The sequence below is a fragment of the Lygodium microphyllum genome, chromosome 6 (genome assembly GCF_053477565.2).
Source record: "Lygodium microphyllum isolate KBCC chromosome 6, Lygodium_microphyllum_v1.1.10, whole genome shotgun sequence".
NCBI lineage: Eukaryota > Viridiplantae > Streptophyta > Polypodiopsida > Schizaeales > Lygodiaceae > Lygodium > Lygodium microphyllum.
In genome coordinates, this window is record NC_141140.1 from 143,235,924 (window position 1) to 143,308,012 (window position 72,089).

General features: G+C 41.4%; 1 protein-coding gene across 2 annotated transcripts; it reads right to left on the reverse strand.

Annotated features, from left to right (window-relative positions):
• Window positions 1-15,211: 15,211 nt before the first annotated feature.
• Window positions 15,212-40,085, reverse strand: LOC148035233 (arogenate dehydrogenase 2, chloroplastic-like). Of its 2 annotated transcripts, none has more exons than XM_087680195.1 (8): window positions 39,929-40,085; window positions 39,284-39,853; window positions 38,952-39,112; window positions 30,977-31,141; window positions 30,816-30,898; window positions 15,899-15,968; window positions 15,734-15,808; window positions 15,212-15,601 (listed from the first exon to the last, which is right to left on the reverse strand). In XM_087680195.1, exons 3-8 carry the CDS (start codon window positions 39,027-39,029, stop codon window positions 15,380-15,382), a joined length of 693 nt encoding a protein of 230 aa, XP_087536321.1. In that variant the 5' UTR covers window positions 39,030-39,112; window positions 39,284-39,853; window positions 39,929-40,085; the 3' UTR covers window positions 15,212-15,379. The 2 variants fall into 2 exon arrangements, with proteins under 2 accessions (XP_087536321.1, XP_087536320.1); XM_087680194.1 differs by having other exon boundaries at window positions 38,952-39,120.
• Between the last annotated feature and the right edge of the window lie 32,004 nt (window positions 40,086-72,089).

Genomic DNA, 72,089 nt, shown 5'->3' on the forward strand with positions numbered 1-72,089 from the left:
TATGGATTAGTGGAAGTGGTTGCCTATCTAGATTTGGCAGTTTGAAGTCATTCTAGGTCATCTCTATCACTAGATACTCTCAGGAGTTTTGTAGTAAATGGTACTACCTATGGGAGAAGGAGGTTGTCATGAAAGAAGTGTATTAGGGGTTTTCAAGAGGATACTTTTATTGACATGGAAAGCTCAACATGTGTGCATGCATTGATGATGGAACCCCTAGTTAGATGGATCCCTACATCTATAGTTAGCACATCAATATCCATTATGACCCTTACATGGTCAACCTATCACTTATTGTATTTGGTTAGTTATACCTACATACAACTAGTATAGGTATAGCGCCAATCAACTAGCATAGTTAGTGATGCATTATTTAACTTAGGAGGCTACTTTTCTTTATATTGTATGTTATATATACTTTGTGTACATTCTATAAGTATAAAGAAGAAAGAAAGACCAACAAGAAAATCTTTTGGCCTCCATCTCTCTTATTGAGTGAGCTTCTCCTTGCATGTATTGTGTGTATTTAGCACAATAGTTTTAAAACTAGTACGAAAATATTTTGGCCCTCCATTTCTCTTCTTGAGTGAGCTTCTCCTTGCATGTATCATGTGTGTTTAGCATAACAATTTAAGTAACTCCCCTAGCATGTAGTTTGTGATATGGTATCAAAGCTCCACCACTAATAGAGCCCAGTTTTGCAAGTCAAGGTGAGGGAGAAGATGCAAGAAATGGATAAGAAGATCTCCCATTCTCTTACCCTTTTTTCTTAGACAGTACATGTGGAGGCATAGAAAGCAAGATAAAGTAAAAATCTCAAATTGTTTTGGGATTTGGTATGCAAATAAAATTGTATATATTCTAAAAATAAGTGCTTCAAGGCATTTCCCCAATGTTTATTGTCATCTAAGCCCATTCGGGCCCCATTTAACCTTGCAAGGTTGCAAACTCTAGTTTGAGGGTATACTATAATTTTAGCTATGTCAGTCATTCTTAGGTATACATGTTAGAAAGTTCAAATCTATATATTATAAGCTCTTTATTAGGAAATAAACACAAGGTTTATCTAGAAATAGGTTACATATTGTATGTATTATAGAGTAATCAATAAAAAAGGCTACCTAGTTTTTTGTTGTGCACTTCACTATGAAAGGTTGCCTATGACTTACTATTGCTACTTGGTACTTAGTTTTATCATAATGGCTAAGAAAAATGGAAATCCTATTATAGAGCTAGACATAATGGTTGAGAAAAATGGAAATCCTATTATAGAGCTAGATAAGAAAACTACCCATATGAAAGTTTCTACAAAAGAATTAGAGTGGAAAGAATGGAATGCAAAAGACAAAAAAGTGGTGTATTAGTTTATTACTTACATTTCATAATACTATGCTAGTGTATATAACAAAATGCAGAGAATTCACAAGCAGCTTGGAATACCCTTAAAATTATGTTTTTAGTAAATACAAAGGTAAGAAAGATTCAGCTCTATAGGATTCTCACAAGATTGAATATCCAAACTAGTGTAGCAACACTTATTTGACCACATATGTTACAAGTAGGTGTGCATATCGATCAATCTCTCCTAACAAGAATAGGGAATACATTGGAAAGTTAAACCAAGCTAAAATCACATTTTAGAGTAATTATTAACTCTTGCAATCCACATTTCATTTATTCAAGTAATGGTTTTTTATAAAGAGTCAATGCACTTACAATGACCTGTGTCTTTAAGAATACTTTATATTCAACTGAGATTTGCATTAATCATTATTTCTCATATCAAAGTTCCTTTAAAGTTGCACGTAGAATTACCAATTTCCTTTTTTTCTTACTACAAACACTTGTTGAAACTTCTCATAAATTATATAAATACTCTATCAAGAATGCTTTATGAAGACTACATGTATAACCCATTAGACCTCCCTCCAAGTTGTGATAACTAATGAAGCATGCTTTTTCCTAACCCAATGTCCTAAGTTTCCCTATACTAGGGAAGACAAGTACAACATGGAAAAACAATGTATAATATTGTATTCTAGTTCAAAACCGTGGAAAAGTATTCAATATTAGATAGTATAAGAATTGCTTGGATTTCCTTGTTATTATGAGGCAAAGTAATGGATGCCTATTTGAAGATGTGGTAATTGAGATAGTTTTTGAGGTTGGGACTCATTATTTAGGAGCTATCCTTACAATCATGCAACCTTTAACTCATACATGCATACCTTCTTGTACCTTAGTGGTATTGGGATCATTTGGATTATTAATGTGTCAATGTAGAGGGATATGAAGAAGCACCAAAGCCTACTAACATTAGCCTTCATCAATTTGTGGTCTGTCAATTGACAATAATTCATAGAAAGTTGGAGAAAACATTAGCAATCACCTAACCAAATTTGTGCCTCACAACATACTAATCAATCCCTCAATTCGCGAAAGTGGATAAAGCACTTAGTCTAGAGCACCCTTTTAGTGTGGAGGAGATTAAGAAAGTGGTGTTTAGAATGGAGAAATCACCAAGCTTTGATGGTCTTCCAAGTAAGGATTTTCAAACTTTCTAGGAGCATGCAAATATGGTTTGTATGACCTATTGAATCATATATGCAATGGTGGTCTTCTATCTCTTGGAATGGTGGGGTGATCAAATTAATTTCTAAGAATCCTTCTAGGAAGGAATGCAAAGACTAGTGTCTGATTACTCTTCTTAATGTGTCCTACAAGATCCTTACCAAGTTTTATTCGTGAGAATCAAGTATGTGCTAGCTAATGGAATCCATAGTAAAAAGTTTCATTTATTCGCAAAAAGAACATTCATGACAATATTCTCAATTTCTTACTATCCTTGGATTTCACATGCATCGTCAACAAGATTTGTGATGGTCAACCTTTGAGAGGTCGAATTTTGATCCAGAAAAGTGCCAAAACCCCCGAATTTCAATAGAAATTTGAATCCCGTTGAAGGCCAGAGGCAGTTAGGTCGATTTTAAGCGGCAAGTAAAAGACGAGTTTCAAAAGCACTTTGAAGACACACCAAGTGATAGTTAGGTCGATTTTAAGCGGCAAGTAAAAGACGGGTTTCAAAAGCACTTTGAAGACACACCAAGTGATAGTTGCGAAATTTTCATAATTTTTTTGGGTGTCAGATTGAACTTCTGGAATGGCCGGCAGTTGGGGACCCCGAGACAGTCATCCAAAACTTTTGGATCATTGATCGGATGCCAGACGAAGGAAAGGTGGTGACTGCAACGGAGGCCAAGAAGAAAATGCAAGTGTGTTGGTTGGGGGGCGAGCAATAGAAAATGGGAAGAAGGGGGGCTATAAGCCATGGTAGAGGGTCTATATACCCATAGCAACCGATGCCACCATCGAAATGAAGAATTTCTACGCTCTCTAATGCATGCCTTCTCTCATCCAATGGTTGCCCACACTAGAAGAGTGAAATCTGTATTTCTCTCTCCTCCACCTCTCTCCTCCAAACGATGATTCACACGAAGGAAATCAAGAAGAAGAGGGGCTAAAGAATGCTTATCCGATGGTGATCGGATTGCTCCAAGATCAAGAGAAGGTTGAGGGAAGGTATTCATCACTAAAGAATGATTGCTGGTTGGTCCATTGGCTGCCCGTAATGATTGACAAAAAACCCACAACACGCGAATAAGTTGTATGCTTCATTTTTATAAAGAAAATTTGCTTATTTTTGTTGTTTGATGGTCTAAATGAAATTCGTGTGGGATGAAAATTTGTTTGAATCTTTTTTGCATTATGATTAAGGGCTATCCATGAAAAAATAGAGAACCCGTAATGATGCATGATCGTAATAACTCAATTCAAACCTGAAAAACACCTTTTTAAAGGGAAAATGAAGGTTTCCTTAATTTATTTAGGGAAACAAAATTCACATGGGATAAAATTCTAATAAAAACTATCTTTCAGCTGTCGTAATCAATCAAGAATCATAGATAAGAAAACACCCTATTTTTATGAATAAATAAATAGGGGAAAATAGGACAAATAAGAAAAAAATGGATTTTTGTGCTTTTAAAAATAGAAAAAAAATTATTCATGTTTGTGAATGTGTAACAAGACTGAGGCATGAGGATTAAGCCTTGATTCAGTCTTGTTTTTATGCTAGAGTGCATTTTTATTGCTTTCTACATGAAAAATGACATAAAAATGAACCCTACACTTATGCAACATTGCAAAACCTAAACGGTTAGGGGAAAGAGGGATTATGAAAGTGAGAGGTTGTTGGAAATACATCAAATTCTGATTCATTTAGTTTATGCATAGCATATAGGCCGATAATAATTTAAGTTTAAGGAGACTGGTAGCACGAGGAAACTCGATGCTAGTCTCTAGCAACGCCGCAATAACGTGTAGGCTAAAAATCATTAAAGAATTGTTTTGCATAATAGTTGATTTCTAATCATAAAATGGTTTCGCACAATAATCATACACTTCTGCATTTTGCATGCCACATGGTATAAAACCTAGATGCATAGCACTTGATTGCCTAGTAAACTACCAACGTGGAGTGTGTAAGGATGCCATTGATGTAGGCAAGACGATCGGTTATTCGGGAAGTGCTTGGTGAGGAAATATTGAAGTCTCCTGGATTGTTCAAAATCAAAGAGTGGAGTATGTTCATACATTCTTTATTTTGAGGCCAACACACCTTGGGGCCAATCCCTGAGGTGTAGGAGAGCTACAGTGGGGCCACGACATTTAGCCGAGGGATGCCTTCTCTATGTTTGTGCTATGTGTGATTTATACCAAAATGTGTGGGATCTCCTTCTCTGAGGAGAAGGAAAGGGCAATCGTTGGACTACGTTCCCCTACAAACGCCACATCTATATTAGTGGTTAGAGTAGAGTGTGCTTTAGACGCTCTTGGCCGCAAGGCCATGTGTAGGGGTTGTCTGAGTGAGAGAGGTCTCGGCTAGTGCTAGAGAGCCAGTGTCGGGCCCATTTTAGGTCCCGACAACCTTATTTGGATAAATCTTATGATAGAATTAGACGGGATTTTATTATCTATATGGCGATTGCCCTTTTCATGAATGCTTCATCCTCATGATTCTACATTAATGGCTACTTGCTAGGATCTTTTCCTCTCCATCAGTTTGCTTGGTATTAATAGTGTGAATCAGACCTAGTGGCTTTGAGAAGAGCCATCAATAGCCTACCCCTTCCGAATGGTATGTTCTTTACTAGACAAATCTCAACTAATATTTAGTGGATGATAGTGCAAACATTATCATTAAAGATAAAGAGAGCTTGCAAAAATATTATTAGTGTATAACCAATTTGTTGATGTGTCTGGATCAAAAGTACGTAAAGAGAAGATTGAGATCTTGAGAATTACTAATGATCTAGGTATTCTCTAGAGTTTCTAGGTATTCTCTAGAGTTTGGGTTTAAGTGATATTGGATATGGCATGATAGTCAAGCATTTGGGCTATCCCATTGTCTTGGGAATCTCTATGACATAGAGGTTTTTGTGGATGGAGCAAAAATTTTCCCAAAAGCTTGACTATTGGTTCAAACTATCAATGTCCTTTGGGAGTAAATTAGTGAACTTAAGGTAGATCTTTAGTCCTATTCAGTCTTGATTGTGTTGATTTTCCCTTTTGTTAAATCTTTGTGGGAGAATTTGGAAAGTAAATGTAGGTCCTTTCTCTAGTTTAATGATGACCAACATGCTTGGCATTTTGTGTCATGGGGCCAACTATCATCTAAGAAAGCCTTAGGTGGCCTTGGTGCTAAACCATTAACCTTCAAAGCTATTCAATTTAGTTTGAGATGGTCGAAGTTGCTCCCGAAATCAGAGTAGCCATGGGAAATTCTTATTGCAGTTTTGGATCACTCAGGTCCCCCATTAAGAATAAGATTTGGCAAGGGTCAAAATGGTACAATCTCTTGAATTTTTAGAAGTAAAAATTAAAATCCAAGATTTGATGTGCCTTGGATGATTCTAAATGCATGGATTAATTTCATCTATGAGTTCAAGTGGGCTCCACCTAAAAGAGGGGATGCCTTCTTGGATCTATCAATATGTTTGACCTCAATGACTACTTTTGATGAAAGAGCCCTCTTTTGGGTAGGCCCTAAGAGAGCCTTTACCCTTTTCTCTTAAAGTATTGGATGTTGGAAGTATCCATGGGATGACAATATATTAGAACCAACTTGAATCAATTTAGGATGAACGACATCTGGGTGTCAAGGTTGGAGTCACAGTCCCTAAGATATGTAAGGATGATTGGGTATTAAAGACTTATGCCTTTTGTTCACATAACCCTATCTTCTATTAAGAAGTTTAGAAGCCTCATGATGAGCGAATAGAAGGAAACACCCTTTACAAGTTGCTTTTTTTTTGTGGACCAGTGTGTCCTCTTCACAAACCTTTTGATGAAGATGTTTTTCACTTATTTCAATCTTTCCCTAGATTCCACACCCCCATGGAAGAAGATTCAAACTTAGCTAAGCAAAGCTCTACTGCATGATGTGGTATCATAGAAATATGCACTAATTGGACAAATGGGCAGGAGGAGCCCTCCTCTTTTTGAAATCTAGCAGATGATGAATGTGTAGCACTAGGGGAGATTTGGGAAGGTAGGAAATCTTTGCTTTTCAAGGGTAAGCCATGGATATTATCTAATCTATCAAGTTTTTTGGATGTTTTTTGCCACTATGTATTAGGGTTGCTTAAAGTTAAAGATGGTGATGCTAATTGTAGGGCTAGTTATTACAAAGTTAGAAACTTTGGTTTGAGTTGGTCACTTCTTTTGTAGGGCTATGATACTTTGGGGCTATCATATTACCACTAATGGGAAGAGTAATATGGACCCATAGGGTGGCTAAGGTCATTATAGTTATTAGGGCTCATAAGGTAAGAAGATATAGTTGAATGATGGAGGGTACATCAAAAGGACATGAGAGGGGTGACGAAGCATGTTGACATGGATGGCACACTAGGCAAGTAGGGAAGCTAGTGCGAGGGTGAGTTATCCCAAGTAATGAGGGGGAGGGGGGGTGAGGGGAGGCTAATGGCCACCGACTTCCCTTTTGTTTTCTTCTTTCTTTTTCTCTCTTTTTTCAAAACAAGATGGGCTAGGAAGCACAGGGGGAAGGAGGAGATATCATGATGTTTGTCCTTGAAAACCAAACCTCTACTAATACATTTAATGGAAGGCATCCTTTAGATATGTAATTTAAAAATATTGAATGTAGGAACACGTGTCTATATTTCAAGTTCAATACAAAAATTAAGTCCTTAATCACTCAAGTAATCATTATTGTACATCTACATAGGGATAATACAACTAAAATTGAAGGAAGAACTGAATTTCTAGGTCAAATAAAAAAACATAAACAAATTAGATGAACTACATATTGTATCAATCGTCAAATAAGAGTTAGGCTCATAATTGGTATGTGGCTAACTAGTTAGGTTGATGTTATTCTCCTAAGTAGCTAGTAGCTAGTATGCAACGAAATAGTTGGACAATTGGTAATGCAACTAGCTATATAATTAGCTCAAAACAAATTAAAAAGGTTGCAACTGACTAGCCTGATAGTAGGCTATTCAATACGCTATAGGTGGATATCCAGTATATGCAACTAACAAGGTATTACCTACATAGTGAAATTGCAGTTAACAATGTTGATGCCTCGTATGTAGCTAACTAGATACATTCTAATATGAAACTAAGTAGCTTGATCAGTAGTACAGAGCTAATTAGTTAGCCTAATAGAAAGTATGCATCTAGCTAGCTACATAGATACATAGTTGAAAGGTGGATAACTAGTATGTAGCTATCTATCTTGATACCAATAATAATTACTTGTGAATAGGCCGTAGGTAGGCAATATGGATAATCTGTTCCACATTAGTTAGTAAATCCACTTCAGTTAGCAAATCCAAAACAACTAGAATGAAATTGTATGCTCATTGGACTATTGGTGATCTAGTAACAAAATCTATGCTAATAAATTCACATCCCACTTGTGAGATATAGCTAGAGACTAAAGATTTCCTAGCATTCCTGAACCATTGGCAAGGTAGGCACTTAGCATATCAAAGAACATCACTATTTAATTAAGGCCAATGATAGCTCTTCCTCATAGAATTAAGGTTCCTTGTGTACCCTATTTGGAATGCTACAAGGTTATCATGTACTTCCTATAAGATCTTCATCCCTGACTCTAGTGAATTTGGAATTAGCATGCATGAATACACAATTTGAGCTCAATATCCTCAATAATTGACATCTTGTAAGGCTTTGGATACTAATTTGGCCATGATAGTCAATGAATCCCATAATATATGAATTTGGGAAAGATTAGATAGTTCTTCAAGAAACACATCAAAGAATTCATGGAGCAAAGAAGGTTGCATCCGTGATTTTGGTTCATCAACCTTGTGATCATTATTAGATACTCTATTTGATCATTCCATCCCTTGTGAATTGGCTTACTTTAGCTTATTGGAACATTGGTAAACATGTCTTTCCTTGAGTTTTTGCTTTTTCTACTTGAAAAATTCCATAAATAACTAGCCCTTTAGCACAATGGATGCCATCCTCATCGGTCATAAGGTAATCCGTTCTTTGAATATAATTTATTGTATTTCTTTAGTGGCAAGATTCAAAGAGTAGCCTCTGTAGCTTTTCCTCCTTGTTCAAAATTATTTTCTCCACAAATTAATTAATTAGACTCTACTTTCTTTCTATTGACTATTTCTAATATATCATTTTGGTTGTTTTTAGGTTTAGCTGTAATGTCCTTAGATACTTTGGTGAAAGAAACAAATGAGTACTTCCACAATAAACTAGGATTTGAAAGGGCTTACCATGATTTGTCGCTTACCATGAAAAGGCTTACCATGATTGGTTGATTTCTACTTCTTCCCAAGTGGTATCTTCCATGACCGCAAGATTTAAATGCTCTATCTCTTCCATGCCCTCCACTATTCATCCTCTTACATTACCTCAAACTCCATTTCCTCTTGTCATGGGGATAGTTTGTATAGAATTGATATAGTTGGTTTTGGCTCAATTTGGACATTCTACCTTTAAATGATCCACTTCATTGCATCGATATGATCCATGGTGGTTATGAAAGAATCCTTAGGTACATGGTGTGGTAAAGTGTGAAAATTTTGGTGTTTGGGCTTATATAGGGGTTAAAGTCTACCTATGCCTAGCCGCCTATATTTACTTGTACTTACTGTCCACATGCATGTACACTACAAGTGGTAGTTGCCTATCACTATCACTTTATTCTTTATTATTTCTATGACAATAGAATAAGCAAAGGTAAGTTACACACTGTGACCGTTAGAGCTTCCACACACTATCTTACTCTCTCTTGTTTGAACCTCCATAGCTTTTGCTTCTGTCTTGCTTCCGCTTGTCCCTCCACTCTTGCTCCACCTTTGAACTAGTATCAAAGTGCACGTTCAAGGAGCTTCACCAACATTCACTTCAGCCTAGGAAGAGACCTTCACTCACAACTTCCATGGCAACCACTCAATGAGGTATGAATTCACTCATTACTTCTCTGATCAACTCCACACCTTCCAGCAATGCTTAGAACCTTCCCTTGGATCATTTGAACCCACCCACTAATATTTGACCTCAACAGTAACCAGAAAGGAGCCCAAGGAATAGCTTGCAATTTTCAATGCACTTTTAAGCCTAATTCGTGATTGTTCCACCTCAGCCACCATGGCTTCCTCCAACTCTTCCTACTCATTTCCCAACATTTAAGGGTCTCTCCCCTTCCTTTGGCTTTGTATTTGGCATTGGTTGAAAAATTTTGGATCAGCCATTGGTCTACAATTCATGACAGGTCTGTTGTTCAATGTTTGAATAGCAAGCATTTACTTGTTTTATACTCTATTGATGCTTATGGGGCCCTGTTTCTTGTGCCTAAATGATTTTTTGATTCTTGTGAAAGGATTTTGGATTGATTAGAGCTTGTTTAGCTTAGTTCTTAAAAGTTCTTTGCTGTAATATTATATGTGCAGCAAGCATTCATTGTGCATGCTTATGTGTCAAATGCCTACACGTGCTTCGAAGATGCTATATGTATGTATTGATGATGTATTGATGCTTGACATTGTTTCTTATGCATGAATATGCTTATGTTAAGCTCTACATCTTGGATTTGAGCTCAATTGGTTGCATTCGAGCTATGGCTACTAACATTGAAGTTTTATTTATTACAGACTTAAAAGGCTTATTGGGGATATATGCTCCTAGATGTATTGCTTTATGTCATTGGCCATCCAGATGCTATGAGGAATATATATTGAACTTTGCTTGGCTCTTGGACATTTTGATTTTCTTTTGTGGGAGAAGTGTAATATTTTATTGCATAGCTTGGACTCTTAAGTCAATGGGAGTCTCTTACTTGCTCATGTGCACATGCTTCGTTGGTTATGATCTATACTATTTATGTAGACATTGAAATTGTGGGCTAATTTGGCTTTGGTTCATACACCCAATACTTCATCCTATTAGATGGGTTTGTCCTCTTGCATGCATTCTTGGTTATGTACTTGAGCTTCACTATTCATATGTAGTGAGTTAGTTGTTGTTGATTGGTAGATCTCTGTTGCTCTTTGCAGATCTCATATGCATAGTTGGCTTATGTACATGCTACTTTCTTTTTTTGGATTGCATCTATGATATCTTTGGATCTAATAGTACTAGGTACCTTGGTGGTTCATGCTCTATTTTGCATTACTAGTCACATTGTATATGTCAGTTGCTACCCAGATATTCCTAGCGGTGAAAGTCCCTCATTGCATTTGGACGCTAATGAGTGGCATTCAATTGGCACGTAATCCAAACTTCTATGCAAAGACCAAGCACATTGAGTTCCATTATCACTTCATCAAAGAGGTGATTGAGATCTACTCACTAAAAGTCTCCCACTAGAACATTATGCTTTCCTTAGGAAGATGGTGGGCATAGGATGAGATGACATCTATTCCTCATCATGTTGTACTTCTATGTACGCATTGTACTTTGTCACTTTTTTCTTATTTTATCCACACTCAAGCACATTCACCTTTAAGTGAGAGGTTGTTGGGGCTTAAAGGCCACATGTGCCTAGCCATGTACATTTACTTGTACTTACTATCTGCACACTTATACATTGCAAGTAGCAGTCACCCATTACTATCACTTTATTATTTATTCTTCTATGGCAATAGAATAAGGGAAGGCACATCACACATTGTGACTATTAGAGTTGTTTTGAGACACTATATTGCTCTCTCTTACTTGAACCTCCATAGATCTTGCTTTTGTGTGTGCTTTTCCTTTTGCTCCATCTTTCAAGTTAAGCCCTTGATAACTAATTTGTGCTCATCCTCCTTGTCCAAATCTAGAGATTTTACTTATGAGCAAATTGGCTTTGCTAAAGATACCTTCAAAATACATAGGTTTATGGATTCAAGTCAAGAATCCATACATGGATTTAGGCGTTGTTAAAAAGGATGATTTGTTGTTTCAAGAATCGTACTTGGAAAGGAAAGAAGAATATGTATAATATCTTTCCAAAGACATGCTAATTGTTTAAGACCAAAGAACTCCTTCAAAGGATGGAAAAAGTAAAATCTTTTGGGTGCAACTTTTAACTAGAGCCAATTACAATAGTTCACAACCAAATACTTCATTATCTCAACATCATTGCTTCCGCCATAATCTAGCTTCATCAAAAGGACACAACTAAGCCAATATGGTTTGATTTGTTGCACTAGCTTGAATAGCTTAAAAACAATGATCCATTACATTTATCCACATCTCCACATTTAATTGCACTATCTATCCTTCCCATTGAAGTTTGGAGGTTGAACTTGCTTAAGGAGGAACTTTTTCTCTACAAGCATTATTGATAGCTAGAACTTTGCATTTCTTGAATGAAAATGAAAATACACTTTAGCTTGATAATCATTCTACTAATTGTGATATTTAGTTGTTTTACTCCCAAAGTTCTTATTCAAGAGTTCAATTTGTTCAAGTCAACCAAACCAATATATTTTAATAAGAAAAACGCTCAATTCCATCTTCATGTAATATTTGCTTCCAATCCATTCTCAATTATTTCTTTTATAGCTCTTCCCTGAATTTATTCCCATATTTTTGTGATATACACTCCTTTGCATGTCAACAAATAATCCTAGGAATGATTTGATTAATACTTGCTATATGGACAAGTGATTTGCTAATCAAGAATACAAATGCTATTTAACAAGAATGAACATTCACAAGAAAACCTTACTGTATTTCATAACCCAAAAGAACAAATTAGTCTTGTTTCATAGTTTCTTATGTACATCATTTGATTCAAGCATAAATGCTTCAAAATTACTACAATGACCCAAGGCCGTTATTCAAGATTCATAATTCGGATATGTAATGAATTGAGTTTCAATGTAGGGAAACTAGGTGGCTCCTTAAGGGTTTCTAGAACTCTATACCAGGTTGGTCCTTTAGGCTAACCCCACTCTGTATACTTATTTGATCTTTTCCATCTCAAAAATGCTATCTCATCTGTTAAAAGTATATTAAGCGTTTATCCATTATAACTTCAACACTAAATAAAGAATTGAGTTGCATGAAATTATGATAATTGATTCAACAAATATATTGGGAACTGATCAAAAGCATAAACCTTATTTCATTGCATCTATCTGAGGATAACATAAACTATATCTTGGACTTCATGCTAACAACATAAAGGGATCAATTGCTCTTTCTTGCCTCTTACATTACCTACACAATTATTTTTTGTAAAATACAATTTTGAAAAGACAACTTCTTATCACAACAATGTCATCTATAAAGCACTCTTAACACTATCTAGCACAAAAATAGAATTAGTAATGCATATTAGCTCAATAAAAGTGCTTCAAACTTGTTAGCGATGGATGCTAAACCGTGCTAGACTAGTTGGGTGAAAGGACACACGAAATCACAAGGGAACTTTAGAAATAACAATGAGGTAATAGCTTCCACTATGCAAATATTGAAACCAATGATAGTGTATAAGTAATGAATAGGAATCAATATCATCTATGTGAAGGTAACTTTGATGAAAACACTATGACCAACTATTGGTCCTCACCTACCCTTTCTTTGTTCTATGTGCATCAACATAAAAACTAAAGTATCACATTACAACTACAAAATATGACAACTTCTCCATGCTTAATGATATCTTGTCTCAACCAATGTCTCTCCCATATCTCTCTTAAAAATCACCAAGCTAACTTCATGAGACTATGTTACCTTGGGAGAAGAAAATCACAAGTTGTTCTAGTTGTCTCCTCAACTTTTAAACCACAACATGAAAGAATTCAAACAAATAATTTGAAAAAGGGACATCCAAGCATTGTAACAAACCCTTGGATATGAACAATATCAGGTTTAGCACCTCGATGCTGAAAGCCATAATCAATGCGCTAATGCCTTTTAGTTAGCGTGCTATGATAATATATATTTATTAATCTGATTGTTTTTTTTTAACCATTATCTTTGTCCCTGCAATCATGATCATTAACCGGATTATGCGGTTTCTTTTGTTTGCATTTCTTATAGCTATTATTTGAATTAGTATCTTGGAGTGAATTGCAAGTTTGTTGCTTAAATTGGCTTTTATCTAAAGCTTTTATTTTTTCACCGCATTCATGGTTCGAACAAAGTAATGGCTAGAGAATTGGTAGAATCTGAAGATGGTACAGTAGGCATCGCTTTGAATAGGCATAAATTGCATTGGAGCTTCATTATGTTTAGCTTCACTTGTTTGTACTTACCAAATTTTGCAATCAAATGTTGCCTAGGTTAGGTCAAACATTACTTCAAACTACACCCCTCCCACATTCATGTTTTAATCTTTCCACTATATAGAACGTGCATACAAATGTTGGTGAGTTATTAACATGTCACATAGCACGCTTGCACATCATAGCACTATTAAAATATGTTCTTTTGAAATTAAAACACGTTGCTACCCCATACCCTTTACCTGTAGCTACTCATGGTGCCTTTTTAATGAGCCTACAATGGTTTCACTTATGCAAAGGGTCCAATATTTTACTCCTTGAGGATCAAGGAGTGAAAATTCACAACACTAGTATTACAAAATAGGTTTAAAACTCTCATTACTTTTTAGAGCTCCATATGTTGATTGGGTTTTCATATAAGTTGCACCACTACTTTCATTCATTTGCAACGTATCTATTTCCCATATCCAAGGTACTTCAAATCATTTTGATAAACCATACATGCCAAGTATTTCCTTCACAATTCAAAGTGCACGAGCTCAATCACATTTGTGATATGGCATCAACCACTACTGCCAACGTTCTACAATCTCATTCAAATGTTTATGCACTATGAAGCACATTAGTGTAGAAAATCTTCCCAAAAGTGCTTGGAGAAAATATCGATAAGCCTTCCCATTACAAGACAAGGGACTCTACGAGTCTCATCCAATTGTCTCAATTACGCTTGTTAGAAACCTTCATGAAGCCTCCACTTGAGAAATCTTTTGACGTGGAAAATGCAATTTATGTACCTGATTCTAGAATATCTTTCTCTAAGCCATTGAATGATATGTAACAAGATAACATTACATGCCGATTTGGAGGAGAGCACAAAAAGGCAAGTTCACCTTATGCATAACATGTGTACAAAATAAATTCATGTATATGCCAAAATTTGCTATTTCTCGAGCAAGTGGACCACATCAAATGTAACCTAGTATAAGGAGCAAAGTGATAGGATTACTCTCTGTGTCCCTGTGTGCATACGCATGTGCACGTGATGCTCTTTTTCTTGTGATGTTTTTTAATGGCAGGGGAGAAGAGAAATATGTAGAGCAAGCAAGTGGAAGGCACGTGTGCACAAATAGAGAAAGAGAGAGTGTGTGTGAGAGAGAGCTCCCGTTCGAACCTCATCCACCTCCACCCATCCCTCCTAACCCCACTCCACAAAAACAAGAAACATAGGTTTTCCCTGTGCAATGAGCCAAGGGACTTGAACCAATCCTGACCAAGAGGACACCAATCCAAGGACATACATACCACGTGCCGGTCCAGACTAATCCCCTCTTTTGAAGCCAGCTCACATGCATGGGAAGTTAGATGTCTCAGACCACCAAATAAAAGGTAATAAAAGCATTTCCAAGTACAAAGCATTATTTAAACACAAGCATATATAAAGATGAGCTAGGGCTAGTTATCATGACAATTTTAGTTCAATTGAATGATGGGACTAGACAATGGAGAAGACTCATTGCTGTCATTTAAAAGCAGTATGTGGAGTTGTGAACCACCAAAACAAAAAGCAGAGTTGGAAGTCGCCCTCATTTGCTGGCTGCAGAATTCAGGCCCGCCTCCAAGCTGTCAGCTCTCTGCTTCAACTTTGCTAGCTGTCCTGAAACAATCTCTGTGTCTGCAGCAGTATGAATGGGATCTGGAATCACTTCTTCAGTACCCCGTTCAAATAATTGACTCCTTAGAACGTTATGCAATTTGGTAAACAATTGCTTCTTGACAGCATCAAAAGCAAGCTCCAGCCGATCCAGCTGCAGTAACCACAATCATCCAATTCACCTACCATAATGAGAATCAGGGAAAACAAAAACTATTATCTTGTGAAATAGCTTGCTGACTTCCTAATGCCTGGATAATAGGCCCCTAAATAAATGTCTGTATACCTCCTCTGTTGCATTGATGTTGTACATGAATAAACCATAGTACAGATCAAAGCTGTCACCACCTGTGTTGTTAACCTGTAAAAAAGACTGTTATTGCAGGTGCCCTGTGGTTGCACATAGAAAGACAACATATTTTGCAAAATGTGACAGGTAAGGGTGATTCACCAGCTCCAGCAGTGTCTCATAACCCTTCGTGTTGATTGGGGTGGAATCCAAGCCTAATTTTCCAAGAACCCTGAAATTTTCCACGACCACCCTGAGTGAAGCCTTGTAGTACAAACAGAGCTCCCTCCCTCCTGAGGATGCTAAATCACCATGTGATTATCTCATAGGCCCACCCCATCTCCTATCATGAGCAATTTTTCCATCCCACCACAACCCCTTTCAATCTCACCTTGGATGCCTCTCTTTGTCACTTCCATGCACAACCATCAACTCGACCTCACGTTGAATTAAAAAATGATCATTTCCAATGACCCACTGATTTCCCCCAACATTGAAGACAAATTTTATATTACAAGTGCATTTATTGGAAGAATTTTATTAAAATCTGCTGTTCTCCACATCTCCAAAGCATCAACAGACTTTAACAACTGATTCCAGCATATTATTGTTCATCGTATGTATCAGGTAATATTATATTCATTTGGATTTCCCATTTCAGCATTCTTTTCTCTCCCCACTACCCCAGAAAATCCTTTCTAGTGGTTTGGCATCTCTTTATTTGGGGATTTATTTTTCCTCTTCATTTATTTCAGGCATATTATTTTCATGATTTCCTGCAATGTCCAGCAATAACAATGAATTATTGGGTATGCTTGGCACCACTGACAAGCTTGGTGGCAACAATTATCGTACATGGGATTAAATGATGCGACATGTTATTGTCACAAAGGATTGATGGAATATTGGTTCTAGCACCAAGCACAAGCCAATAAATATGATGGGACAATCACACTGCCCAAGCACATGCCTTAATAACCTTATCAGTGAAGAAAGGCCTCATTCTCCACATCTGATCAAGCAAGACAACCAAGCAAGCATGGGATTGGCTTGCTTCCTTGTATCAAGTGCACAATGAAGCACAAGTTGCCTACTTGCATAAGCAACTGAACAATGTTTGTAGAGACGGAGATAATATGGATGCTCATCTCACTAGCATCAAAGATCTTCCAGAGCAGCTTTTAAATACTGATGAAGTGGTCCTAGATAATCAGCTTGTTTTTCTTACTCTTATCGGTCTCCCCGAGTCATATCAAGGTTTTGCCACTCCATTACGGTTGGTAACTATATGCAACCAAGTTACCTATACTTTCAACCAGCTTGTGTCTTTTTTGTTGCATACCATGGCGATTGAACATGCCTTTTCAACCCATCATTTGCTAGCAGTTTAGGGCACCTCCTAAACTAGCATCGGCTCAAGCAAGTATAGTAGGCAGCATTGTGGATACCAAGGACTATTTGGCAGCAGGCGATGGGCAGCAGACCAGTCAGGCAGCAAGCAGGCCCAATTGTTGCGTACCATGGCGATTGAACATGCCTTTTCAACCCATCATTTGCTAGCAGTTTAGGGCACCTCCTAAACTGGCATCGGCTCAAGCAAGTATAGTAGGCAGCATTGTGGATACCAAGGACTATTTGGCAGCATTGTGGATACCAAGGACTATTTGGCAGCAGGCGATGGGCAGCAGACCAGTCAGGCAGCAAGCAGGCCCAGTTGTTGCGTACCATGGCGATTGAACATGCCTTTTCAACCCATCATTTGCTAGCAGTTTAGGGCACCTCCTAAACTGGCATCGGCTCAAGCAAGTATAGTAGGCAGCATTGTGGATACCAAGGACTATTTGGCAGCAGGCGATGGGCAGCAGACTAGTCAGGCAGCAAGCAGGCCCAGTTAGACTGCCACGTGGCAAGGCAATCTGAACTGCCCAGTGTACTACATTTAATGAAGACCAACTGTATGTTTTTTAACCTTTATTTCAGCCTATTCATAGGCACTTCCTTCCCGGCCTCTACCACTTCAGCTTTTGGGCAGGTTGAGAGATCTCCCGCTGTTCACGCACACAGCTCATTGTATATATTCTGCCTTCTGTATTCAGCATTTAGTTTTCTAGTCTTCAGCATACTATTGTCTATTTCTCTCTCCTCTCTATACTCTATGTTTTCTTTCAGTCTGGTCATACACTTCCATATTGCAGCACTCTGACAGGGTATTAGAGCAAAGTTAAGGGGCAGATCGATCATAGACAAACCTGAACATGAGATTTCAACTCAACACCAAGACTGTGTTTTCAACATTCAAGTGTAAGCAAGGTAGGGCTATGCATTGACAAGAGGCAGGGACGACTGGAGAAGAATGCAGAAAGTGGCTTGTTTGCTATTTTTGTGTGCAAGAACAACTGTCAAAGGAGAAAGACTATGTTCCGGCCTTTCTGCAATAGGTTTGACTTTTAATCACCTCTAGTAGTTAACGTTGTTCAAGTGTTACACTTATTGTGTTCCTCCTATGTTTTGGTTTGAACACTCCCTTATCTCACAGGCATTTTTTACCTTCTAGCTTGAGAAGGGTTTTTTCCACATGTGAACATCTGTCAATGGGTGTGGTACTTAGTACCTGAGGAATTGAACTTTCATTCATTCTCAAATAATGGATGTGACCTTCCGGCACTCTCTTCTCTCTCGATATTCACCTGATCGTTGTGTGTGTGTGTGCGCGCGTGCGTGCATGTGCGCGCGTGCGTGCATGTGCGCACATGCTGCTGAACCCTAACCTAACAATGGTATCAAAGCCATACCTCTTCTTAACCACCACCTTGCTCATGCGCCACCAAAGCAGCCATTGAGCCTCGAGATCAACTGCTCTCTTTCCTCTCAGTCTGTGTGCCACCTTTAATTAGCTGTGTGTTGCACATCTGCATCGACAACTTGCTCCTCATCAAGTTATGTCCCAACAATCACGTGTACTGCCTGAAACAAGGTCTACCCGTCCTACACCTGGCACCCTACATCAGTTGCATTCTGTCACCCGTCAGCTCTCGTGTGCCCTGCGCACCCCCAACAATGTTCACATTGACCAACATGACGAGGCAGCCTAGCTTTTCATGCCCGACAGATTGTGCAATAGTACATAGCCCGACAACTCGTTTACCTCCCATGCAAGTCATCGATAGCCTGCGCCACGTAATATTGCCCTTTAATACGCCGACAGTAACCGCTGATTTGCTGCCCATGTGCTGGTCCCGCCTCTATCCGACAATTTTTTAAATTAAACTATTCAACCTCCAAACCTTAATCCACATTAAACCATTTAAAGTTGCTCATGTTCGCGCAAAGTGCTCTTGTCAAGCACAAGTTTTAGAGATTTAACATCAAATTGCAATTTCCCCCAAATTTCTTCAAAATAATCGAGACTTGCCGCTTTTGCTTGGAAATCCTGAATCTCACAAAGACTTTGGGGTTTTCACATTCTATGCCCAAAAATTGCTCAATTTTGCACCAAAATTTGAGGCTTCTCACATTCGGGCTTCAATTTTACCAAAGTTCATCGATTGAATTTGGGACTTTTGCAAAATTTTTCCAAATTCATCAACGTTGAGGCCAATTATACCTTATACATCAACATTCGTGCACATTGGAGCCCTTTTGACTAAAAATTCTATACATCAATATTCGTGCACATTGGAGCTCTTTAGACAAAATTCTTCATCAGTGCTATTAATTTTTCAAAAAATTGTGAGTTTTTTATCATTTCTTTGCTTTATTTTTGTGCTACAACTGCATTTGTACTTGGGACAGCAATTGATTACCCAAAATCCAAAAAAAAAAAACCAAAAAAAAAAAAACAGCAAGCCATGGCCAAGAAAAATGATTTGCTAAACATGTTTGGAAACTCAAACAAAATAGATGGCTCTAATTATCCCATGTGGACATACATGATGAAGTAGGTACTTATCGCCAAGCAGCTTTGGGGTTCTATATGTGGTTCAAAAGTTAGGCATATAGGCCCTCCTACACAAAATGTCAAAGGTTCTTCAAGCTCATCCACAATCACTAGTGGATCTTTAGCTCCAACTCCTCTTGCACCTCCCACAACAGATCAATTGAGATGGGACAGGCTTGATTGCACTTTCGTGCAAGAGAAGTTATCTCGCATATTTGGTCATGCACAATGGCCAAGGATGCTTGGGACAAGCTTGCCTCATTGTATCAGATGTGCAATGAGGCTCATGTAGCCTACTTGGATAAGCAACTTGAGATAGAGGACATTACACAAGGTGATTCTGTGGATGCCTACATTACCCGTATCAAGGACATTACAAAGCAGCTTGCTAACATTGATGAAATCATTCCCAATGTATCTCTTACATCTACAATCTTGGTTGGTCTACCTAATACTTATCAAAGTTTTGCCACTACACTTCATTTACTTGTAAAGGGAGATGCTAATGCTTACATGTTTGATGTGTTGGTATCATTATTGTTGCAAGAGGAGCAATCATGGCTAAATCGCTCTAATATAAGCATGGATAACCAAGCATTTGCAGCTAGTGATTGTAACAAAGGCAAGTTAAGGCAGCCCTCAAACTCCAAAGAAAAATGCAAAACACATTCTTCTGCATACTCCTCAAGCGCCAAGGGTGATGGTGCTAAGAAAAAGAGATGCAATTATTACAAAAAGGAGGGGCATATAATTGAAGAATACAAAAAGAGGATGGTAAGTGAAAAGAAAAAACAATCAAGCATGAGTGTTGCTGAAAATTCAACTAATGCAAAGGATGCAACGGCACATTTGGCAAGCTTGGACATTGGTTAGACTTATGCCTTTGTTATGCATTGTTCATAGGATTCTTCTTCACATGTGCATGGTCTTTCAGTTGCTGAAAATTGCAACACTTCGTATTTTGACAATGGTACTTCTAAGCACGTAACATCCTTCCGTGACTTGTTTGTATCATATGCAAATATACATAAGGAGAGATCAGTTTTATGTGCAAACAGTGCTTCGTATGCCATTCAAGACATTGATCAAATTCCCATAATTGCAGTGGATGGGAAAACTATCATGCTTCAGGAGGTCTTGTATGTGCGAAGCATAAAGAAAAACTTGCCAAATTGAACCATTGCATGTGCTAGTTTTGTGGTCAAATCCCACATGGATCGATGCAATGTTTATGATTGTAGTGATGGGGATGCCCTCATTGTCGCTGATACTTTGTACCCTGGACTTTACCAAGTAGATTTAAATGAGAGAAAAGCATCAAAGAATGCATTATATGTTAATACCACCATTATAAATGACATTGAGTTTTGTTATGCTTGGTTTGATCATCTTAATTATGGCAGTTTGCTACATCTAAGAGGCAAAAATATGGTGCTTGATCTCCCTCCATTGAAAGCACCTACTCACAATCTATATGAAAGTTGTATACTTAGCAAAATGCATCATGCTTCGTTTCCAAAGGTGGTACTATGCATGTTGATTAGAAATTACAACTTGTACATAGTGATATTTAAGGGCCCATGCACGTCAAATCTATCGAAGGGTACTTGTACTTTGTTATATTTTTCATCGATGACATGACTCCTCATTGTTGGGCATATACTTTAAAACACAAATCCGAAGTGTTTCCACACTTTAAAAAATTCTTGGCCTTGGCTGAAAATGGCAATAGATGCAAGTTCATTACACTCGGTACCAATCGAGGAGGCAAATATATGTCACCAAAGTTCAACTCCTTGGCTGAAAGGGACATTATCCATCAGCATACTATGCCTTACATACCTCAACAAAATGGTGTGGATGAAAGGAAAAAACACACTTTCAAGGAAATGACACATTGTATGCTATTACACAATGAGTTGTCCCCAAAGTTTTGGCTTGATGCTATCATGTGTGCAATGTATGTGTTGAATTGCAGCCCAACTAAAGCATTGGCTGATTGCACACCTTATGAGGCTTAGAATGGCTCGAAACCAGTGGTGTCACATATCCATGCCTTTGGTTGTTTGGTACATGCATTGGTGCAAGGCCGTCAAATGCTTCTTTATTGGTAATAGTATTGAAAGTAAAGGGTACCGCTTAAACCAACCCTCCACTACCAAGATTTTTGCTAGCAGAGATGTGATATTCACTGAACATGCTGATCAACCCTTCATGGATTACAAAAATCAGCCCAATGTGGAACCTATGGACATGTTTGATAGTTTGTTATCTTTATTTCAATAAGTGGACTTAATTTTGGTCAATTTTAGCGACCTATTGAGGCATTGTAAGCGCTCAAAAAAACATGACAATGACAATACTTTGAACTTAACCAACTTAATCAAATATCACCATGAAAATTAGAAAAGAGAGAGAGAGAGAGAGTTGACACCACATTGAGAGGGAAACCAACCCCTCACCCTTTATAGGAATTTATTAAAACAAAACCATAGGCATCAAGTACTTGAACCCTATACAAAAGCACTGATTTGCTATAATTCTGAAAGCTGATTTTCTTTTTTAGAGTTTGGATTAGATCAAGCTAAGTAGAAAGTGTTTCTTGGATGAAAGATAGATAGGAGAGTACAAACCATGTGGCTGAAATTTCAACATGAGAGCTTATTTTAAATGAAGAGAGAGACTTCCAATATATAGATATGAGGCTTGGCTGTTCAAAAGTGAAAAGTAGAGACTACAAATGACAAGTGTTTGTTGAAAATGATAAGTGTAGAGATACTTCTCTCTTCAAAATGACACATGTCCTATTCTAGAGACCACATGTCCTTTTTCTAAAGAAATAAACTTCTAAACCTTCTAATCTAAAAATCTCTCAAATGGTAAAGAATTTGAGCTAGTTGTTGAAGACAAAATTGTTCCTTGCAAAATTTTGAAGTCTTTAACGCGAATAGAATTTTCATTTGAGCAACTTTCAAAAATAGTAACTGCTTAAATTTTAGGAATCGTTAAATTTAAGTTCTAGAGAGCTTCATTATATAGATTTACTAATTCATGGTTTATTTCTTTGATTTGGTTTTACTTTTTGGAATCGCTCATTATATGGGCTTCTAGTCAATGTGACTATCTGAGTCTAAAAGTCTTAGTCATCTAAGCTTTCTAGTCAATCTCACAACTCAATTAAACTTTTAATTTCTCTTGGGCATCTCATCAATGACACCCCAAGTATGATTATAGAGCGTTCTAGCCATTGGCCACCCTTAAATAGAAAGGTAAACATTTAATCATATTTTGAAACACTTAAATAATACAAATCACCTTTCAAAGTACATGGACATCAAATTAATTTGGAATCATTGAGCCAATATGTCTTCATAACAATTGATATACAAAAGGTTTGTTACATCCCTCCCTCTTATTACATCCCTCCCTCAATAAATGGTGTTATCATGGGCTTCTAAGGCCAAAAGAACATGATCTATGAGAGACATGAGAAAAGGGGGAAACCTTCCTCTCAAGGCCTGGCTCTCCAAGACTCTCCACGATGTGTCGCGGCATGGGGCCGTAGTGCATTACACCCGGGCAAGGTTAGGTGGCTCGGAGCCTCCACACAGAATATTAGAGTGGGGATGGTGAGTACATTCAGTGACTTGTGAGAGGGACAGGCTTCAATTTTATGGGGCAAGAGGTGTGTGGAGTGTTGTGCCATGGTGAAGGGTTTCAATGGGTGTGTCCTTGCGTGAGCACCAAAAAAGTTCCAATGACATTGTAAACTCCTTGCCCATTGTGGAGGGAGGTGTTAAGGTGGACTGTTGTGATGGATCAGCACTGTGCCATGGCGCAATACCGTATCGTATCGACTTTCGTGCTACATTACTGTATCAAGGTGTATTTCTACCCCGAAGGGCAAGCCGTGACGCATTGTGCCGTGTCATATTATGGTGATGTGTTGAGTTGGCAAGCTGTGTTGAGATGGTCCACAACGCGATGCGCATAACCGGGACCAAGGGGGATCCATAACACTTGGTTTGGGGGGCGGAGAGGGGGCATGCAAGGTTGCTTTGACCTTCAAGACCTATCAAAAGATGATGCCCATTCAAAATGTGGGTTGGATCTCCGATCTTCACAATGATCACAATGTCTATCTGAGCAAGTATGAATAGACTCCTCATTTGAGTCATCAAACACATTAAACAAGTGGTACTCCATCTTTGTAGACATGCAAACACACTAGATCTGCTCTACTATAGGAGACCCCAAATGGAGAGAACAATCAGCTACACCTACAAAGAACAATGGTGGATGTCCCAACTTTGCCGAAAGCACCAAAGCAATGTGGAAAATATGTGTTTTTTGTAATAGACAGCAGGCTGAATATCTGTCTTTTCAGCAACAGTATGGTCATGCTAGAACCTCCTTGTCCTCACTTAGGGCGATGATACCATGTGAGTGTGCAACGAAAGGAGAAACATGAACATGGAGAGAAAAGAGAAGAGAGAGACAGCATGAAGAGAAGAGAAATCTCCACTGAATCTGAAATGAATGCTCAATACAATGATGGACTGATCAGTCCCTGCATGCAGCCTGGCACCAAATAAGATGTTACGATTGCAGCACCACAAATGGAGGAGTCTTATATCTGGGCATGCAACCTGCAGAAAAATGATATCATAATCTGCCCCGAACTGGTTGCTACATATAGCAGCAAATCACCAAGTCTAGCAAACCTGTATTTGGAGGCAAAGAGGATGCACTCAGCCAGCTAAATACTGGCTGACCAGCCTGCCAACGGACAAAAACTGCTGATGCAAGCTGGAAAACAGGCCGTCCTGATCTGATTGGAAATATCCAAGCTGCCTGACCACTGGAAAAGCTGGACACTGCCCACTACATAGTGTGAACACACCTGACACTCAACTGAAAAGAAATGCAAACAAACTGAATGGGAAAACCAATCAGAGCTCCAATGTCTCAGTCAGACTTAGACAGAGCTCACACTCAAGAGATGACTGACTGGCAAAATGACAAGGCTCACAAATTTTTACTGAATTTAGGGTTTCGCAACCACTTTGTGAAGCACACGCACACAATTTGAAACCTGATGATTAGAGAAGTCACTATACTTTCATTTCAGGAATTTACAGCAAATCCAAAGCGCTTTTGCCTATCTATAGTTAGAAGGCCGACATGCAAGTCTTCTTGACCCAATTGGTGACCATTGTGCATCGCAAAAGGGACAATTTGGGTCTTGATGCTGCTGGTCATTTGTGACAACCCACTGTTCCCAAACTTGTAGAGAGATTGGTCAATGTCTCCATGTACTACACGGTTGCATGGAATACAAGTCCAAGATTACCAGAAGGGGAACCAGTTTTGGGGCTAATTAGGCAGTGGAAACTACTGAGCTAGAGTGTAAGTGTCTGTTGTCTCAAAGTAAGAAGTGTTAATTTCAGTTTTGTGAAATTATTGCTCGATGTAATTACCAGTTTATCAGGTTAACTACCAACCTATCTGAGAAGCGAGGTGGGTTTCAAAGAGAGTAATGGGTTGATGGTGGGCTGTTGGAACTTGGCAGGCTGTTGGCAGGTAAATCACAAGCAAGCTGTGTGGGGGAAGCTGATGGCATGGGTAGATGGCACAAGCAAGGCGAGGAGTTGAAGATGAATGATGCACAAAAACAGTCCCCCCACTTGTTTTACACAGCCAATAGACATGGAACGCCACCTTCTCCACAAGTTTCCCAATGTTGAAATGTTCTCAAGTTGGAATGCCCCTTGGGAACATGGGCCGGAGCGTTCCAACTAGATGGAGCACATTCCAAGCTTGTATCTGCCAAGGAGCAGTATTCCAACACTCCTAGCTCCTATTCTTGCCATTCCACATAACAACAGGAAGCGAGAGAGTGTGGCTACCTCTACAATACAGGCCATGTAGAGGGCTTTATATGATGTTAACGATGAGGCCATAATCCAATTAACTTCATAGGTTTCTTTCACAAATGCAAGTCCACATTGACTTGACAAAAATTATTCAAATTGACAACTGAAACACCATAGCAATTGCTAAGTCCATTACCAATTCTCTAGAGAGCAGGTTGATACCGATACCCTTGGTTCTCATCTTCTATCCTTCACACAACCATTCTACCTCCTTATGAAGGCAATCAATCACTCAGCACTCAATGCTTGTGTGAGAGTATTAGTCTTGGTCCTTCTCCCCCTTCAGCATCTACACAAGGGGGGTGAGGTCCCAACCCCTCGTGAGCATTGTAGCAGAAGGTTGATACTTTTCTTTGTGCATCCAAGGATTGGTTTGTCTCATTCCTAACTTCCTCACCTACATCCTTTCCATTTGTACATTGATGAATCATTTTGCAACAAGGTGCTTGAGCAAGTGAAAAGCCTGCAAAGCAGTCATCAAGTGAAAACCCAACTGCTCTAGCACTCATGTCCATTTGGCATTAGCATTGTGGTTGTGTTTGGGAACTTGGAAGGGTGAAAACCCAACTGTGCAATCTCTCAAGTGAAACCTTTCATTATGTACATGCAATCTCTTTTACCTCATGGACCAAAGATTTGTGGATACATTGCTCACAACAAGTCCTAAGCTGCCACCATTCAGCAAGCAACATTTCTTCATCACCAACAACCTTGGGGGTTGGAATTGCACTGTGGTTCCCTTACATCAACTTGGACAAATCGTATATGAGCCATCAAAAACAAGAAAGGGACGCAAAAAGAACATAACCATGACCTTAGTCATCATGATAAGGCCTAAGACAATTTATTTCAACACCCTTTGCCCAATGCCTTCATCTCCTTGGGGTGGGGTCTTTTGCGTCGAGCAAAGAGCATGCTTCTAATTCCCCTTATGTTTCCATTTGGGGCCTAAGAGAGGGTGTTAACTTTTAAGCCACCAAAGATTCAGCCTAAGTGAATCTCATAAATACTAGCTGATTTCTTCTACTCTTGTCTAGCCCCAAAACAAAATTCAAAACAATTAATTGAAAAGACGAGCGTCTAGAATTTATTCTAGACAGTTCTATAAAGGGGGATCATGGGTAGGCCACATTTTCATTACTATTATCACCATATCCACACCACATTGGCATTACCATCATTGATCTCTTCTTTCAGTCCCTATCAATATACCCTCTTGGTGATTGCATGTATGCATCATCCTACTCTTTGAAATCACCTTGGATTGCAAGTAACTACTGCTGCTTCTAGTGTTCCATCATCCATCTTTGCCACGACAACTAACTATATGCTCCCAACACAAGGATTTCCATTCATACAATTGCATAAGCAACATTTATTGCTGCATGTGCTACAAATTGTGTTGTCCAACTGACATGGTACGAGTCACTACCCCTAGGACCATATTGTTGCTTTGTTTTCTACATCCAGGAGCATTGCTACCATCACAACTGTCATGGGAACGTGAAATTTTTGAAATGCTTTGATTCTGCTAGTAACATTTGATTGATTTAATAATTAAATAAGAAAGGTTGCAAGGCACATGTGATGCACATGCAAATTATTTCATGGTGACAAGCCAAGGACCTTGAGGAAGCAATGGATATCAAAGGCAAAGGTTGTTAGTTATGCTAGCTCGGCTTTGGTTGTCAGTTGGTGTCAGTTTTGACCCTAGGACAGTTAGTCGACCCTTAAGTGTCAATGGTGACACTAGAAACTAAGCATTAATTAATTAATTAATGTCAGTCTAAGGGTCAATGAAGGCTAGGGACCACTTTAAGTTGAAAATGTCCTAGCCAATAAATTGTGGATGGGCAATTTTAATTTTGGGTAAGGTCATAAGGGCTGAGATTAATTTTTAAAATTAATTATTTTTTAAAATTAATTAATTGGCTGAAAATCACTAGAAAATGAAATAAAAAGGCTGCCACTTCGCAAAAGTGCCCATGCAATGGGGGAGAAGGCTGTTTAGAGGGACTGGAGAAGCTCATTCAGAGCATGCAAGCTATGCAAGAGAGAGAAAGAGAGAGAGGGGGGGGGGGAGGGAGGGGGGCTGGTCTAATTTCTTGCTGTGGAAGACCTCTGGAGATTGGCAACAACAACAACCACCCGATCTAGAGCAAGCGATAGCATATTTGGTGACAAGAGCTGGCGACTAAAACCAACCTTGCTCCTCAGAGAGGATGGTAAATAACCTAATTAATCAATATTTACAACATGTAATTAATTCAAATAAACTGAAAATCCACACTTTACCACTTTAATCTTGGACAATGGACACCAAGTTGGCCCCAAAACTAACACACTTTGTTGTATTTCTTTAACTTTTATTACAAATGGATGAAGTACATCTAAGATCCTCTAATCTCCTCCGCTAATCCAAATGCCTCTTAGTATCAAAACTAACCAACAAGCCTCCAAACCAATTTTCCCCTTCGTTTGCTCTAGAGGATTGGCCTTCACTCTACTCCTTGAAAGATAATTTTAGCCCAAAATCAAATATTGGATGGCTAGCCTCCTAAATCTCCCCTAAATTCCTCAATTTTCACTACTGGAATTCAAATACTAGGCCCTCAATTTTAAGCACACATCAGGAGGTGGTTGTAAAACCCTAATTTCTGCTATAAATAAGGGTTTACAGCAAAGATTTTCCAATTTCTCTACCTCTAATGACTCAAATAACTAGATTCTGCTACAATAACTTGAGAGATGGCTAGGGATCCAAGGGATGAGAGAGAATGCTATAAAGAGAGAAATTTCATGCTTTCATCAAGAGAAATGCTCAAAAATTGTTGCTGTCCTACTCAAACAGCCATGGAAGTTGTCACCCATAGCTTAGGACTACAAAAAGGCTATTGCCCCCTCTTGTATACTCTCACATGCACTAGAAGTACCTTGGACTGTTGTCACATGCCTATAGGGACCTTGGGCTATTGTCACCAACTCCTAGAGAGCTCCGAACTACTATCACCTATAGAAATGGTCCCTTATGCCTACTACTCATGTCAACAACATAACAGTCTCCTCCTTTCTGACAATGGTTGGAATAGACTTCCGCCAAAGCATCAAAAACGCTTTTCACACTTGCATGGGCAAGTTTTGCTAAGTGGCAATCTTTTAATCCCATTTCTCAGTATTATCCAATGTTAAATTAACTTTCAAAAGATTAATTTTAAAAATTAATTTGATAATTATTCTAGTATCCAGAAAAATAATTTCGCCATTCAATAATTAAATTGCCTAGGCCGATTTCTCCCCCAAGTATCCATAGTAATAATTGACCCTTGGACTAGCATTAATTAATTAATTAATGCCTAGTTTATAATGTCACCACTAACATTAGTAGCCGATAAATTGGTCTGGGACCCAAGCTAACATTGGATACCACCTAGTACCTGTCAAGCATAACTTATTATAACTTTTGTCTTTAGCACCAACGGATATCTCGGGGTCTTAAACCCCACATTGTGAAATAATCAATTTGCACCTCATATGTGCAAGTCACATTAGCACATTTAATTAACTTTTAATCAAATACTAAGCAAAGTAATAAAATTTCATGCCCTCATAGCAGCAACAACCTTAATGATTAGGCGACAGTATTCTAGGACCTCACAACAAGCAACTGCATTTAATGCAAGCTGAAGCGAGCAGCAGGTAAATTTTGGGATTTTCTCACAAAGAATCTCTAATTTCTCTTTCATCTCAGCATTCTCTTACCTTCTCCAACTTGTGCTCAACCATTCTCAACAATTCTCAATCATTTGGAGCAAATCTCAAAGAAATTTGGTAGACAGCTGTGAAAAATCTATTGAAAACCGTAAATTTTCGTAAAAATTTGGGTTTAGCAACCACCTTAGAACTCATGCCATTAGTCAAAGGCATTGTGCACTAAAATCAGCACCTAAAATTCAAGGAATTATCAGGGATTTCAGATGCTAGCCCATCCCATGTGATTTGGAGTATCATTTGGCAAGTTTGTGGTTCCATCTATACAAGTCCTCGGTGGAAATCAAGGGGCAATTGGCCTAAATTGTTTGTTGAATGGTTGTACAGCAAAGGGCTTGTGGATCAACAGAGGAGATTGTAAAATCTCAAATTGTACTCCATCCACTAGCAATTCCAGTTAAAGAAATACCACAAGGGACGCCAGTTTGGGACCAATAAGGTGTCCGATGTCCAAGATTACGATGGTAATGTGTGCATTTCAGTTTATGTTCATTTGTTAATTGTTGTAATTAAGTGCTTGATCAGGTTTTACCACCCTCACCAAGAAGGAAGGCTGATTTCACAACTGTCCACATGTCTTGTTACATCATCACAACTGGGACAGCTACATTTTCGATTGTTTCAGCCTGCATGCTTCTAATCAACTGCTCTTCTACCTGTCTAGCATCCAACAGTGGCCCCTTATTTGCATTCAAAATCAATTGGAAGACGACACCCTCCTGCACCCTCAACCCACTCCCCAAGAGACTGAGGCCTTGGATTCTGCTCCTATCCATCAGAGGACGACATACTCCCACATCCCTAATCCCACCCCTCAGAGACATAGGGGCCTAGCATTCCACTCCTTGAGCACCTTCTATATCTCATACTTCTCATACACTTGGTTTGTTCATCGGGTTAATTTCATTCATTGTCTTTCCATTTCTGAGTTCATTTGTAAGTTGTGTTGTTGTTCCTATGTTCTGTATTTCCTTTACAAACTCTAGAATATTCTAGCTTCTCACATCTTCCGATCCTCGCCATGCAAGGGTGTCTAAATCCGCCCTTGTACAGATTATGAGAGATGATTCCTGCATGTTGGCATACATTCTAAGAGCCATGGAAGACAATGGTCTCTGCAATATCAGACATGACAGTCTACAGATACGTCAGTTAGCATACCTATCTCTGCCTTCATTCAGAAGAATGGTTTTCCTATATGACAAACTTATGATAGTTCTTCTAATGACAATCGTGGTCGAAATTGGTCTCACAGATGCTGGATGTCTTCTGTAGACACCAAACAATGATCATCGCTGGTTAGGTCTTTTGATGTCTCCTGCTAGGTCCTAAGATTACTTATTCTCATCCCTCTCTCCCTCTGATTAATTATCGCTCGCTTATAGAACTCACTCCAATCCCACCAAAAAGACCAGATTTTAAATTTGAGATAGGAAACCTGCCAACAGTATGAGTTATGAACTGACTGCTAGCTGCATGTCGATCATGCTCTTCGCATGACATTTCAACCATCCTGCATCCCTGACAACCACCATGTGCAAAGCCTCAGAATTCCCATGAGAAACTAACGACTTGTAGAGATATCTTTAGAATTCTTACCTCACTCAGGAAAATATCTAAGAAATTTTCGCAGCGTTTTTTTCGAAGTCCTGCTCCTATACGGACTTTTTCATACACAAAGGGCAAATTGTCCCATTTCTCTTTACCACTTTGAGGTCCAAACATTGGATGTGTACAAAGTATGTCAAATTCTGCAGGAAGTACCTGTGCATGAAAAGTTGAAACAAGTAGATATGTTAAATGCAAAAGTACAACAGCCCCAAAGACATTCCCTTCACCACTTCAAGGTCCAATTCTTAAATGGAAAAAAACACGCAGATTACTGGGTATAGATCAATCCTCAATGCATTGTACCTTTTTTAGTTCCACTCAATCCCACTTTCACTCACAATATGAATCTATTTTCTGCAAAATTTAGCATTTCCTCTCTCTGTGGAGGATGGAAAAATGGTAGACTGAACTTCATTTAAATTTTTCAAGCAAAAAAATCAGAAAATAGTTTTGACTTTCCCCCAAATCGTAACATCGGAGGACAAAAGTCAGCATAAGTTAACATTTAAATCATAACATCTGGATCTGTGGCATTGGAAGCTCATGGGGATGACCAAAGGTAAGAACCATGGCCTCCTTGCCTTAGGAAATGGTAGTCCATGACAGAGTCTGAATAATGCCAGTAATCTGCTTAAGTGGACCGGGGAACCTATGAACCACAGGTATCTCATCCATAATCTGAGGCTTGACATTCTAGTTTATAGTTCACAAATTGGACAATATGATCCTTTTTGATATCACATCATGCTAGTTAAACTTCCATGGCATATCACAACACACATCCACATGAGCAAGGGGTCAATTGGAGAGGCCATCTCTGTCATTGCATTTTGTGAATTTCCTAGAATACCCTGGTCCCCATGAAGATGAACCTCCTCCTATGCAAGGGCAGTCAAGAAGGTCACTCAATGATCCCCAGACAGCTGCATTATGACCTGTTTCAGCCATGGACACTCTCCGGACCCCGAACAGGCTGACATCATCATCCTACAGGTCACTCTCTCCATTAGCAGCAGCATTTTTTGTGTTTTTTGCAGGATTCTCAACAGATACAGATGGCACACCAGTACAATTGGTAGGATCCAGTGAATTGGGACCACAAGGAACTTTGAAGTGGAAACCAAGACTAGGAAGACCAGCATCCACATAGCCATGGCCCATAACCATAAGCATCATCATTCATACTACTGAAATAGTGATTATGAGCATGACGCAGATTGATAGACGGAACGTAACCGGGTTCCTTCCTAACCACCTTCATACATTCTCTCCATGCTACATCTCCCATAGCTACTAGTCCATGATTGGCCATTATAGCACCCCCTATTAGGACCTAGGTGCTTGTCCTACACTCTCTTACCACCTCCAAAAAGCTGGATGGCAAAAACTATTCTCTATGGTCATACAAAATTAAGTGCATCCTTGACACCTTTGACCTAGGATTTTGTGACAAAACCCTATTTAGTATTCCCCAATCTATTGTGGATTACCATGTTGGAGCAACTATGGACTTGGCAGCTTTATGGGATAAGCTCAATGCCAAGGCCCACCCTTTTCTCTTCTTGAGTTGTACAAATTATGTGCTCATGCGTGTAAGATGTATCCGCATCACAACAAAAGTCTAGACCAAATTAACATCTCTTTACCAACTCCAATCATTGGAGCATCGCATGACCCTCAAGTTGAAGCTTCAACATCTTTGTCACAGATTTCCCTAGGATGAAGGTGTGAGAGTGGTGCAACAAAAGAAGAAACACAAGCGCGCGCGCGCGCACACACACACACAGGAAGCATAAGACAAAGGAAGAAAAACTGCACTGACTGAAGAAGAATGTTGAATACAATGATGAGGACTGATCAGTCCCTGCACGCAGCCATCTCCGCCAACATATGACAAAGCCAAACTGCCTCCATGGCGGTAGAACAAAGGGCACAATACTCAGCCTTTGTAGAAGAAAGAGCCGCAATAGGTTGCTTCTTACTGCTCCAAGAGATAGCTCCTGATCCAAGAAAGAAAGCATAGCTTGTAGTGGACCATCTTGAATCCACATCACCTGCCCAATCAAAGTCACTCCATCCAGAAAGAGTAACCCCCTCTCCATACATGATCCTGTAGGACTGTGTCCCCCTATAAATACCAAAGAGCGCACAAGGCTTCTCTCCAGTGATCCTGTGTAGGAGTCTTTATAAAAGAAGACAGCAAAGCCACCACAAATGAGATGTTTGATCGAGTATGAATAAGCTAGATCAAAGAGCCAATAGGGCACCTGTAACGGGTAGCATCAGTATGGAGATCTCCTACTGCCACAAGCTTGGACTCGGGGTCCATGGGGCAAGAAAGAGACCGAAACTCAGCCAGATCAAACTCCGAAAGAAGCTCGGAGATGTACCTACGCTAGGAAATAAAAATGCCCTATGCCATCTGATAGGTCTCCAATCCAAGGAAGAAGTGAAGGATCCCAAGATCCTTCATGTCGAACTCCTACCTCAAAATCTTCCAAGTCCAATCAATCTTCTGTGTAGAGCTCCCAATGATGATAAGATCATCCACATAAAATAATCAGAACACAGCTCTCACCAGCAACCTTGGAGTAAAGGTTGGGGCCATGTACCAATCGATGGAAGCCACTTTGTAATAAGAATCGATCAATCCTCTAATACAAAGCCCTAGGAGCTTACTTCAAGCCATAAAGGGCCTTCCGCAATCTGTAGACATGGTCCTCCTTCCCCTGCATAAGAAATCCTGGAGACTGGGAAACATAAATCTACTCCTCTAGGACATCATTTAAGAAACCAAACTTGACTTCCATCTGGTAAACACGCCAATGATGATGGGCAGCAATAGCCAAGATAGCCCGAATAGCAGACATCCGAGCCATAGGTGCAAAAGTCTCAAAATAGTCCAATCCTACGCATTGTGCAAAACCCTTGGCAACAAACCTGGCTTCGTGCTTGTCCAAGGAACCATCTGCAAGATATTTGATCTTAAAGACCCACTTTACACCAATCACCTTCCGCTTCCGAGGACACCGAACCAACTCCTAAGTCTGATTTCACTCCATAGAATCAAGCTCAACCTACATAGCCTGCCTCCAAACATCCTGTGCAAGAGCCTCATCAACTATACTAAGCTCTCAATCCTAAAGAATCTAGAGCATAAGAGCATAAGAGCATAGAGTGAACTATTCTGCTGGGCCTGTAATCAAGCAGATCTACTTGGACTTGGAAGGGTTAGCAAGAAAGCAATAAACACCAGAATCTTGCATAAGTCGTTTATACCACAAAGGAATGTGGAGAGGCTCATCTTGCTATGAGGGAGGCAAGGAAGTCTCCGATACCTGTAACACACCTATCAAGGAAAGGGTCTCCCCTTCCTGAAGTGAAGGGACATCCTCCGAAGAAGGCTCCCCTCCTGTCGGTAAAGGATCCCTAGAAGACTCCGGTGAGGAGGCTGAAAGGACGAAAGGACTCCATGAAGAAGTAGCATCCATTAGGGGTGGAAGGGAAGCAAGCGTAGATGGAGGAGTAGGTGGAGAGGGAGGAGATGATAACAAGGGAGGGGTGCTAATAGGGAACCTGGAAGGGAGAAGAGGAACTAAGGGTAAGGAAGAGTCAGTCGATGACAAGGTATCACCTGCACAAGAACCATCAAACGGATCATCGGAGGCCGCAACCTTATCAAAGGTCACATCGCGGCTCCACTATTTTTGGTCGTATTGTAGCCCACAAAGATAAGCTTCCGCAACTTCAAGTCAAGCTTCATCTGCCTCTTCTTCTTGTCCACATGGACGTATGTCTCGCACCCGAAGATGTGAAAATGGGACACAAAAAACTTCTTCCCAAATAAAGCCTCATAGGAAGTCATGTCCATCAAAGCAAAAGTCATAGATCAATTACGGATGTGAACCATTGTAGTGACCGCCTCACCCTAAAGGGTATGCGGTAGGCCCCTATGTTCTGATTGGGCCATCTCCAGCATGGTCCAATTCGCCCACTCTACTAGACCATTCTTAGATGGTGTGTTCAGATGGGAATACTCCAGCCAAATCTCATGATCCCTACAAAACTCAGAAAAGAGATTAGAAGTAAACATCGTGATCCGCTCGTACACCTCCGGCCTTGGAAGTTGTTTGTCTCTCCACAAACACCTTCCACTCGCAGAAGCAGAAGTATGCATCGCTCTTGTACTCCAAAAAATAAGGCCACACATAACAACTAAAGTCATTAACAATTAGCATTAGATACTTGGACTTCCCAAGGGAGGCCGTGCCCATAGGGCCACAAAGGTCGGTGTAAACCAACTCAAGCGATTAAGACATAGTGACAGGAAACGGCCGGAACAGGCCCCCGGCACGTGGAATCGCCATCCCCAACATGTATCCGTCACGGACCGCGTTTCCAAATGATGTCCCGTTCCCTATCCCGTTCCCTGTCTGAAACGGGACAGGGAACGCCACGTGGCAAAAATTACCTACGGACCGCCCGCATTCTGTTTACGCATGCGCCCAGTTCTCCTGCGTCCTGCTCCCGCCTGCTTCCACCTAAGCCCAGTCCTAGCCTACGTCCTGCTCCTGCTTGCATCCTGCTCCCGAGACCCGCCTGCATCCTGCCCCCAGGCCCTAGGGCCCAGCCACCTTCTTTCTCTTCCTTCTTCTTCCTTCTCTTCCTTCTCTTCCCTCTCTTCCTTCTTCTTCTCTCTCTTCTTTCTCCTCCCACCTCCAACCTCTTCCTTCTTCTTCTTTTTCTTCTTTCTCTTCTTTCTCTTTCTTCTCTTCCTTCTCTTCTTCCTTCTACCTTCTCTTCACTTCTACCTTCTCTTCTTCCTTCTACCTTCTCTTCACTTCTCCCTTCTCTTTTTCCTTCTTCCACGAACCTTCTTCTTCTTCTCCCTTCTCTCCCTTTCCCTTCTCTCTCGACTCTTGAGTGAGTCTTGACTCTTGAGCCTTCTCCCTTCTCTCGAGCCTTCAATAATCAATTTTCAGCCTTCAATTTTTCCTTCTCTCGACTCTTGAACCTAAGACCTTCAATTTTCAGCCTGAAATCATAAATGGCTTCATCTTCCCGCCCCGCTCGTCGGGTTGGTGGTCGAGGAAGAAGGTCTGATGATTGGTCATGGTGGGAAGAAGTAAATGCTGACCGCCCTTTGAGTGGTGGAGGATCTCGACCATAGACTTGCAAGCTTTGCCCATACAAGCGAACTAGTGGAGCAAACAAGGTAATCCATTGAGCCGAGCATTTGTATTTCAAATTTTTATTGATTTTAATTTTTCAAAGTTACTTAAATATTAGAATATGGACTACCAATTGCCACTTGTTCCATTTTAATATTTATGCATAATCAGGTCCGAGCTCATCTCCTACATGAACCAAATTCAGAGGTGCAGTTTTGTCCAAATGTGACATTGGAGAAGCAAAGGGAGCTTCGTGACCGTGTAGCAGGTCAACATGCTTATCTTGCATCTAGACCACGACGTGTTGCAGTTGACCCTGCAACTTTTGTGACACCATCCCCATCAGATGTATCTAGAGCAGGGTCAGTATCAGGAAGTGCTACCTCCACACCTACTGTAGGCATTGCATCGGCCATGGCATCAACAACGCCACATGTTGCACGTAGACAAAGCACACTTGATGCTAGTTGGGATCCCAAGAAGAAGGAAGAGGTGGATACATCAGTGGCACGCTTTTTTTATCATGACCACATTCAATTTCGTGCAGCCAGGTCAGAGTATTTTAAATTGATGTGCAAGAAGATTGGTGAGTATGGCCCTGCGTATTAAAGCCCACCCTCGTATGTACCGGTCCAAAGAGCTGCCCATGTAGGCTCATCCTTTACAATCACTTCATCTCTGGTGAAGACCACGCAAAAAATAGCTAGATAAGACTGTAAACAAATAAGAGGTTGAAGCCCAACTCTAAAACATAAAGAACTCTGGCCGAAGAAGACTATCTGTCTAATAATAGGAGAATGGTCTCCACTCTACGAACTAGAACTATAGAGTTGTCACCAATGGTGACGGTGCCCCCTCTGGATCTCAAATCTTGAAGCCAATCCTGTGTGTAGATCGTATGAGAAGAAGTATCACTATCCACGAGCCAAGGCTTCTCCTAGAAAGAAGTAAGAGTCGTATCCTCCTTGGCAAGTATATGCACAAAAACAGACTCTGTTGTAGCGGGGATCGCCTTCGAATCCTTCTCCTTTGGCTTCAAATGGGGCAACTTCTACCAACACTTCTCCTCAGGATAAGTGCCCTTCCCACAATGCGGACACTTGGGCTTCTTCTCCTTCGAATCCTTATTGTCCTCTTCCTTCTTCTTCTTGGTCTTCTCCTTATGATTCTTCCTTTTCCTGCCTCGTACTTCTACCAACACTTCTCAAGATAAGTGTCCTTCCCACTGTGTGGACACTTGGGCTTCTTCTCCCTTGAATCCTCCTTGTGCTCTTCCTTTTTCTCCTTAGTATTCTCCTTCTTTCATTTACTTATTCTCCTCTTTTATAAAGTAATTTGAGTCCTGCTTTTGTGAAAAAGTGTTATGCAAAAAAAGTAGCTCTGTCCTAAACTTCACTTGCTCTTTAATGCAATTTGAATCATGCTCTTTGTGAAAAAGGTTTACTTTGCAAACAAAAACTTTCAAGTAGCTCTGCCATAAAAGGTTTACTTGGCAAACAAAAACTTTCAAGTAGCTCTGCCATAAAATGCATTAAACAATTGATGGCCTTCATTCTCACTTTAAAGTTTCAAACTCACAAAGGGGTGGTCAAGATTCAATCAAAAATGGGAGTTCACTGGTGGCTTTGTAGCTTGGCAAATAAGGAAGCTGGATATAGACATGCAACTGAGCAGTAAAATACCCCTCAACTGAGACTATTTCAGCAACACCTCATCCACTGATTCAAAAGACAGATGGGGAAAAACTTCAAGGAGATTCAGAAGAGATTATGTGATCAATCCTTTTTGTTCTCTCTCTCCTTAGCTGTGTTTTTTGCATTTCCCCCAAGAGACCTTGAGGCGTTGTATAAGAAGTTCCCAAGCATTAAAGAAGCTGGTAGCATCTGGTGTTCACTGATTTTTCTGCTATGTTCACCAGCTGCTGGCTGTAATCTGCATCCTATTGGATAGACCCTATCATAGGTATCCTCAAGTGGGGACTTGTTTCCTCATTACTACTAGCAAGTTACTTTCACTATTTGTTTCCAACTCTGATTTTCAAACAAAGCATTCCATGATTGTCGTCATCATCACACGCCATAAAGATCTACAAGGCCTACTCAAAGCACCAAGCCATTATCAAATATGAAACATCCAGAATGGAAAAAGGTAATGATAACTTCTATTGAGTGTAAAATCCAGGTCACTGATTTCAAGCCCAAATTGACCATGTCACTTACAATCAAACTTTTGCACAAATCAAATAGTGCATCCCAACTTAGCACATATTGTTTGCTTTAAAGCACTAATTGAACCGAAACACCCCATCGCATGAGAGAGAAGTTGGGTTAGCAAATCATTCCTCCTTGTTCCTTGTTTTTCCATACAGAAAAAGTAGCTTCACTATCCACAAGATAGCAGTCCAAGGTGGGATAAAAGAGTGCACATCTCCTCAATTTTTCTCAGTACCTTGCAACAGATTGGAATCTCTCTTTATGATGGTGCTAGAGTAGAATCATGCTAGTAGGCATCTTAATTAGAGAAATCTTACAATCAGCCACTCTGCTTCTTAACTTCCGGTTACCCTACTAGTATTGTGATGGTAACCTTACGCTCGGGTTTGAAGGTCCCAATGTTCTATAATGGCATAGGATGCCCCTTCCATTATACAATCTCTGAGCTTGCTACAGCTTGTATCATATATTACCTTTTAGCAACACTAGAGTAGCCGTTGAACCTTTCTAACAACTTAGTATTACTAGAAAGACAAAATTGAAATGTCACAAAGCTATCTTATAAAGATAGAGCAGCACCTGCAATAGAAGATTCTTTGGAAACTCCTTCACAGAGAGAACATCAACAAACAATGTGTTCCTGCGTAACCGCTGCATTGGTAGAGAGCGGAGAACAGATTCAGTAGAAAGAATTGACGTGCACAGAACTATCACCTCTGGATGCTCCTCGCAAAAGTCATCTGCATCCCTAAGCAATTTACCATACTGTCAATGACGTGTCCCAAGATTCAATTGTCTGATTGCAAGTTGTACATGATCTTAAGAGTGGTGAAACATGCTTGTTTCACAAATATAAATGAGATGCAAACTATCAAGCACGCAAAGATGCTCCTTTATATAGATAATATCACCTGTAGAACTCTACATTCATCTTTTGGCTCACACCAGAGTAGTCGGATCTCGAATAAGCTAGCACTCTGTGACCATGTTGGACCATCCTTTTTGCAAGAAACTGACCAAAATTCCCGAATCCAACCAATCCTATCTTCAGCTTCTTTTGCATTTGGAACTCTTGCAGCTTCTTCGACTCGAAATCGAAGGGCTGGGCAGCATCGACAGCCCTCACTTTCAAGCCCATGCTTGGCTTTGGAGAGACACCGTTGATGAAGCTGTGTTTCGGTTGAAGGTGGGCAAGCAGTGGGCAAAGCGAGCAGGAAGCCTTCAAGGTGTCAGGATCAGTGCTGCAATGTGCGGGTGTGAGTCCAATGGCAGCCCTGGGACACGCTGGTGAGACAAGATGCCCCCACATCTCAGCAACTCCGAGCTCTAGATCAACTGTTCTTCAACTCGGTTCTAGGGATTAATTGTGCTCTTCTGCAACTCAGCTGTAGGGATTAATTGTTTTCTCCTGCACCTCGGTTCTAGGGATTAATTGTGCTCTTCTGCAACTCAGCTGTAGGTCAATCTCTGTCCTTCTTCGCCTGTCAATGCCAGGTGCAACATGTAAGAATCGGATGTCAAGAAAAATAAGAGACACACAGATGAAAAGACTATACCGCTGCTTGCGTCGAGAGACTTCCCGCTTCGATGTCTTCTTAAGCCCACGTAGTACCCTTCGCATGTTCCGCCGGTAATATGCAGACTCAACTGGCGCTTGCATGTAAATGCTTCTTTCTCGGCAGGGACTCTCACATCCATCTCTGTATGCCTTTATCTTTACTATTAGTTAAGGGGAGGTTGGGGGCGGGTGCAACGTGGCAGCCCCCAACCTCCCCACAAAGAAACGCGGGGGCGGGTGCCATGCATCCAGCACCCACCCTTGCCGCGAAAATCGTGCTCGCCCCGGTGCAAAGCATCGGGGCGAGTCTAGGCGTGGAGCGCCTAGTAGTTGGTTATCCCAAGTGCATTTTGGCTTGCTTCCTCTCCAAAACCATGAGGGCACATGTCAAGACCTAAGCCACCCAACAAAACAAGGTTGCATGATCATATATGAGTGTGCATGGGCATCTACAAGAGCATTGCCCTCTTGTTATTAGCATTTTTTAAAAAGTAGACGACTTGACTTGTTTAGGGGTAATTTTTCAAAGAACAATCACCTATCGTGTATCATTCTAATAGGATGCACCTCAACACGGCAATGTATTAAAAAAAAGGTATGAATCGTAATACATGTCTGTTACACCACCCATTTGAGGCCCTACATTGCGGTCTTACTGTGGCCCCCAATTGTCTAACCACATGCCATGATCATAGGTCTCTCTGGGCACTAATTAACCACTCATGTGTGTAGACAATCAATTGGCAATTTATTTATACCATCTCAATGTTCTTTTGGCTATATATTACAAAATTGATGCCAAGATATTTGTGGCTAGCATGTGGTTTGATTTGAAGTACTCCTTAGACCCAAAATACCATTAAATATTTAGAGATATTTCTATATTTGCTTAATCGTAATACACGTATGTTACACCACCCGTTTCAGGCCCTATATTGTGGTCTTATTGTGGCCCCTGATTGTCTAACCATGTGCCATGATCATAGGTCTCTTAGGGCACTAATTAACCACTCATGTGTGTAGACAATCAATTGGCAATTTATTTATACCATCTCAATGCTCTTTTGGCTATATATTACAAAATTGATGCCAAGATATTTGTGGCTAGCATGTGGTTTGATTTGGAGTACTCCTTAGACCCAAAATACCATTAAATGTTTAGAGATATTTCTATATTTGCTTGGTGTCACAAATAAAGACGTGGTTGCCCCCCATCCTTATCAATTGTTTATTGTCACACATGAGGTCCCTGCTACTACAATCCACTAGAACATTGGATGCTACAATACTAGGTACTAGGGATCATCTTGCTCACCTCTAGTACATCCCCAAACTCTTATGCTTCTCTATAGTCTAGTTGCTCCTACTATGCAAACTTAAGCTTAGCCCAACTTGTCCTCATGCAAAGAGATATTGGGCCATAACAAATCAAGCACATCGTTGACAATAGCGAGGTGGAGTACCTCATTCACAATAGTGAGATGAAGTACAACATTGCGACAACATAGATATGTTTGGGTGGCACAATGAGGTGCTATTGCCTTTGTTCAATGCTCTCTTTTGCTCTTATCTTCCCTTCTTGTCCTATTTCCCCACACCTTGGCTACCATAATGTTCACTCCCAAACAAAGATGCAAATTTCACGATCATCTTTGCATCATCCAATGGCAAGCCCATGGCCAAGTTTTATGGGATATGTTGATTTATGCCAAGTTTAATCTTTGCTCTCATATATTGTCCTCCCATGCAAAAGAGTTATTGAATGTCACATTGAGGCCATGTTCCAATTAAAGACCATAGTTCGCATGCATACAAGGGCTAGGTGAGTGGCAAATAAAACTTTTAACCAATGCACTTCAAAATATTTCATCCCTCCCCCTTCCTACAATTGTGGATAGAAAGAGAGAGACATAGAGAGGAAAGGAGAAGTAGGGAAATAGGAGGAGAGGAGAATTAGGAGGAAAGGACAAGAAGATGGAGGAGGAAAAGGTGGAGAAATGGAGGAAGAAAGAAGAGAGAGTAGGAAGATTCTACCCCCCGTGCAGATCGTGGCACATCCTACTCTTGTGATATTGCCGCCCCCCCCCCCCCCCCCCCCTTCTACTTGTGATGATGTTCCCCCATATTAAGAGTGTTGAAATATTTGAGAGAGATGGAGAAGAGAGAAAATGAGAGAATGCACAATGCAATGGAGTCACATCATGGAAGGAAGGAAAGAATATTGTCAATTCAAAGAGAATCAAGGGCCTATATAAAATCATGACAATTGGTGGTATTCCATAGTGGTTTTGTTAGGTGCATTCACAACGTAGTGGTTTCTAGGTGGGCAGAGGTAATACGTAAAAAAGTAGGTTTCTATGGCTTAGTGTGTGTAAAGGGAGACTCTCCCTTTATTGATGGGGAACAAACATAAGATGGAATAGTTAATTATGACTAGTGTACCTCTTTTGCATTCCCTTGGTCCATATCATGGGTTTGGTATTTCAACACCCCTCTTCAAACTTGCATTGTACAAATCTTTAAGCATGATCATCTTTTTGCAATTGGCTAGTCACTGCATGACTTACTCAAAGATTTGTCCACTTTTGAATAGCTCAATGGCTCAATGGCTTATCTACTCAAAATGATCCAAAGGCATTCTTGGCTTGATTGCTTGTGTCTCAAAGGTTTGGATGGTTTAGGGGACTTGGAATTTGAAGCACAGTGATTTCAACCAAGCCTTATGCGTATGGAGTTACATGGATTTACAATATGATTTGAGAGAATTGCAAAAGATATACACATTTTAGAGGTCCTTCATTAGTTGGAACAATAGGATGAGCCTTCTTAGCTCCCGGCTTCTTAAAAGTCATGATAATGACTTTGTGATACTTTTCTTCAAAGTCATGGTAATGGATTCATGATGATTTTCTGCTTGTATTCTTACTTCATTGTCTTCTTCTCCTTCTTCATCACTCTCTTATATTGGCTTCATTATGAATGTTTTTTGGGCTTTCTTTCTATGGAAGCAGTCTATCTCCATGTGATCATTTCAATTATCACATCTACACACAATCTTTTCATTATGGATGGTCTCATTCTTCCCCTTAAAATTGGATTTAGTATAGAGGGCTTCATGCTTAGGTGTCACTTTGATTTCTTACTTCAAAATTTAGTATTTTCTCTTATTCTAAAAGAGAGGCTTCTACATCAACTAGCCTAGGAGAAGGCATGTTGATAATATTAGTGACCCATGGTCATACTCCTCAAGTAGGGATTTGGGTAAGACATCAATGACATTGTCTTCTTTACTTTGAATTCAATACATGTAAGTTGGGTTGCCAAGCCTTTATATGATTTAAAATGAGATGTAAGGGGTGATTGAAAGGTGGAGCAAGAGTGAGAGCACAAGCGGAAGTAAGAGCTATGGAGGTTCAAGCAAGAGTGAAAGCAACATGGTATGTGACTCCAACCCTATGTGTGAACTTCCTTCCATTATTCTATTGTCATGGAAAGAATAAAGAAGAAAGTAACAATGGTGGGTGGCCACTACTTGCAATGTACATGTGTGTAGGCACTATGTACAAAGTAAATGTAGGCAACCATAGGCACAGGTGGCCTTGAAGAGGAGAGATAAAAAAATAAGTGAAAAAGTATAATGTGTAAATATAAGTATAGCAGAACAAGGAATAAACATCATCTCATCCTAGGCTCATCATCTTCTTGAGGACGGCATAGTGTTCGACTAAAAGACTTTTAGTGAATAGATCAATAGGATTCTTGTTAGTTGAGATCTTGAAAAGTTTTATTTGCTTTTCCTCAATCATCTCTCAGTGATGAACAATGGATCTCAATGTGCTTAGTCTTCGCATAAAAGATCAGATTACATGCCAACTGGATGGCACATATAGAGTCCAAATGCAATATAGGAGTCATAGTCATACCAAGGTTTACTAATCAGACAAATTAACCATAGGGCTTCCTTGCATACCTTCATGGTTGCAATGTACTTAGCCTCGATAGTAGACAAGGTAGTGCATTTTTGCACCTTAGACATCCAAGAAATAGCACCTCCAACAGAAGTGAAGGCATAGACAAAGGTAGACTTCCTACTGTCAACATGTCCTTCATACTGTCAGTTTGTGTAGCCCACAACTCTAGTACTCTAGCCACCATAACAAATGCATGTATCAATAGTGCCCTTAAGGTGTCTCATGATAGACTTCATGGCTTCCCAATGTCACAAGTTGTGTGTTGCCATATAAAAAGCCACTCCTACTACAAATGCTATGTCAAGTCCAATGCATATCATGGCATATATCAGATTGCCCACTGTAAAATTTCCATAGTTCTGCTATGAGGTCTCCCTCCCTTTTTCTTTTTAACAAATTAATAATGTAATATTTTAAAAATTACGTCTCCCCCTTGTCAATGTCGTCGGTTGGTGGCGGGATAGGGAGCTGAACTCGAAAAAAGCAGAGATGAGGGAAGGGACGTCTGGCACTCAACAGGGGAGGAGGAGATCATGATGGAGGAAGGAGTTGACATGGCAGGCAAGAGGACGGCCGAAGATCACGAGGGCGATGGAGATTTTGATAAGGGAGGGGCACATGTGTGCCACCTCCAACCCTCACTATCCCTCCTTCTCCTTCCAGGAGGCATAGTTGCATGGCGGGAGGGCCAGTCTAACCGCTGGGGTGAAGGCATAGGGAGGGGGGGGCCATGTCAATACCCCCCCCCCCCCCCCCCCCCCCCCTCTTTCCTTTCAGTAGTATCATTATTATTCTTCCCCCCCTTGCTGCCAATTTGAGAAGGAGAGAAGGAGAGGGAGAGTTAATGAAGGGGAGAGAGAGAGAGAGAGAGAGAGAGAGAGAGAGAGAGAGAGAGAGAGAGAAGAGGCCCAAGGACAATTCCTTGCCTAGACAAAGCCTCGAGCAGCCTCTGTCCCCATTGCGACTCCCGTAACCTCTCCATCGACTGCCTCAAACTAACAAGGAGACCATGAAAGTCATGACAAGGCATAGGGAACCCGGCACCAAGGAGTCCTTCAAGAGAAGCGAAGGTCGCTTTCTAGTTTAGAAATGGCCCCAAATCGCAAGCTCTCCCAAGTAATTGGAAAAGCCATGACTACAGGAGAAGGATCACGCAAGGATGCCACCATCAACACAAACGGGTTATCAGGTGTGAACGCTAACTCGACACTCCAAAATCAAGTATCGCTACTGTGTCCAGAAATTGAAATCGAATATTTAGGCATGGGCATCATTAGGAAGAAGTCATACCTCGCATCGAGTGACTTGCATATTTTGAAAGATAGTGAAAAGGGTTCAATAACCATGAGTTGATGAGAATAGATTAAGCATCTATAGGTTATTGCATAAATTAACTCAAGCACTAGGTTTGAACTTTTGATGCATCATAGATTGCCGGGATACATAAATATTCCATATAGGTCAATTGCCTCCCATAAACCATCATAATGAATTAACTCGCAAATAGAATGAATTCATGTACACTCGCATTTGAATAATTACATAATGCCTTATGAATTGCATAAATACACTAAGGGAATTTTCATGAATGGGGATCCCGCTTTGTAGACTTGCATCTAGGAATTGCATGACATCATGGATAGCCTCAGTTGTACCACATAATAGGGATGCATCTAAAAAGGTACATTTAAGAAGCACATGTGAAATGATAAGCTTAATTGCAAGGACCGGTTTGGTAAATAAAATCCTGCATGATAAGTGAAGCCAAGATTTAGTTTGACTCAACTAGGACTTTAGTTGCAAATAGGTCAAAAGTTGTATTTACGACCATATTCTAACTTAGAGTCAACATGTCCTTTGGTCTCTATCCCAATAACCAGCTATATGATGGGTCCAAAACACTCTTGGGTATATCATTTTCAAAATATGAAACATCCCAAAGCTAACACAAGAAAGCTCGAATGTCGTATCCATAAGAAGATGACTATTCGCCAAGTTACATTTGATGCTCGCAACTATTTCGGAATGGTAAATAGACTTAGTTTACGCTTGATTTCTGAGAGGAATGAACACAAGTTCCTGCTATTTTGAAGAAAGGAAACCCTAGAGTAAACTTAAAAACCCAATAAAACTCTAAGGTGGAAAAATGGTTACCAACTGACCAAATGAAATCCTAGTTTAAATCATATAGAGTTGGACCTTAAGATAAAGACAAAGGTTAGCAATTTAGGAAAATTACCATCTGAAAAATTATCGGATATAAATCCAGTAGCGTGATTACTAGACCCTATTACATAGAAGAGAGGTTGGAAGGAGGGTATTCTCTATCCCTCGTAAGATAATGGAAAATGATGCCAAGGCAAGAAAGACCCAAGAAGGACAACACTAAGTGTTTAAGATGAGGACCCCACCTTAGCAGATGTCCGAGCACTCGCCTTCATTGTTGTTTGTGCTTGTAACACTAAATTCAATGTCTGTGGAAGGAATGTATGTCCCAACTCACAAATGAAATTTGAATAATGAATTAGGTTGAATTCATGGAGGGCACGCCAAGCTACCCCCAACTGACTGCCAACCCTAACCAAGGGGGTTCCAAATAGCTGTGATGGGAACATGAACCAAACCCTTCCACGAGAGGTCTCTCCATGGGTTAGTTTGAATGTGGGAGGACAATTGGATGCCAGGGGGGGCTTTGGCTGTAAATTCCCTGCCTTCGGGTCCTACTCAAACGATCTATGTGACTCGAGATGAATGCTCAAGGTCCTGTTACTAGTGCAAGGGCGGAAACTTGGAGGAAATATGACGCATCCTCATGGATTATGGAATCCCTCCTTTTTGTACTTGACTTGTATTTCAGTTAAGATGCTAATATAAAGTTTACTTCCAAGGAACTTGTCAGAACTATTTTCGTGTCATGCCATAAGTTACGCAAACAAACCATGTTGCCTGAAAGGCTTAATTAAGGAAGCTGATTTTAAATGTCTCACATAAATGTGATATGACCTAATTAGATAACTAAAGAACACCTATCGAGGGAAGCAGGTGGGTGGAACCCCTGACGGGTACGTCATACGGAGGGAGGGTGGTCCCAGAAGATTGGGAGGCTTCTCACAAGGTTCTACAGTCATACGAGACTTAGGTAATATTAGGTCAGAACCCGATTCATGCCGTTTTAGGAGACCAGAATGGGATTATTGTTGAGATTCAGCAATTACACTCATTGATAGCCTCTTTGTATGGAGCTTCAGGGCCAAGGACATGCAGGCTAACCTATCCCATATGCATAGTGGTGCCTACTACAGTTTCCTAGTTTCCTATAAAGCATTGTACTTGCTTCCTTTTCTCAATGCAATGATAGTACTCTTTTCTTTTCAGTGAAGTGTCAATGTCATTGTCCACATACACAAGATTGCGTTTATGAGTCCAAGTCTCAATCTTGGAACCTAATTCACTTGTGTAACAAGCAATGTCTTTGTCTTCTCCATCCACCACTTCTCTTTCCATCCACCATAACTCACTGCCATGTCCTAGATCCCGTATCTTTAACATGGTATCAGAGCGCAGTCAGGCATGGCCTAGCTCATTTCACTCCTCTCTTAGCTCCTCTTCACTCAAGTCAGCTCAAGTCTAGCTCAGTCCCAGCTAATGAGCTCATTTCTGAACTCTATCTCCACTTGACCTGTGGCAGCCATAGCCAAACCTGCACCCTGCCTCCCTGGAGCTTCTTATATCTCACTCCACAAGTCAAACCTCCTGGAGCTTCCTTTTGGGAAAGTGTTCCCCTGCTTCCAGAGCTTCTTCTTGACACATCAATCACTGACTTTGGGCAAGCATAGCTCTAGCATTGTGAAAATTCTCAATCTCTGCCCTGTGTCTGCCATAACCAGACATGACCTACCTCACTTGGAGCTTCCATAACTCCTCAATCAGGCCACTTCATCTCCTAATTCCTTCTAGAGGATTGTTCTCCTACTCTCTGCGCTTCTCCCTGGCACATCATAGAGGCACATTGGCAACTGATAGCCCTGGCATTGCAGAAATTCGTCGTCGCTGTCCAAATCTGTGCCGTTTCTGTTCGAGCTCCCTGCGCGCGCCGTACTGCCCGCAATCTGATTGATTGTTATGGGGCTTTGATAGCCCTTGACATAAGCTTCCTAGACATGTAAAAAATTTTGAAAATGATCAACTACAACTCCTGCAATCTGCAAAAAAACATGCCCCTATCTTAGAAACCCTAATTCCACCATAGCCAAAATCTCCCAAGCTCTTTTTTTCTCTCATTTTCTCACTCCTGACACTTTACCAAGCTAAAGCCCACTCTAATCCACTGTCCTAGCACCAAATCAAGGAGGGAAAGGACCAGAGAAGATTGAAGAACGACCGAACAAGAAGAATCAAGCTCAACATCAACACAGACATAGTGTGTTTTCACACTATCATTACCTGTGTCTCTTGACACATTGTAATTTGCTCTTCCACTGATAAAATCTCAAAATTCTGGAGTTGATTTGCTGCTGATCTTGCGACCTCAACATGGGAAAAGACTCTCCAAACGCTCGATTCAAAGGAGTCGGGTTTCACACTTGGCAAAACCCCATCAAGCTCATTCTGATGAAGAAGGGTCTTTGGGCCATCACAAATGGCAAAGAGAAGAAACCTCGAGATGCGGACCTTGCAATTACTTGGCTGAAGAATGATGACAAGGCACAAGCCATCATCAAACTAGAATTGGATGACAACTACATCCATCATGTGGATGCCTGTGACACGTCCCATGACACTTGGGATAAATTGGATACCTTATTTGGTGCACAGTCAAAGTCGTCTAAGTATGGTCTATTAATTGAATTTTTTCGACTTGATATGAAGCCTCATACATCCTTGGCATCCCATCTGAACTACATGGAAAGCCTGCTTACTCAACTTGCAGGGATAAAGCTAAAAATGGATGAAGATGTTTGCATTGGTGTCTTGTTAAAAAGTCTACCTCCTGCCTATGATAATGTATCAACCACTCTAACCAATATGCCTGATCCTCAACTTGTTGATATTAAAGCCTCTCTGCTAGAGGAAGAAAAGAAACTTAAAAGCAAAGAAGAGCCTAGCACTTCAAAGGATTAACAAATGTTATATGTAAACAATAGATACAAAGGTAAAAAGGAACCGCTCTTCTGTGACTTTTGCAAAAGGACCCAACACACTGAGAAGTTTTGTCATGCTAGAAAGAGGTCCCAAAAGGCCTATCTTGCAGCTGTGAAAGAAGAAGAAGACCATGGACCAAAAGATGTAGATGAAGATGAAGATGAAGACCACCAAGATCGTAAGGACAAGACTCATCAGTCCTTCTACTCTCATTACTCTGATAGACCGTTTTAAAAGCCTTGTATCTCCTTGCCCTAATGCTTCCTGCCATAAGCTTTGTAAACTCCTTATGTAACTTGGCATTGCAGTCCCTGTACACTTTACGAGGCCCCTGTTACAGCCTCTGGATGCCCATCATGTTTTGGTGCCCACAGTTAGCCTTTTCTGTGACAGCCTCTGGTGTCTACCATGTTTGTGGCGTGCCCACACTTTGTAGGTGGTTCTCATTATAGCCTCTACACACTTTGTGCCTTTCTAGTTGTGATTGAGGAGGGGTGTTGAGATTCAGCAATCACACTCATTGACAGCCTCTTTGTATGGAGCTTCAGGGCCAAGGACATGCAGGCTAACCTATCCCATATGCACAGTGGTGCCTACTGCAGTTTCCTAGTTTCCTATAAAGCATTGTACTTGCTTTCTTTTCTCAATGCAATGATAGTACTCTTTTCTTTTCAGTGAAGTGTCAATGTCATTGTGCACATTGACAAGATTGTGTTTATGAGTCCAAGTCTCAATCTTGGAACCTAATTCACTTGTGTAACAAACATTGCCTTTGTCTTCTCCATCATGAGTCCACACTTCTCTTTCCATCCACCATAACTCACTGCCATGTCCTAGATCCCGTATCTTTAACAATTATGCCCTATGGGCAGAGAGGTTGAGTGGCGTATCCCTCTCATTTTCCATTCTCTTTGAACCAAGTGCGGCATGGGTCTGCTTGGGCTTGGGCATCTCTACGTAAAGTAGAATGTCCAAGATTTGACACTAGAATAATGTTAGGAGACCTTGGCCACTAGAAACCTCGATTTTAGGTCGATCTTAGTGGGTTCGACTGCGAACGTTACGTTGCGAGGTGGACTCGGGAAACCCTAGGCGACAAACTCGAGAACATTTCATGGGAGTGCCGGGCAGCGACGCTTAGATTTGTTTCTCGAAGGAATGCTAAAAATGTGCCTAAATAGATGTTAGGTGGGCACGTTACACCCAGTATGGATGCAGATGTGAACTTGGCCATCTTGGCCTTTCCCATTATCCGTTTGTTTAAGGCATCCAATAGGCTTACCACCTTGCATATGGAATCACTCAAGTATTTTGTGCATGTACTCCTTTTAGGACAAGTACAGAAGTCCCTTAAAGCGGTTGCTCATAATGTACATAGCAAGCATATGAGAGGCATACCCCATCTCTTTCATCTCAAAGATCTTCTGAAGCTAAGTCTTTAAAACATCTAGTTTAACATGAGCACTCCCAACAAAAAACATATCATTAACATGTAGTATGAAAATGATAAGGCTACTCTCACTGGCCTTCTTCATATAAAAATATCAATTCGTAACACTCCATGAATAACATTGCAAACCCATAATATCATCAAACTTGTGGTACCATTTCCTAGGTGCTACTTAATTCCATAGAGACTTGTCAGCTTACACACTAGGTGTCCCTTGCCCTTTTCCACGAAGCCCTTATGCTACTACATATAGATGTCCTCATGCAGGTCCTCATGTAAGAAAGCCATTTTCACATCCATCCAATAAAGCTCCAAACCTAATTATGCAACCAAGGCCAAAACTAAGCACAAGATAGTCCTCTTGACTAGAAGGGAGAATATATCATCAAAGATAACTCCCTTTTCCTATTTAAAACCCTTTGTAACCAAATGGGCCTTATATGCTGGCTTAGGGCGACCAAGGTGCTCTTCAACTTATGTATCCACTTGCATGGTAATGCATGTTTACCATCCCTAGGAAGAAAATGAAGTCTCATATATGATTTTTGAATAGTGAATCAAGGTCAAATTGCATGGCCCTCCCTTAGAAGTGATTATCACCTTTGAGCATAATTCCTTTGTAAGTAAGGGGCACATCTAAATTTATCACCAAGACATGATACATAGAAGGATCAAAACAATCAAAAGGATGTGAGGCTCTAGTAAAGTGTCTCAAACACAATTATGGGGCCTATATTGCATGTCCTCTTTGTCTAATATCACGATCCTACACAATGCAAAGCTTGGGCCACTACATCATTAGTAGCTACATGTTGTCTAACTAGGGTTGGCTATATGGTAGTAAGAAGCTCCTCCTCAAAGATCACATTGGGTACCTCAATCACCTACTTTGGTCTCTTACATATCTTATCCTGATGAAACACAACATCATGGCTACGAATAACCTTCCAAGCCTAAAGATCCCAAAGGAAATAGCCCATCTCACTTGAACCACTATATCGAAGAACAATGCATTTGATAGACTTCAGATCTAACTCGTTGCATTTGTCTTTGGGAACATGGCAGAAAGTCTTATATTCAAAGGCTTGCAAGTATGCATTCAAGGGAGGTTCACCTGACCATACCTCCTTTAAAACTCTACCACCAAGAGTAGTACATTGGGATCTAATAAATCAAATGATTTATAATAGTAATTGCCTTAGGCCAACTTTGCTATGGTAAGCTTGCTTGACCAAGCATACTACAAAATCTTTCCTAAACAATCCTTTTCATGCACTATGTGACACCGTTTTGGGATGGGGTGTAAGCAGCAGTGAACTGACACTTAATATCCCTCTCATCACAAAACTACTCCAATGTCTTAGAGACATATCCATCCCCATTATTAGATCAAATTAATTTCAACCTATGGCTAGATCAGCTCTCAAACATATCAAGAAAGCATTAAAACATAAGCAAAATATTTGATTTCTGCTTTATGGGATAGGCCTAGACCTTATGTAAATAATAATCAATAATTGTAATAAAATACTTTGCACCACCTAATGACTGATAGGGCATGGGTCCAAAAACATTTGAATGTATTGTTGGGGTAAAAGGCCCTTGGGCCTGTCCGTGTACATTGACCGCCCATATTCTTTATTCATATATATGAGATAGTGCAATAAGGCTATCATATATCACTTTTGGACATCACCTACATTGTGTGTGCTCCTCTCTCCCGTATCTTCCTCTTCTCCTTCTCCACTGCCATTGCATCCCCTTCAACTGGTATCAGAGCTTTGGATCAGAGCTTGATCGTCGAGCTTGGCCCCAGCTTGGCCCCAGCCTGGATTGAAGACCTAGGGCTTGGAGCTTCAATGCCAGCCATAGCTTCTTCCTCCCTAGGCAAGATTTCATCTCCTGCCTCTCCTCGGCCCTCATAAGCTCTTTGCAAGTGTTGCTTGGCTTCATTGGGCACCTTGTATGCCCCCATTTGCCCTCTTATCCTCATGATAACTAGCAGGCTCCATAGTAGCAGCTCACATTTTTTTGCACCTGTTTCAAATTTTGGCTCAAAAATCCCATTTTTTCTCATATCTTGGGCATTTGGAACTTGATTCAGGCAAGGTAAGAGTCCAAGTGTTGGGGGTAAAGGCGCCTCCGCCTAGCTGCCCATGTGTTACTACACTAATAGTACCTGCCACTGCACAGTGCAGGTGGCGGGCGCCCGTCACAATTACTTATTCTTTATTCTTTTTAGTGACAGTTTGAATAAAGGAAGGCCCGACCACGCATTGTGGTTGTTAGAGTTTCCACTTTTGACTCTCTCTCTCTCTCTCTCTCTCTCTCTCTCTCTCTCTCTCTCTCTCTCTCTCTCTCTCTCTTTGCTCTTGCTCTCCATCCGCCATAGCTCTCACCGCCAAGCTTCTTCCTCCTGGGTTCCACTTCCCTTTCAACTGGTATCAAAGCAAAGGCATTGGAGCTTGCCCGGCATTCTCTCTAGCTCGGATTTGAAGAGCTTCAACCCGAGCTTCAATGGCAGCCATGGCACCTTCATTTGCAGGAATGTTTTGATCTCCCGCCTCCTCCTTGAGCTTTCGGACCTTCATCGGCTTCTTCCTGAGTTGCATTGGAGCCCTCTCGACATTGCCAAGTGCCCCTGAGGCCTATTGAAGACCCCCCAGCCCCCAAGAATAGCCAATACAAATTTCGGCGCATTTTTAAGGGGTTGGACTGACTTGCTTTTGGCATTTCCCTGCTCTTCCTCGGCTTCCCCGCACTCTTGGTAAACTTTTTGAGCATTGTTGGACTCCCCAGCATTAGTGCTTGGCTCCCCGTGATCGATTCAAGTGCTTCCCCCCTTCAGCCCTTTGCTATATACACAGTCCCAGGACTGTCAAAACATGGAAGCACTTGACATTTACTGTTTGATGCTTCTTGGCATTGCTCGTTTGATGCCTATTGATGCTCGGTCATGTCCGAATGTTATGGGGCGGTATGTCTATGCTTTGGGATTGATTTGAGCAGATTTGAGCACCATTTGAGCTTCATTTAATAGTAAATTGCTTGCTATAATACAGTGAGCTGAAGCTCATTTACTTGGTGTATGCATTGGTTCATGGATATGGGTGGCTTACTAGAGGTTTGAATGATCATGCCGATGTAGTTGGAGGTTGTTAAATGCTTCTTCTTGGTTCTAGAATGCTTTTGAGCTTAGATTAGGCTCCGACTTGGTCATCCTTCAATGGCATTTGGCTTTAGTTGGCATGCTTTGGGCCGGTCTATGCCTATTGTCACTGCTTGACATTTAGGCCTCTTGCATTTATGCTTTGGTTAGATATGGATGCCACTTGATTTGCCCATGCTTGACAGTTACTTGGAGCTTCATCTTCAGATATATTTGAGCATTTTGGATCTACTGGGCATTACATTTAGTTGTCAGTTAATGCTCTTTGAATGCTTTCAGGCTTATGCTTTACAGGTCTGAGATAGCTTGGGATTTATGCTCCAGATGTACTCTACTGGGATTTGGCATGTCTGATGCTATGTATTTGATGTATTACAACATTGCTTGCTCTCTTTGCATCTGACTTCACTTCCAGTGGGAGCCTCTTGGTATATTCAGATGTACACATAGTCTTATTTACACTTGAGCTTGAGCTTGTGGGACAATTACATGCATTTGCTCTCTTGAGAGCTTTATGTCTGCAGTTTGTCTATAGTGGGCTGATTTGATACACCTATTGGGGTAGGCACCTATCTCTGTCATAGGTTTGTCAAATTTGTATGCATCTTGGATGGTTATGTGTTGAGCTTCTTGCTCTATCAGTTGTGCTTGTGCTTGGTCTCTTCTCTTACCCGAGATCCATTACATGCATGACTTCTAGACCTATGGGATGTCTCTTGCCTGATAGGTGATTGGTTTGACAGTTCTTGGTACTTTCTTACCCCTGGACACTCATTGTTGAATGTATCTTGCTACCTGGCAATTGCAGTGACATATGTATCAGTGATTGGTTTATTTTGGGACACTTTTACATATTGCTATCATTTATTACAGCAAGCTAAAATTTGTAGATTTTGAGCACTTCTAAGAGGGTAATGCTTACTATTTGATGTTATCTTGGTCATATTTGGTGGACAGGTGCTTCTCTTGGTGAAATCCACTCTTTCAGCTAGTTTTAGCAATGGTTTTAGTGCATTTTTTGCTAATTACAACAACCTGCAATTTTGTTTTTTTGCTTTGATTTGGGACAATATGGTTGGTCATCTGAAAGATACAACTCTCTTTAACATTGCCAAGTTGGATGGTACTAACTATAGGTATTGGAAGTCCCAAATATGGTAGGTTTTGGTGCAGAAGTTGCAGATTAAACCCTTCGTTTCAAGGGTGTTAAACTTGAGAATATGGATGATGATGTTTGGATGGAAGTTGATGAGCTATGCAAGTCTATCATTATTTTGTCACTCTCAGAAGAGGTCCATCATAATGTTATTGAAGATGAGAATCAGAGTGCATGGGATTTATGGGAGAAGATTCAGGAGCTCTATGCACAGCAGAGTCCTACGTCATAGATGTATTGATTGAAGCAATTAATGGACCTTCGCATGAAGGAGGGGACCTCCCTTTCATCTCATTTTAGTCAGTTTCATGCTATCATGAAGAGTCTGTTGTCACAGGGTATTGAGTTCAAAGACAACTTGCACCCATTTTTTTTGCCTGGCACCTTGCCTGAATCATGGGATGTCTTCCATACTGCCATATGCACGAAGCTTGATGGGCTGAAAATCAAAGATGTTGAGAGTGCTTTATTGACGAAGGAAATCAATAGGAGAAACAATGATGCTTCCCGCTCTTCACATGCATTGACTGTTAGAGGTGGTAGACATGGCAGGCATGATAATGATCATAAGGGCAGGGACTCTTAGAAGTCCAATGTTAAGAAATAAGCCAAAGTCTAAGGCATAGTCTAAGCCTTATCATATTGTTGTATGTAAAGTGTCCTTAAGTTTGGGGGTATCTATCTTTTGAGGATACCATTTTAGCGTGTGGACAGTTGGAGATATGGTTGGAGAATAATGGAGGAGAAGTTGACATTGAGCTCCTAACCTGTGCTTGTTTCATCTTAGTCTCCCTCTACTTGTAGTTTTGTCAATATGCTTTGGTAAAGATGAGTTTGAATACTTCAGGAGTGCACTTGGAGTATTACCTTTGTAAGCTCATTCTGAGCTTGAGGGGGAGTGTTGAGAAATAAGCCAAAGTCTAAGGCATAGTCTAAGCCTTATCATATTGTTGTATGTAAAGTGTCCTTAAGTTTGGGGGTATCTATCTTTTGAGGATACCATTTTATCTTGTGGACGGTTGGAGATATGGTTGGAGAATAATGGAGGAGAAGTTGACATTGAGCTCCTAACCTGTGCTTGTTTCATCTTAGTCTCCCTCTACTTGCAGTTTTGTCATCCAGGTCCAAGTCACGTGGTCGCAATAAGTCTCGTGGACGGAAGTTTAATCTTACCTATCATTATTGTGGGAAAGTAGGACATATTAGGCCATAGTGCCATAAGATGCATGATGATAAGCGCAAGGAAAAGGGAAAAGAAAAAGTGCAAGAAAAGTCTTCTGCGCATAGTATTGTACCTGCAAAGTCCAGTGTGAAGATAGAAGAGGTTAATGTCATGTAGGCCACTGATTCAGATGATGATTACATACTTGCAGCTTCTTCATGCAATGCCTTATATGCTTCTAAGATACATTCTATGCATGCGCAGTGCTGGTTCTTGGATTCGGGTGCATCCTTTCATGTGATACCCTGTAGAGATTGGTTTCATACCTATCATACCATGTCTGGTTCTGTGCGTCTTGGTGATGACAGGTCTCTTGACATTATGGGCATTGGAGATGTTCGGCTGCATTTTCCTTCTTGCAGTTCTTTTGTTTTTCATGATGTACTCCATGTATCTGCGTTGACTCGTAGCCTTATGTCAGCTGGACAGCTTGATGATGTAGGGTATTTTGTGTCTTTTGGAGACTCTGCATGGAAAATTACACGTGGCAGGCTTGTGCTTGCAAGAGGTGCCAAGTCTTGCAACCTCTATCCCTTACTTGTATCTCGAGCTACATTGGATCATGTTTTGTATGTGGATTCTATTCCCCATGTATCCCTTTGGCATGCTCGTTTGGGGCATATGTCTCTTAAAGGAATGAAAATGCTCCGTGCTTTGTAGTATCTTCTGCCTTTGACTCTTCGCATTTTGATTCTTGTGATCATTGTTTATATGGCAGACAGACTAGAAATACGAATAAAAAGTCTGGTAAGAAACACGTGGGTGAGTCTTTGGCTCTTGTGCACTTAGATGTATGTGGGCCCATGCCTTGTTAGTCACTTGGTGGAGCAAAGTACTTTGTTACTTTCATAGATGATTACTCACGTAAGGTTTGGGCTTATCCCATAAAGAGAAAATCTGATGTCTTACACACATTTCAGCGTTGGCTTGCATTGGCAGAGAACCAGTCTGGGAAAAGGCTAAAATGCCTAAGGTTAGATAATGGGGGTGAGTATGTATCACATGCTTTGGAGGAGTTTTGTGATGAGCGGGCTATTAAGCATCAGTTGACCACCCCTTACAACCCTCCCCAGAATGGTATGGTTGAATGCATGAATAGGACCATTTAAGAAAGGGTCTGTAGCATGCTTAGTTAGGCTGGCTTACTGCAACACTTTTGGGCTGAGGCAATTACTACTGAAGTGCATCTCATTAACAGGTCGCCTAGCAGTGGCATTGACTTTCAGGTTGCAGAGGAGGTATGGGCAAGCAAGTCCCCCCTCTTATGATCATTTGTGTGTCTTTGGATGTGAGGCATTCTGCCATGTGCCCAAGGACAAACAGAATAAGATGGATCCTAAAAGTGTCAAATGCATTTTCATTGGCTATGGAGATTCAGGAGAGATGGTTTATCGTCAATGGGATCTGTAGGCGTGGAAAGTGATCCACAGCCATGATGCCATCTTTCATGAGGAGAAAATGCATATGTAGTCTGAGAAAGTGATTGAGTTACACAGAGTTATCTTTCAGGAGGAGCCACTTGCTCCCGTTCAGCCCGGGCTCCACGGCCAGCTAGACAGCGTGTAGCATCACCTGATGCTCATGGCTTAGATGTTAAACATGTTGATGTTAGATAGGATGTTGGTCAGGTAGCAGAGCTTGGGTTGAGGCATTCTACTAGAGATAGATGACCTCTTGACCATTTTGCTCCCTCTATGGATTATGTACTGGTTACAGATGCAAGAGAGCCTCTTACTTATGATGAGGCTATGCACAGGGGTGATTGTCACTCTTGGGAGAGGGCTACACAGTCTGAGCTTGACTCATTGCATAAGAATCAGACTTGGGATTTGGTTCCCTTGCCTCAGGGTAAGAAGGCTTTGCCATGCAAGTGGGTGTACAACTTGAAAAGTACCCTTGGACACCCCAAGCCGGCATACAAGGCTCGATTGGTTGCTAAGGGTTTTAAGCAGGAGCATGATGCTGACTTTGATGAAGTCTTTTCTCCTGTGGTCAAGATGACCACCCTATGCTTAGTCTTGGCCTTGGTTGCACAACTTGACCTGGACTTGTACTAGATGGATGTCAAGACGGCTTTTTTACATGGGGACTTACACGATGAGATTTACATGGAGCAGCCTAAGGGCTTTGCAGACCCTGGTAGGGAACACCTAGTGTATAAGCTAAAGAAGAGTCTATATGGCTTGAAGCATGCACCTAGGGAATGGTACCATAAGTTTGATGCATTCATGCAGTCACAGGGCTACATCCACAGTGCTGTGGATTTGGGCTTGTACACAAAGAAAGCCCGTGATGGTTCTTTACTGATTTTGGTACTCTATGTGGATGACATGCTTTTAGCAGGGACAGCTCATAAGAAGCTAGATGCTCTTAAAGCTCAGCTCAAGAAGAGCTTTGAGATGAAAGATCTGAAATGGGCATCTCATACACTTGGTATGTGCATTACATGTGATAGATCCCATGGACTACTCTATCTGTCATAGAGGGAGTACATTCATAAAGTCCTTGAGTGCTTCCGCATGCAGGATGTTAAGCCTATTGGCTATCTATTACCTTCTCATGTGAAGGTTTCATAGGCCGATTGTCCACAAATAGATGAGAAGAGGGCTAAATGGCCAAGATTCCTTATGCATCAGCCGTGGGCAGTTTTACGTATGCCATGATAGCCACCTGTCCAGATATTGCTTTTGCAGTTGGGGTTGTGGCACATTATATAGCTACACTTGGTAAGAAACATTGGGATTCTGTGAAGGGTATCATGAGGTACTTGAAGGGCACAACGGATATGTGTCTTTGTTATAGCAACTAGGATACAAGAGTCGTGGGGTACACTGACTTTGATTATGTAGGACATGCAAATAGTAGGAAGTCCACTTCTGGCTATGTGTTCACTTACGTTGAAGGGGCTATCTCTTGGATGTCCAGGGTATAAAAGTGTACGGCCCTTTCTACTACAGAGGCCGAGTATATTGCAGCCACAGAGCCTTGCAAGGAGGCTATCTGGTTAGGCCATTTGATTGTAGACCTTGGTATGACAGATGCTATGCCTACACTGGATTCGGATTCTATGAGTGTCATTTAGTTAGCTAAGAATCCGGTCTTCCATGCAAAGACGAAACATATTGAGGCGAGGTATCACTTCATTTGTAAGGTTGTTGAGGATAGGTTTGTTGACCTTGTCAAGATTCCTACTGAGCAAAATCCTGTAGACTTGCTCACGAAGAGCCTCACTACTAAGCGGTTTGCCTTCCTCAGGAGATTTATGGGCATTGGATGAGAACGTCTTTTTCCTTGTCATATTTTACATGTGTACATTTTGTACTATCTTTTCTTTTTTCTCTCTCTCACTGGGGCAGATTTGCCTTTATGTGGGAGGTTGTTGGGGTTAAAGGCGCCTCCGTCTAGCCGCCTGTGTATTACTACACTAATAGTACCCGCCACTGCACAATACAGGTGGCGGGCGCCCATCAAAGTCACTTATTCTTTATTCTTTTAGTGACAATGTGAATAAATGAAGGCTCGGCCACACATTGTGATTGTTGGAGTTCCCATTTTTTACTCTCTCTCTTTGTCTCTCTCTTGGCTCTTGCTCTCCATCCACCATAGCTCTCATTGCCAAGCTTCTTCCTCTTGGGTTCCACTTCCCTTTCACTAACTTGGGGTTTTGGCATGCTTCGAACACAATGATGATGTCAGATCTACCAAATTTCAATCGCAAAATGTTTTGAAATAGATCTGAGTTGATTTACAGCAAGAAAATGTCATGCTCTTAGCTTATGTGATGCTCCCGAGGCTTGGTATTTGATGCCCGAATGCTTTGGGGATGTTTGACCAGTGTTTTGAGATGCTTTTGGGGCTGAATTTTCTCAGCCATTAACTGTTTTACACAGCCCATAGGGAGCCCAAAACAGGGCAGACCCCCATCATTATATTTTATGCTTATGCTACATGGTTATTTGATGCCTGATTATGCCCAGTTTTGGTGCCTACACATATGAGAATGTATGCCTATGGTTTGCCTATCGATTGGTTTGACCACTGATTTGCTCAGTTTACAGAGGTTATTTGTTGCTGGAATATTTAGGGCTGAAGCTATTTATGCTATAGTTGGGTTATGCCTATTGGTCATGGGGTGCTCCGGCTATTTGAGGTTATGTACTGATGTATTTAGATGATGCCGCATGGTTCTTTTTGCTCCTTGAATGCTTTTGAGAAAGAAGTAGAGCTCAATTATATGGTTCACTATCAATTTTTTATTCGTAGCTGGCATTCCACTTATGATTGCTTATGCCTAGGCTACCCATGTGGGTTTATGTCTTAGTGGATGCTTCTAGGCTTGGGTGCAGTATGGCATATGTTTGGGCTTGACAATACTTGTATTTGAAGGCTTTTGTGGAGTAGTTCGACATTGATTTGGCTTTTTTGTTACGACCTTGGATGCTACTTGGCCTTATGCTCCGATGTTATGGATCCCTGGATGTTTGGTTGATGCAGATTGAGCAAAGTTGCTTCATTGTCTTGGCAGAGTTTTATTGAGCTTTGTATGCTCATTGGTGCTTGGATTTATTGCAGGTTATTTTGGTCGATTAGTGGACTTTGCAATGCTTGGGCTGCAATTATGGCTTTCTTGCTTCTCTGTTGTCTAGCTTCTATGTTAGTTGGGCTACTGTTGCCCATCCATGTTAGAGAGCAGATGCTATGTATGCTTACCTGTCTATGCACATGGTTGTATACCTTACATAGCCACTTACTTGGATGTTGTTGTACAGATGTTTGGGCTTCTCCTGGAGCTTGACTCTTGCAGGATGCTTTGCCACTTGTCGGTCTTTGCTTGACTTGGACGTTTCTAGTTGGCATGATGTACTGCGCAGAGCTATGCATATGCATATGGTTATGGGCTGATTTCATGGCTGAATACCATATGCTCTTATGACAGATGTCTTATGATTTACCATACTGTGGTTGGTTATGTCATGCAGTTGGCTACAACTCTTTTTCATGTGGGAGCTTTTGCATCCTTGGTTGATGCTTTTATGTTCTCTCATTCGTTGAGGTTTCATGAGCCTTTGCAACTTGCCTCTACCATTGATGTACTTGTAGATGATTGTCTTTATGAGCAGGTTCCCTCCGTTGGGACAACCCTCGACTCCTTGAGCTCTGTGAATGCTATGGATAGCCCTATTCATGATGACTTGGATTCCTTGTCGTCTTCTACAGGTTCTTCAGTTACAGATATTGTGTGGTTCCATTGTGAAAAGCTTGGGCATTTTAAAAGAAAATGTTTTAGATGGATTAGAGAGCAGTAGAGACAGAGATGGGCTCGACATGAGCAAAGAGTTAGTAATGCAGCATGTGTTACCACTCTTTCTAGTGGTGGGGTAAATGCAGTTACCCATGATGATGCAATTGAGCATGTCCTCCTGTCATCTAGTTTCCCTACAACTTTCTTGGTCAATGTATTGACCTATACCTCGGATTGGCTATTGGACTCTATGGCATCTTGTCATGTTACCCCTCATAGAGCATGGTTCTCTTCTTACAGGGAGGTTGACAGATGTATTGATTTGGGCCTTGAGTAGACTTATTGTGGGAGCTTTCGCTCAATCGCCAAGACCCACGGACCGCTTATTATTTCAAGCGTTCCAAGCCGAGCACTAATGGCTACCTCTCACATATCCGACTTGCCATTCATATCTACGAGTGTATCGAGCTTACCTCCATGCCGATCGAGTTACCTCCTCTCCCGTGCACTCTGGTAGCTCCACGATCCAAGTGCAAGCTTCAAGCAAGCTCCATCCTCAAGCTCCATGCTCCAAGCTCCATCGCCACGAGCAAGACAAGAGGAGAGAAGAGAAGACAAGAAGAGAGGAGAAGATGGAGAGCTTCTCCTCCCTGGTCCCTCACCCTCACACACTCACTCCCTCACACTCTCACACTCCCTCTCTCAAGCACAAGCTCAAGCAAGCAAGAAGAAGAAGAAGAAGAAGAAGAAGAAGAAGAAGAAGAAGAAGAAGAAGAAGAAGAAGAAGAAGAAGAAGAAGAGGAGGAGGAGGAGGAGAGCCACTTTTGGCTATACACAAGAATGAGCTTCTCATTCACTTTTCAACTTTATATACAAAACCCTAAACCCCTTTTAGGCAGTCATCCCCTTATCCCCTTTTTTACATGGCCGGCCGTGGCCTAGGCCCTTTTTCCCATGGTCCTCCTATCTTCCTAGCTTTCTTCCTACCGCCCGTCTACATTTACAAATTGCACAGTTGAGAGCTCGACGCTCCTTAAATTACATCATGATGCGCTTGCGCTCCTTTACAAAAGTATTGACTTGCGCTTTTCCTTATGCGCCTTTTCCCCTTATTTAGGACTTTTCTGCGTTTCTTCTGTTTCCAGATTTTTATTAGCGTGCCTTCATCTTCCGTTCCACTTTGCCTTGGCCTTTGTCTTCTGCTTGAGCTTTTCCAGATTTTCCACCTTGTTCGTTTGACGGTTAACAGTTAACATTACCCCCCTCCTAGACGAGTGCCACTCCCATGGCACTCACCGTCGTAGGTAGTAGGCTTTGGCATGCATTGAAGACGTGGGTGGAAGGGACATCGATGATTGCTGTGGAGGAGTGTTGGTGGTGGTGTGCAGGAAGGTCATTGGGGGCACGTTGGTGGCCTAGGTGGATGGTGGTAGGGTTGTTGGAGTTGGTGGTAGGGCTGTTCTTTGTTGGGGATTGCACTGATGGCCAGTACAAGTGTTGGTTTGTTGGGGATTCTGCATATGATGATTCTTGGTGGGCTTGCAGGATGATAAAAGATAAGAATTCAGAGTTGGGTGTCGATGAAGAGTGAACGACACTTTTGTTGGAGTCTTCAATACCTGCAATTGAAATCCTCTCATAGGTGGTCTCTTCCTAGGGGTAGTGCTAGTCTTCTCTATCGTGCACAAGACATAGTTCAATTAGTTTGGGAGACATGATGAACTCTAAACAAGTTGAGAGTATTCTCCTGCAATTGAGGACCCAAACTGTGTATATATTTTGGTAAAGATATTATGTGAGTGCTTGTGCATACTTAGATATTACGTAGTTAGAAGATCGTGGGCTAGTTTCTCATAACAATGTGTGGATGAAGCAAAGTTGTCCATGTTGAGAAGAAGTACACGTGAAGGTGTATGAGACATCCTTGGCATTGTGACTGCATGACGTAGCATAATTGAACACAGGGACACCACACTTTCGGTAGCTGGGAGCTATGGGGCTTGCTTGATGAGGACGGTGTACTTCATGGCCATTCGTGCAATGGTTACCATAATTGATTGCAATGGTATTAAGGCAGAGTGTAAGAGGGAATCATGCGAATGGGTCAGGGTGACAGGTCTAACCATAGGCGAGACAAGCTCCCTAGGTATGTCTGCCCTTGATGTGCCCTGAACAATTGTGGGTGAAGGTGCTGTGTTGTGATCATGGGTGCTTCATATCTTTTCATTTTTTTTCTTTTCTTTTTTCCTTTTCTATTTTCTTTTTCGTTTCTTTTTCTTGTTCTTTTTTCTTTCTTTCTTTCTTTCTTGCTTTCTCTCTTTTTTTTTTTTTTTGGACTTGCCTGCGTACAACCATTGCAATATGTTGAGGCTATCAACATTTCAATGGGTTGGGAAATGTCAAGCTTTGAAGGCTCAGGAAATGGATATTACAATGATGATTGTGTCCTAGCCTCATTGTTAGAGAAGTAGTCGTTGAGATGGGGAGATACACTTGAGATATTGCAACCCTCTTTGGAACGTGCGATGTTGGTACAATTGGGGTAACAGCTGCCGTGAGTGCCCGATGCAGAGTGTAACCTAGAAAGAGGAAGTGGTTAAGATCATGCTTTGGGCCATGTGACGTGGGCACTCGCATGGGTGCTTTTTGCTTTTAGCAGCGTGGCTTTGTCGCGGCTCTTTGTGGGGTCGGTGATCTTGCGGTGACTTGGGCATTGAACACTTTCGCACAAAGACATGTGTCATCCTGCGTCCACTTGTCACTTCATGAGAATACATGCACGGCATATGCCGCAACTGTAATAAACCAATGCAACGCAAGGAGACATCACTTATCTGAATTCCTTGGTGTTGGCTTAGATACTTATCATCTGCGCTTGATTAGCTTTTTCTTTTGCTAAAGACGTGAAATATATTAAACACAAATATGAAAAGTTTGTACAATTGGGGAACATGTCAGCACTTAACCATTTAAAGACAAAAAGTTATGGCTAGGTAGCATTTGATAAGCCTTTTATACAACATGGGGCTACTCTATTTGTACGAGGGAGGGCAAGTCTGGGTGGTTGGGCGACTGAGGCTATGCTGGTGAGGGGCTCTTGTGTGGCTGGGCGGGGAAAATGTTGACTGGGACCTGAATATTGTAGTCCCTGGCCACAACTGTTTCCAAAATGCTTTTAAACAATGCATCAAATTCCTGCTTGTCTCGAGTTGCCCTCTCCTCTTTTGAGCACCTGGTGCCCGAGTGTCTGGTGGGAGCCTGTACAACCGATGTTGCCATGCCCCATGTGCTTCCTTGAGCTTCTATTCCTGTGGCCTGGGGATTTTTTGGCCTACATCCGGGGCGGTGTTGGGGTTGGGGCCTCGTTTCTTTGCATACCTTTTAAGGGTAGGCACGTAGCGTTTCGGCAGAGGAGCTTGTGCTACATGCTCCCTTTGACAATCGATAGCGTCCTTGTAAGCCAGCTGTACTATGTGCTCCATGTCGGCTATTGTAGGGGGACCTGCAAAATGCGAACCAAGGATTAGGCCTTGAGGCAGGATAAAACTATTCGCATGGAAGGGATTATACAGTGGGTTATCAAGCGCATATGATGAGGAGGGGAGAGGTGAGGTATGTAATGTTTGTTGTAGAGGGATGGCACCCATGATGATGTTCGTTTTGCCTCCAGCCAACCATTAGCAGATATTGGCTTATGCTAAGTTGCATGGACTAGTTGTCATGGAGTGGAGTAGGGCTCATCCCTAGAAGGATAGACCGAAAAAATGGAAAATGTGTATAGAAAGGGACGATGCCCCATCTACACCATCACAGATGTTGGTCAGGGCTTCCTATGGTGATAATGAGGGTTGCATGCCCTCCTCCTAGAGGCGAGAATGGTCACACAACTTCTAAATGCATGGTGAGAGGAGGACCTGAGGAGCTCAACCTGTCAAACCCAACTCTTCTCCCTACGCTTGACTATCATTGCTTGTGTGTGTTGATCTTATCTATATATGGTCACAAAAGTCATTGTTTATTTATATACATGTTTACGAATCCATATCACTTCACAAGGATAAAAACCAATTGTAGAACTTGGGATTGTACTGGAGTGTGGCACATGCATCCAGTACTCGTGGTAGCCTTCTTAATAACATCAGGTATTTTGCAACGTCAAGTATCATGGTACCTTGTCCTAGTCTACTTGCAATATGTAGCTCCTCCTCAGTGAGAACCTTATTAGCCAAAGAGTTCTCTTAGCTAGTTCCAGCTAAGTCCGTACCCCGAATGGCGGCCAGTACTCGAAAGGAAGTTGGTGCCACATAGGTTGGGTCTCTTTGAGACCGCCATTTGGCCAATTGCTCCTCTGAGACTGTCATGATCTGGGCTCCTAGTTTAGCCATTGCAACACAGTTTTCAAACCAATGTTGTTCAAATTGACTTCGATCCTCTGATTGTTGCTTTAGTTGCTCTGTCTCTAAGAGATTTGGTTGGCAGAGCACATCATTGAATGTTACAGTTAAGCCTAGTTTGTCGGCTTCCTCTTCAAAGGTGAGTCACATGAGTTCATGCAGGAGCCTCTCATAGTGCTCATCAAGATGTTCTTGCTCTTTCCAGGATAAGGGAAATGGCAAGTATTCTTCAAGTTGCTCTTTAGGGAATGCGCCCATGTCTGCCAGAACATAGACACGTGCGAACACTTTGAGCTTAGCATCCAACTCGGTTAAGCATTCTCTGTGACACTTCTATGTTCAACAAGGGCTTGCTCGATTGCTATCTCATGCAAGGTTCTAGGAGTTTCCCTAGGCTTTAACATAGCTGGGGGCTCATGCCTAGATGAGCAAGATTGGTCAATGCTAGGGTTGTTTATGCTCTCGGGGTTTCCATGTTTCCCCTAAGGCTTTGTTATTGTGTCATGGTTCTCCTTAGATGTGACTGGTATAAATTTGTTACTTTGTTGTGACAGTGTTGTATCCACTCTTGATTGGTCAATGCGAGTTCTGTTGTCGGTGGATTGAGTGTTGCAAGCAGCTGTTGACGGTAACGGCTGCTTTGATTTTTTAGAATACACAGATGCATTTGAGGTTTCACTATTATTAGGAGAGACATCAATGGGCTCATTAGTGGATGGACTCGATGCTTTATTCCTCAGCTCTCCAGCGCTCTTGGTGTCAATGTTCTTGTGGTCCATAATTACCTGTAACTGCTATTTTTTTCGTTATTTTCTCCTCTTTTTCTTAGTCAACGAAGGTGCATCTGTCAACAACTCAGGACCCTGGACTAGGTCAACCGTTGATGTGCTTGGTAGGGCCTCAACATTCTCTTTCTCTAGTGTATCCTTATGGGACATAGCCGTGGCCTGCTGAATAGCCTCTCTAGGTTGTGAGGGTATAACTGTCTCCCTTTTTTGAGAGTCTAGCTCTTCCCTTCTGTTTAACTCCTCCAGCCTAGGCTTTAGGCACTTTGGAAGTGCTGGAGTTGTCAATGAAGTTGGTTGCGACACCTCCTCCACAGATAAATTACTAAGGACACGTTCCGCAAGGGGCATTGTCATAGCCAAGGGCTGTGATTGCTGTGATCCCTGATTGGAAGTAGTAGTAGCTAGTTCAATGGACTTGCTACTATTGGTGGATTGCGGTGTCAAGTCCTTAGGTCGATTGGAAGTGGTCGTGTCTTTTGTTGCCCTTAGAGCATTCACTTGTGTAGATCGAGTATCAATTGAGCTAGCCACGGTGGATTGCACAGGCATATCCTTAGGTTGAGAGCTAAGGGTCGTGTCATGTCTTGCCTCCGATTAGTCTCGTTTGGTTACTTGATTTTGACAGTGAGGGGCTCGGTCACTCCAATGTTTTTGACTCGAGACTTGGTCTTTCGTTTAGATCTCCTCCTACACTTCTTTGCTCTTGATACAAACTGGCCTTCAATCGACAGAGGAGGTTTAGCAGGGGGTTTTGGCAACCAAATCCATCGGTTACCTGCTTAATACCCTTAAGCACATAGCAACGCTTTGTATATCCATCACAGCATTGTGCTGACCCTCCATCGATGCCTTCGTCTATAAGGCTTGGGCTTCTTTTGGGGTCTTCTGCGATATTTGTAAATCCAAAGCCCGTCCTTGGCATTGTCTCCTGGCCTTCTTGTTTCAGGCATGGCCTCACTCATTGGTTCTCGTTGTTCGACCTGTGCTTGTATCAACTCTTCAAACAAGTCTGCTCTCGTTAGCAAGCTTGACTATTATGTCAGCACCTTCCTTGCCTTTCCCTCGAGGTTTGATGAGGTCACCCTTGCTAAAGGTTGTGACTATCCTCACACCTTGTAGTGTCAGGTGTATCCTCTGTGCTACATAGTCGGCCTCACACTTGGTTGCCCTTTTGAAGGGTTTTCCTAGGAGGGTTTCCTTCCCATAATTAGCACCGTTTGGAGGAACATGAAATAGGATAGGCAAGCTTTCAATTTCAATTGTCGCAAGGATTTTGCACTTCCCTATGAGTGCTTGTGGGTGTCCCCCATAAGGGCTAAGAGTTGCAGTAGTCGGTGTGAGCTCTGGTTGGCCTAGTAGATTCCATGCTTCATAGGTCAAGATATTAAAATCTGCTCCTTCATCAATCAGAGCATCGATAGTATGCTCTCTTTTCGCAGTGAGTTTGACCCTAAGATAAGCAGGTGGTACTATATCTTCATCTTCCGGATCTTGGCTTGTAAATTTAAGCCTTCTAACAAATGCCCTTGAGTCCCCAACTGCATGACCAAATGTGGATTCTCCATTGGTGTCTTGGATCGTCAGTGTAGTGCTATTCAAGGGCATCTATCATCAGGACTGTCATATCTAGTCATCCTTGCAGTTGTAGCTTGATGTTTTTTTATTTTCTCTTTGACTAGATGTAGTCCGAGTGCAACATGTACGTGTTTTTGTAGTGTGGCCTTTTGCCCTTGTTGGCTAGATTGGCCCATTGAGGTTCTAGGGTCTCTGTTCGGGTATGGGCTTTTGGTTGCTCTTTTGCAAGTGAGAATCCATGCTCATGTAGAGCCATTACTACACTAGGGTCCAATTTGGGGGACCTGTCACAGCGTGCATTTTCTCTCCAACCTACTCTCTACTCCCTCTGCGGGGGTCTCGGGGGGAGGGGGGGTAGTCCCCCCCCTGGACCCCTACAGGGTCGTCTTACGGTAAATGCCATATGTGATGTGAAAGACCATTTATAGCCGAATTTTGAACTACTTGCTCTAAATTTCAGCCTAGTGATCGATCTATGATATGGTTTCGGCTCTATATGGTCTCTCGATCAGTTTCAGGGTCTACAGGTTAAAATTTGAAAAAAAATGTAAATAGGTCTGAATTGCAGGGGCCGAGTGTTCGATTCAAACTGTTCGAGGGTCGAGTAGAAAGAGTTGAATGTAACTGGTCCGAATGTCAAATTCGGCCAGTCCGAGTCTGGTTGTCCGTGGGCCGAGTGGGCTGAGGGTCGAGTTAAGTGGGCTGAGTCTAGTGGGCCGAGGCCGAATTTCAAAGTTGGTCCGAATGATCAATTCAGACGGGCCGAGCGGTGGGTGTCTGAGTCGAGTGGGCTGAGTCAAGTGGTCCGAGTGGTAGTGGACCGAGGGCCGAATGGCCGAGCAGTTCAAGGGCCGATTCTGGGATTCGGCCCAGAATTGTCGTCACTCGGACACGCCGAGCGCTGCGTATTTTTTCGACGGACTTCACAAAATTCTTCGCGCCGAGCGTTGGAGGCCTTCCCACTAGTCGAGCAGCTCCAGATCCAGCCTACTCATGTAGGGGAAGGTGTAGAATTACTTGGGCTGGGCAAATAACTCCCGATGGCCAGATCGAAGTGGATCTACGCAACGAAGCTTTCTCCCTCTCTCTTGCTCTCTTGAAACCCTGCAATGCACAATGTGGCCTTTCTTGCCACTCCTGGCCCCTTATCACCCTTCCCAAGCCTATACTCACCTTAGTCTTGCCTCCCTTACTAATATTTAACCCAAAATTTCATTTTTAGCCCTTCTTTTCCTTGTTTCAGCCTGTTATACAGCAACAGAAAACCCTACTGTTTGCTCCAATGTTTTGCTCCTATCCTTCCTAAATGCAAGAAAAAATCATAAGGAAAATACCTACACTACTCCATCATATTTTCCCAAGTCCAATACAACAAAATCTTACTTGTTAAGGAGATCAAATACCTCTTTAAACTCCCTCGCTTCCTACCTATCTACCTCAAGCACCGGTTCGGGGAAGACCCTACTTCAATGCTCGATTCGAAGCGCGCAAGCGCTCAAGGCTTGAATCTGTTGGTCCCGACAATGGAACCAAAATGTGGGAGCTTTCGCTTAACCGCCAAGACCCACGGACTGCTTATTGTTTCAAGCGTTTCAAGTCAAACACTAATGGCTACCTCTCACATAGCCGATGCGGCATTCATATTTACGCGTGTAGCGAGCTTACCTCCATGTCGTTCGAGTTACCTCCTCTCCCGTGCACTCCGGTAGCTCCACGATCCAAGTGCAAGCTTCAAGCAAGCTCCATCCTCAAGCTCAATGCTCCAAGCTCCATTACCGCAAGCAAGAGAAGAGAAGAGAAGATAAGAGAAGAAGAGAGGAGAAGATGGAGAGCTTCTCCTCCCCAGTCCCTCTCCCTCATACACTCACTTCCTCACACTCTCACACTCCCTCTCTCAAGCACAAGCTCAAGCAAGCAAGCAAGCAAGAAGAAGAAGAAGAAGAAGAAGAGGAGGAGGAGAGCCACTTTTGGCCACACACAAGAATGAGCTTCTCATTCACTTTTCAACTTTATATTCAAAACCCTAAATCCCTTTTGGGTGGTCATCCCCTTATCCCCTTTTTTACATAGCCGGCCATGGCCTAGGCCCTTTTTCCCATTGTCCTCCTATCTTCCTATCTTCCTTCCTACCGCCTGTCTACATTTACAAATTGCACGGTTGAGAGCCTGGCGCTCCTTAAATTACATCATGATGCGCTTGTGCTCCTTTACAAAAGTATTGACTTGCACTTTTCCTCGTGCGTCTTTTTCCCTTATTTAGGACTTTTCTGCACTTCTTGTATTTCCAGATTTTTCTTAGCGCGCCTTCGTCTTCCGTTCCACTTTGCCTTAGCCTTTGTCTTCTACTTTAGCTTTTCCAGATTTTCCACCTTGTTCATCTGACGGTTAACGGTTAACACTTATGCTATTGTTGGTACAGGGGACATACACCTAGCTTTGCCTGATGGGACTTCTCTTGTGCTCCATGATGTATTACATGTTCCTATGCTTAGTAAGAGCTTGATGTCTATCTGTTAGTTGCATGATGGAGGTTACTCTATTTCTCTTTAGGATAGATCATGGAAGATCTGTCATGGTTGCTTGGTTTTGGCCAGAGGTTCTAGAGTTGGTTCTCATTACCCAGTGCATGTCTCTCATATGGGAGATTCTATGGTTACAGTTATTAGAATACCACATGCATTGTTATGGCATTATCACCTAGGCCATATGCATCACAGAGAGATGGAGATCTTGTCTCATTCAAACTCATTACTGCCTCCTTTGTCACATGCAGATTTTGATACTTGCCTTGATTGTACTTATGATCCTTGAAGAGCCCCTTTGGCTCATAGCGATCCTAAGAGGCATGATCCTCTAGATCTTGTTCATTGTGTAGTATATAAACCTATGCCTTCCCAGTCACTTGGTGGAGCATCGTACTTTATGACCTTCATGGATCATGGTACCCATCGTGTTTGGGATTTTCCCTTGGTACGGATTGAGGATGTCGCAGTTATTCTTGATAGGTTTATGGATTTTGTTGGTTGCAGGACTAGGTGCTTGCAAATGGATTATGAGAGTCATGCTATCTCTCCCAACTTTCAATCCTATTGTCAGCAGTCTGGCATTGATTTCCTATGCCCACAGTATTACATGATTGCTCATGGCATGTGCCTGACTCTACAGGCAAAGGTTGCTTCTATGCTTACCACAATTAGGTTATCTTATGGCTTTTGGGTTGAGGCCCTCATGACGGCAGTCTACTTTCTTAATAGGATGCCGTGTCTGACTTTGGATGGTATTACACCACATGAGGCATGGAGTGGCATGAGACCCTCCTATGATTACTTGAGGATGTTTGGCTACCAGACATTTGTATGTATGCCAGATATGCCTATGTCACGTAGACGTATTCTCCTTGGTTATGGAGATGGTGACTTTCAGGCTTACAGGCTATGGGATTTGGATGCCTAGCAGGTTATACGTAGCCGTCATGCTATCTTTTATGAGACACATATATCTCTCAAGCCTCTTGATGTGCATTCAGTGAGCTTTATAGTTGATGCTATAACTGTATGTTAGTCTTCCACTTCACTGAGGCCGCATACTATCTTGAGACCCCGTCTGACATGTGTCCAGGATGATGGCCCTTCTTCTATGATTGAATTTGGAGAGTCTATGTGCTCTCAGCTGTCTCCTATGCAACACGCTGATGCTATGTGCTACTATGATGCTTATGCATTACGGCCTTGCACTCATGAGTTGTGCTTGCTTCATGAGAAGCATTATTGGATAGCTCCACTCTATGGAGCTGCGGGATCACTTATCTCTTGGATGTCATGGACTCAGGGATGCTTGACTTTTCTTTTACAGAGGTCCCTACTTATTGAAAAGTTTGATTTTCGATTGGGCATTGGGTGGGATATCATGATTCCTCACCGTCTCTTTTTTTTTTTTTTTTTTTTGGTTTTTTCACTTCTTGGCCCATTGGCCTTTTAGCGGGAGGTTGTTTGGGTAAAAGGCCCTCGGGCCTACCCGTGTACACTGACTGCCCATATTCTTTATTCATAT

What these genes read in the sequence shown, in the direction of transcription:
- LOC148035233 (XM_087680194.1), bottom strand. Translation starts at nt 39,681, where the DNA reads ATGTGGGGGCATCTTGTCTCACCAGCGTGTCCCAGGGCTGCCATTGGA. An exon ending in CAAAGAATCTTCTATTGCAG is followed by an intron (nt 31,142 to 38,951) that starts GTGCTGCTCTAT and finishes TTTCATGCACAG; the next exon opens with GTACTTCCTGCAGAATTTGA. An exon ending in ATAACTCATACTGTTGGCAG is followed by an intron (nt 15,969 to 30,815) that starts GTTTCCTATCTC and finishes GGAAAATTTCAG; the next exon opens with GGTTCTTGGAAAATTAGGCT.